The sequence below is a fragment of the Poromitra crassiceps genome (genome assembly GCF_964638095.1).
Source record: "Poromitra crassiceps genome assembly, chromosome: 16".
NCBI lineage: Eukaryota > Metazoa > Chordata > Actinopteri > Beryciformes > Melamphaidae > Poromitra > Poromitra crassiceps.
Window position 1 is genome coordinate 29,023,492 of NC_139645.1, and position 72,089 is coordinate 29,095,580.

The 72,089-nt window shown below is 43.5% G+C and overlaps 2 protein-coding genes across 2 annotated transcripts in view; both read right to left on the reverse strand.

The window, feature by feature from the left end:
• The window catches only part of LOC310791567 (protein NLRC3-like), a gene marked incomplete at both ends in the record, with an annotated part of 33,454 nt that extends 26,312 nt beyond the window's left edge, over nucleotides 1-7,142 (reverse strand). Inside the window, 2 exons of the mRNA XM_083653234.1 lie at nucleotides 5,652-5,771; nucleotides 7,111-7,142. Coding sequence (XP_083509360.1) covers nucleotides 5,652-5,771; nucleotides 7,111-7,142 — 152 coding nt within the window. The remainder of the gene's footprint in view (nucleotides 1-5,651; nucleotides 5,772-7,110) is intronic.
• An 8,765-nt stretch (nucleotides 7,143-15,907) lies between these two features.
• On the reverse strand, nucleotides 15,908-59,130 carry LOC310791568 (uncharacterized protein; the record flags this gene model as incomplete). Its single annotated transcript, XM_083653235.1, has 7 exons — nucleotides 15,908-16,037; nucleotides 19,572-19,691; nucleotides 20,052-20,171; nucleotides 20,565-20,687; nucleotides 21,055-21,165; nucleotides 58,770-58,896; nucleotides 59,031-59,130. 7 exons carry the CDS (start codon nucleotides 59,128-59,130, stop codon nucleotides 15,908-15,910), a joined length of 831 nt encoding a protein of 276 aa, XP_083509361.1.
• Between the last annotated feature and the right edge of the window lie 12,959 nt (nucleotides 59,131-72,089).

The following is a 72,089-nucleotide window of genomic DNA, read 5'->3' on the forward strand; positions in this document are numbered from 1 at the left end:
CAAGTCCAGCGTGGTGTACTCAAAAGGCGCGGCTGGTCTGGTGCGTGCAGGGGGAAGATTGCCCATTACTTGAGTGCCCAGCTTGGCTCTGCGCTTCCGGCAGTGTACACAAGAGTCAACCACTTGGCGGGCGGTCCTAGGGCCTTGTAACACCCAGGCCCTCTTCCTCATCCGGAGGAGGGTACCGGCAACGCCTTCATGGTTGGCCCGGTGTGCTTCCTCGGCGAGAAGGGTGCTGATGCGTTCTTTGTAGGGGATCAACGGAACCCCGGGAATCTCCTCTGTCTGGATACGGCCGCGGCCTAGTAAAAGGCCTGTCTCCTTCTCTTTACTCACAACGAGTCGGTTGAGAGTTGTCATGGGGAAGGACACCCCTGCCTGGGCAGCGAGGCACAAGTCCTGAAACGCAGCCTCGCGCTCTTTGACTGTGAGCGCTGCCTCCCACCGCACTCGCTTACCGGTCCGAATCCCGGTGAATGAGAGCACGGCTCTGCGGACCCACCCCACGGCCCCACAGAGTTTGGTTAAGGTCCCGTACCTTGAAAGGTCCATCTGACTCACGAGAGCCGAGCCCCAAAATCTCCTCGGACTGCAGATATCAAGGGCCGACGACGACGACCCCGGAGCACCACCTGGAGAGGCCCCCATGGCACCGACCGGAGAAGACTCTGCAGTTGCACCTCCCCCGACGATGGCCCCGACTGGTTTGGTCAAGAACTCGGGACCTTTCTGCCACAGGGAGTCCCCGTCAAGCTGTTCAGGGGAACATCCTCTTGTGACTAGATCGGCCACATTATACTGACCGGGAACCCACCACCAATCAGTTACAGGTCCAGCCTTCTGTATCTCACCAACACGGTTAGCAAAGAAGGTCTGGAACCCATAACTCTCTCGTTGGATCGCCCCCAGCACAGTCTGGCTGTCCACAAAGTGATACCACTTTTCCACTTCTAAACGTCCATGCTTCAGCATGTGTCCCTTCAGGCGCGTGGCAAAGACGGCCCCGCAGATCTCCGCCTTAACCGCCTCGCCCTTCTGATCGAGGGGGGTCAATTTGGCTTTTGACTCCACGAGCCGCGTCTCAACCCCGCCCGGGGTCTCCCAGCGCAGGTAGAGCACGCCCCATAGGAGTCACAGCTGCCATCGGAGAATGTAATCCCCCAGGGTTTACCCTCCCAACCCAAGGGTGTTATACTCCTAGGGAAAGAGACGGTGCTCAACCGCGCATAGTCCTTGAAGAGCTCGATCGCCTTCCCGCGTAGCTCATTAGACAGCGGCTGGTCCCACGTATCCTTGGTCAATGTCCCGGCCTCCTGAAAAGCCCTCCGGACCAGAATGACGCCCTTTTGTTTCAGGGGCGTCACCAGGCCAAGGGGATCATAAAGTCCAGCTACCTGGCTCAGCAATGTGCGACGGGTAAGGGGATCAGGTGTCTTCTCCTCTATGTCTTTCACGGTGAGGTCGAGCTCGGTGCGCATTTTCTTCTTCCTTGTGGAGAAGTTAATGGCCACCATCAGAAAGAGACTGTCTCTACTTACGTTGTAACCAACTCCCAGAGCCTTGTTGTCTTCTGCTCGAAGTTGGTTAGGCAACACGATAGTCTCTGGTTTAGCGGAGACAACACCCTGCCTCCCACCTTGGCCAGACCGCACCCAGGGTTTCAGGTAAAACCCCCCGGTTGCGAGTATGGCTTCGACCCCCACCAGGATCTCGCTCAGTCTCTGGGGGTCGTTGTGGGACACAAATATGTCGTCCACGTAGGCGTTGTCCACTATCACGCTTCTCTCTTCCACCATGTGGGCAAACTGTGGCAGATGGGCGGTTTCGCGCATGGCTACCTGGGCGATGCAGCCAGCTGGCTTATCGCCCATGTTAACCCGCACCACGGCATAGTCCTCGATGTCCTCGGCCGGAGAGTCTCTCCACAGGAATCGGTGGACGTGCACCTCCTGCTCCTCCAGCCACACCGAGTTATACATCTTGGCTACGTCACCGATCGCCGCGTGTAGCCCCTCTCGGAAACGAAGCAACACCGCCCGGATGGAGTTCAGGACGTCAGGGCCCTTCAGCAGAATGGAATTTAGGCTCACACCCCTAAACTCCTGGCTGCTGTCCCAGACAAGCCTGACCGGTGTGGAGACAGAGTGTGGGTTAGGTGCTGTCAGGTGGTTCACCCACCACACAGCTCCGCTCCAATTGTCCAACACAGTTCTGGTTAGCTTGACCGTGGCCCCCCTGGCAACCATGTCGTGCACCTGCCTGGTGTAGGCTCCTTTCCACACCGGGTCTTTTTCGAGGCGCCTCTCTGATCTCAGGAACGTCGCCTCGACAGCTTTGCGGTTGTTGGGCAGGGTAGCAGGGTTCTCTCTCCAGGGGTACCTGGCGTCCCAGTGGGGCTTGTCACTGTGAGCATCGCTCACCTTGAAGGTCAGTCCTCCTCTGATGATTTCTAACTCTCTCTCATCAGCAAGAGTCATCTCCTTTCCCCCAGGGGCACACTGTCCACAACGGCAACCACCACACGGGGTCGCAAGCGGCCCCAATGCTGTCCCACTGCAGCCACTTCACGACCTCAGCATTGCTCGCCGCCGTGGTTCCGACCCCTTTGCTGCTCTTTAGCTCCAGGCAGTTATGGAGTACCTCGACTCTCCTGGACTCCGCCCTCATAGAGCATGCAAATTGGGTCGATGAGTGACACGCAGTCACTTCAAAATCCTCGAACAGTTCTGGGTGCACGCCGCTGACTGTCTTGCCAAGCGGCCCGTCCCACAGCACCAGGTCTCCGCACCGCATCATCCGCTGGGGTGCAAGACGGCCTTCTCGGGTACTGATGAGCAGCTCAACCTTTTTTGGGCGGATCAGCTCCCCCGGTTTGACAGCACCCGGGAAGAACCTCTCCAGACGCTGCGAGTCCACTGCTTGGCCCATCTTGGCGATCTCGTCTAGACCATAGCAGAGCATCTCATGGAGCCGCCACGTCCCCTTCTTTGTTGCTACTTTTATGCTCACAAAGTACCTTTTAGTGTCCACTCTCGCCTCCATTCCGCCTACACCATACACAACCAGCGTGATTGGTTCACGGGTTAGACCAAGCCTCTCTGCTGCCTGGTGAGTTATGTAATTGGTGTCAGAGGCTAGATCAATTAACGCTCCGACCCAATCTCCTCTCTTGGTCGTAACGTCCAGCAACATCATGAGGACAGGATGCTCCTCCGGTCCACAATTGTCCACCTGGCCGGCACACACTGTCAAAGACACTTTATTGGTGCAGGCCTTACGGACAGCTTCTAGCTGCCCTGGAGACAGACCGAGGCCAGCGAATAGAGCCTCCTGCTCTTCGGTCGGACCACGGGTTTCTCTCCTGTTCTCTCCCTTAGTCTCCTCCCTGGCAGTGTCTCTTTTGACTGGTGATTTAAGGCACAGGAAAAAGTGGTGATCTGCAAGGGCGTCGCCCTTCTTACATTCGTCTTTGCGGCACAGAAAGTTATTTTTGCACGGCCCGTCACTTCCATGGAGATCCAAGCATCTCAGGCAAGCTCTTGCCTTCTTTACTTGGGCCCTCCTCTCTGATGGGTTGGCCTTTTTAAATGTCTTACAGCGGTACAAACGTCCAGTATGTCCCTCTTCACCACACACGGTACAAGGACCCCGCTGTGATTCTCCCTTGGTCTCGCTCGCCGTAGCCCTGGTAGACGAACGCCTCTCCTGCAGTCTGTCCCCTGGTCTTTCTCTTGGCTTTTCGCGGGGTTGTGCCTCACCCGCCCTGGCGAAGCTCGACCGTCGGCTGGACTGTAGCTGCTCTAGCTGCACCAGGACAGTCTTCTGGTCCCTCAGGAAGCGCCATAGTTTGTCAAACCGATTGCGTGGGTTGACATTGTTAGCAGCGTCGCACCGGTACAAAAGCCACCTCTCCTTCATACTGTCCGGCAGCTTACTTTCAAGTGACCGGATCACCAGCTGATTTTTTATAGCGTCCTCACAACCCAAGTCTATAAGGTCCAACAGTGCTCTTTCTACAGCTTGAATCAACTGCAACGCCTCTCTTGGTTGGTTGTTGCGCACAGCTGGTAATTCCTGTAGTTCCAATACGATGTCGTCTGCTATTTGTTACATGTCCCCGTAGCGGTCCTCCAGGACTCGGAAGACTTCACCAGCATCACGGCAATAAGACAGTCTATGCTCTTTTTTCACCAAGTCACTGATGCTGTCCAGTAGGTGAAATAGCATACACTCAGGTGAGCCTGTGGGTTCAGCTAATGCTTGGAGGGTGCTCCAATTACCTTTCCAGCGCCAGTAGCACCTCCTGTCACCGGTGAATTTTGGCAGGCTAATGGGTGCGAGCGCAATTCTAGGACTGTAGGTTGGCGCGTGTGCTCGCCTCGCGCCGCCGCTGTCTGGTGGCACAGCATGCGCCCCTCGCTGCTGCTGTGATCCAAAGGAATCGGACTCAGCCTTCAAGCCCAAGGACCGTAGTGGGAATTGGTCTGGCGATGGAAGCTGAGGAGAGCCCGGCGGTGCGCCCACTTTTCGCTCTCCCTCAGGTGAGTTACCATTACCATCCGGGGCTCCGCCGTTGCCTGCACTGGTTTGAATAGTGGGCGTGACTACGCTCACACTCTGTCCACCATCACTGTCCACATGACTGCTGAGTTTAATAGCGGTGGTCGCCTCTCCACCGCTCTCACCACAAACACCACCGCGCTCCTCACTTTTGCGCAGGTGGTCAGACAACGCAGCCATAGTCACTTTTCTTTTCTCCTTGTTTTCTTTGTAGCTGTTCCTGAGGTTAGTTAACTCCCCTTCAGGGATGTAGTCGGCCCAGTCCCGCACAAACTCCTCTTGTGCTTCGACTCTGCTCTCCAATGTAGTACGCACCGAAACATACTGTTCATAAGTCATTACTTGCTTCTTGTACGACTCGGCCAGATCAAAACTCTGCTTGAGATCGTCTTTTAGACTGTTACACAGGTCAGTCACACGCAGCCACACTGCCTTTTTGAGGTTTAGATCAGTTTCAACATACTTCTTGCGGCAGTCAATCAGCTTTTTCTCCACTGCTGCTATATCCCCCGCATAAGCTTCTGTATCCTCCTCTTCCATGACAGCAATGTAATCAAAAGCACAGCACCAGGTCGCAACGCAAAAGTAATGTAACGAGTAGTGTAACAAATTACTTTCTCCAGGGAGTAATCAAGTAAAGTAAGGCATTACTTTTTTTTAAAGTAATGTGTAATGTGTAATACATTACTTTTTTGAGTAACAGACCCCAACTCTGGTTTTTAGGGACCTGTAACACAAAGGGTTACCCATTGCCAAAATGTAGCCTAACTTTCAAGTGTTATTTAGCCCTCTCCCTGACAAGCTAGCTGCTAGCATGACATGGTTGGCATCAATGTATGCCTTAGGTCTTCTGGTTTCATATGATACCAGAGACTTCAGTCTAGCTTCAAAACTCAGCCTGCTACAGCCTCTGAAAGACAGTAACAGGAGAAGTTACCAATCGGGAGCACAGCGGGAGAAAGGATTAAAAATCGTGAGTGTTACAGGTACGTGTCGTGGCCCCCGTCATTCCTCTGCCCTATCCGCACCTGCCCCGCCCCCCCCCCCCCAGTTTGGAAACCACTGGCTTCCAGTATAAGCAGTCCTCTTACTTTGTGTCTGAAGGTCCAGCTTCATTACTGAAGTGTAGAGGAGCATCTTTAGACCAGTCACTCTTCATAGACAGACAGCTGGGTACTGGAGACTCTGCTCTCCGCCTGTGGTGCTGACCTCTGGAAACACAAATGTTGGATCATCATTAGTTCTAGTAAAGACACACAAACAATGCATTAGTTCTACACACACACACACACACACACACACACACACACACACACACACACACACACACACCACGATTCTTATTAGTAGTTAGATGTGAATTAAATAATTGTTTGTTTCTGGCTAACATCATCCAAATAAACATCAGAAAACTCAAACAAAGAATTTGTGAACACAAGAGTGCGATCCGACGCCAAGATAAAGATTCCCCAGTTGCACTACATTTTAACACTAAGAAGCACGACGTGGCCTCCCTCCGTTTTTGTGGCATAGACACGGTTCTAATGCCACCTAGGGGAGGAGACCATGACCTGATTTTGAAGAGAAGGGAAGCGTACTGGATTTTTACACTTCAGACGCTGTCTGATTAAATGATGAACTTTTATTGAATGTAATGCTATAATATGGCTAGGCCACATGGACATTTTATCAAATAAACAACATGAGTAGACGCACAAGTTATGACACTCTTAATAAAGATTTTAATCCCATTCTGTGGGTGACAAAAGTGTGATGTTTTTGCTGTGTTGTTGCATTGAGCACAAGATCCACATCGGTAATTGCCATTTTCCAGAGGGCTTAGTTTGAATCTGGCTTTTGGGTTTGTTGTATGAGAAATTTGCATGAACCAAGTGATCTCTTAGATTGCGACCCCTTTTGGATCCTTGAACATGTGAGTTAAATCAGGGCCAGATTTTAGTATATGCCAGTGTTTTAAAAAAGATGATCTAACCAGGTGACTATGAGGTGAATATGTTGTTATACATGTGGTTGAATAAAGTTTGTTCTTTTTTTGACTCTTGTTTAGAAGATCAGGCCGAGGTTTTTCTAAAGCTGAGTTGTATGCCTGTTCAACCCAGTCTGTGAGGTAACGCCTTGCAAGAAATTTCGATTTCATATCCGATGCTTTTTCAATATAATCTTGTGTAGTCTGACATAGTCTCCTCAGTCTGAAAAACTGACTTTTGGGCAAACCCCTTTTCAGTGGAATGGGATGTGCGCTAGTCGCTAAAAGTAAAGTGTTTCTGTCAGTTTCTTTGCAATATATGGTTGTACATAGTTCACCATCCTTCATAGTTACCCACATGTCAAGAAAATGCACTTTTTCTTTGCTCCATTCACATGTGAACTGGAGATTATTTTTGAAACCATTTAACACAATAAGAAAGTCATTCATCTCCTCCAAATCACCTTGAAAGATGCAGAAAATGTCATCGATGAACCTATAATACTTTAGCAACCTGGGAAGATACTTATTTTTTATGGGGTTAAAGATAAAGTTTTTCGGACTTCCGGTGGAGCCATGCCTGAGGCGGTCGCATAGTTAAGTGCTCTGTCTCAATCGGTATCAAATTCACCCCCAAACTTGAAAAATTCAATAAATAAACTACTTCGAGTAAGAAATGAGTGGAAGGGGAAGGAAAAGAAAAGAAAAGAAACCCAACAACAAGGTAACTGAAGCTTTTACGTCGGAAAAATAGCGAAATGGCCACTTCTGAGAATGGCGTGGGCGTGCTAGCCGAAAATCCGGGAGAAGGCCCTCTCAGCACCGGAGGGGAGCTGCTCAACGAAATGCTGTCTATCTCCAAAGAACTCCGAGAATTCAAGAAAGATATGTACTCGGCCTTCTCCGAACTTAAGGGGGAAATAAAGAAAGACCTGAAGGAGGAGATAACAACGCTGAAAGTCGAACTCTATCAGAAGCTAACGGAGGTCGGGGAAATACTCAACACCCAGGGCCAGGCTATTTCCGCGGCGGAGGAGCGGATTGCGGTGGTGGAAGAGAGCGGGTCAGTAACCAAAGAAGCTATGCTATCGCTGCTCAAAGAACAACGCAGGCTACGGGAAAAGGTGACAGACCTGGAAAGTAGGTCGAGACAAAATAATATCCGGATATACGGGATACGGGAAGAGGCCGAGGGTGACTCGGTGATTACTTTCGTGGAGAACTTGCTGACTACGGAGCTCACACTACCCGAAGGTATGTCTCTTCAAATCCAACGCGCACACCGAGCGCTGGCGAGAAAGCCAGGACCCGATGTCAATCCTAGATCCATCGTTGTAAACTTCCTGCAGTTTGAAGTTAAGGAATCAATCCTGAAGCTGGCTTGGAAGAAGAAAATCCAAATCAACAATAAACAGATTTTCTTTGACCACGATTACGCCTACGAAGTGATGGAGAAGCGCCGTGCCTACGGGGGAATCAAAAAAGCTCTCAAGGAAAGAGGGATCCGATTCCAAACACCGTTCACGAGGATCCGAATCCACTGGAGCACCGGGCCGAAGACCTACGAGGACGCGCAGGATGCCACACGTGAGATGAATGAGAGGGGATTCCACCTGGACGCTCCGAGAGGGGACACGAGCTCTTCCATGGAGGATCGTATACAGAAGGCGTTTCCATGGCAACGGAGGGAGGAGAGGATCAGAGGGGGCCGAATGGAGACGAGAGTGAAGGAAAAGTTACAGCCGTTCAGGAGGGCAGAGTCGCAGGAGTAAAAGGAGAATGGGAAGAACACAAAAGAACTGTACGTAAATGAGGGAAGTAAATTAGAGGACATTTCCTATTCTATTTTATTTTACATTTTATTTTAATTAAAGGAAGATCTGCTTTAGTTACCTACTGACTATAAATAAGTATAATAATTTAGGAAACTATTATTTTGGATTACCGATTGACCAGACAAGCATGTTCATCTATGTTGGACTTATCTAGAGGTCATGGAATGTACAAGCATTCCTCCACTAGGGGGGGGCCCTACCATTTGGGGGTTTTTTTTCCCTCCACCCACCAACAGGGACTATAGAGGGACCATAGTCCCCCTGCTCTGGGAAGTTTCTGTTATTTCTTATTGTTTTTTGTTACTCGAAGGGGAGATCGGGTTTTGTTTTTCATATATGATTCCTACAAGGAGGAAGGACATTCTCATACATAGCAACGCACCCAATTCCAAAATGATGAATGTACGCACCACATGGTTTATGTGATTTCGCTAAATGTAAATGGGCTTCGTAACCCAGTTAAACAAAAAAGAACCTTGGCAAAACTGAAGAGAGAGAACATTGACATCGCCCTGATTCAGGAGACACACATGTCAGGGGTAGAATATGAAAAGCTCAGAAGACAAGGATTTAAGTATGTGTTCCACGCTTCAAATGGGAATAAGCACACAAGAGGGGTAGCAATATTGATTTCGGGTAGAATAATGTATGAACATATAACAACTATAAAGGACAAAGAAGGAAGATTCATATTGATAAAGGGTAAAATTGAGGGTAATTTGTTTACTTTCTATAATGTGTATGTTCCACCTGGCTCAGAGTCAGATTTCTATGTACAAATATTGGATAAGATTGCGGCAGAAGCACAGGGAACTCTTTTGTGTGGAGGTGACTTCAATATTACTCTGAATCCTCACATTGATTCATCAGGACTGAGATCAGGCCAATCCAAAAAAACTACAAGGAAAATAAACTCAATAATATCTGAGCTGGGGCTGATCGACGTTTGGAGGCAACGTAACGCATCAGTTAAGGATTATACCTTTTTTTCATCTCCTCACTCAACATATTCGAGAATCGATTATTTCCTAATGTTTGGGTCAGATAGCAGTAAGGTGCAAGATTGCCATATTGGAACGATGGATCTCTCGGATCACTGCCCAGTGTATTTGTCCCTATCAGCAGCTTCTGAGAGGAAGTTTACATACTGGAGATTTAACTCCAATATATTGAATTAACAGAATATTGAAAGGTTTACGAAGGAGATATCAGACTACATAGAATTTAATGACAATGGAGAGGTGAGTCCGCCAGTGCTTTGGGACGCCTGTAAGGCGGTAATGAGGGGAAAGGTGATTGCAGTAACATCATTTCTTAAGAAGGCGAGAGCCGAAAAACTTAACACCCTGCAGGGGGAATTGAAAGTATTGGAATTTGAGCATAAGACAACAATTGACCCTAAGATTAAAATAGAGATAAAAAATAAAAAAAATAAAATTGAAGAAATATGTACACAGGAAATTCAAAAAAAGATGTTATACACTAAACAGAAATACTATGAAGGTGGTAGCAAATATTCAAAATTGTTGGCCTACAAACTTAGAAAACAACAGGCAGATAACATGATATACAAGATAAAGGATCCAAGAACTAATGTTCTTCATTATCAGATGAGGGAAATTAAAAACTGTTTTAAAGAATATTATGAGAAGCTATATACACAACCCCAGGTTGATAATGATCAGAAAATGGAGTCTATGCTCGAATCTCTAAATTTGCCAACCCTTACAGAAGCCCAAAATGTGTCACTGATCCAACAGATATCACAAGAAGAAATATATTCAGCTATAGCTAGATTGAAGGCAGGCAAGTCCCCTGGCACTGACGGATTCACTACAGAGTGGTACAAGGGCCTGAAGGGGGCCCTGACACCTATTCTGTTGAAAACTTTTAATTGGGTCCTGAAAGAAGGGGAAACTCCGGATTCATGGAAGGAGGCAATTATCTCGGTTATACCTAAAGGAGGGAAAGACAAATCGGAATGTGCGAATTATAGGCCAATTAGTGTACTGAACCTTGATTATAAACTGTTTACGTCAATTATTGCCAAGAGGCTGGAAAAAATTCTACCAGAAATAATCAACTTAGATCAAACTGGGTTTATTCTGTCACGTCAGACTCACGATAGTATCAGGAGGTCCCTGCAGGTTATTAGGCATATAGATCAAAATAAAATACAAGCTATGCTTATAAGTTTAGACGCTGAAAAAGCTTTTGACTCGGTTAGGTGGAAATTCTTATTTAAAGTTATGGAAAGGTTTGGTTTTGATCAGGTCATTATTAAGACATTAGAAGCCTTGTATGACAAGCCATCAGCCAGATTAAAGATCAATGGTGAGCTAACTGACTCCTTTTTGCTTGAGAGGTCTACGAGACAGGGCTGTCCGGTCAGTCCTTTGTTATTCGCAATTTTTGTCGAACCATTGGCACAATGGATTAGACAGAATAACTCGATTAAGGGAATAGAAATGGCTGCCGGGGAACAAAAGCTAGCATTATTTGCAGACGATATTCTCGTGTACCTCTCAAGCCCAACAGACTCTCTCCCGGCCTTGATGGCGGTGCTTAAAGAATATGGGTCATACTCAGGCTATAAAGTCAATGAACGAAAAACTCAGATTCTGAATATAAATTATAATCCTCCTCATAGTCTTCGATCCAAATACCAAATGTGCTGGGATAAGTCATCAATTAAATATCTGGGGATTAACCTGCCCACAGATTTGTCCAAATTGGAAGAAATTAATTATGGCCCACTTAGAAAGGAAATTTTGACAGACATAAGTAGGTGGAATTTAATCCCGTATTTAAATATAGGCTCAAGGATTGACTCAGTTAAAATGAATATCCTCCCAAGATTCTTATATTTTTTTCAATCGATTCCCATTGAAAAAACTGAACAATACTTTATTGATTTAGACAAAATTATATCACGATTTATTTGGGCAGGGAAGAAGCCGAGGATTAGATATAAAATAATGCAACTAGCAAAAGAGAATGGGGGTTTAGGCCTTCCATGCATGAGGGACTATTATAGAGCGGCCCAGATCCGGCCACTAGTGGGCTGGTGTACTCCAAGTTATAACTCCCGGTGGAAAGAGATCGAAGGCTCAATGAGTGAGAGAATTCCAGTTAATACGTTGATAGGGGACCCTTCATCGACTGATTTCCTGTCGGATCCCAATAATCCTTTGGTAATTAGCTCTCTTAAAACATGGAAGGAAATAATTAGAAAACATCATTTGAAAGATAGGGCGACAATATTCAAGTGGTTTGCATACGATTCGAATTTTATTCCCAGTAGATATGACTCAACGTTTAGAAATTGGGCTCCTAGTGGCCTTACAGCACATTGTACTCTCTTGAACCAAGGTAGAGTGTATAGCTTCCAGGACCTCAAAGTAAAATTTAATTTGCAGGATCAGGATCATTTTAGGTATATACAAATCAGGAACTTTATAGATAAGACATTCCCGAAAAATGATCGAGCAATGGGAATGGAAATCCTTGGTATCTTCCAGAATGCATACGATGATGGTAGTTACAGGAAGATGGTATCTAGGTTGTATATGGCTCTTCAAAGTCTAAAAGGTGACCATACTATGAATATTAAGGAAAGATGGGAAGCAGAGGGAAGCTCCACGATATCTCCAGAAGATTGGATCAGAATATGTGGTCAACAATGGAAAATGACGAGTTCACCATCCTGGAGGGAATTTAGTTGGAAAAATGTGATTAGATACTTCTGTACTCCAGCGCAAAAATCAAAATTCTCTCACCAATCTGAATGTTGGAGGTCATGTGGAAATGCAATGGCAAACCATTTCCATATCTTTTGGAGTTGTCCCTCTGTGGTTCCATTTTGGAAGAAAGTACATGAGGTCCTGGAGGCGGTTTTTAGGATGGAAATTATTTTTGATTTTAAAACACTGTACTTGGGAGATATAGAAGAGTTGCATTGTGTGAAACGAGATGAATATATGTTGAGAGTGATGTTAGTGGCTAGCAAAAAGGCTGTGACTAGAAAATGGCTAAAGCAAGAGATACCAACTGTGAATGAATGGATAGATCTAATCCACTCGATATATGTAATGGAGAGAGTAACATTTAGACTAAGAGCTCAAGCTGATTCCTTTGAAAACAAATGGTCGAAGTGGCTTGCCTATGTATCGGATATAAGACCTGACTTTGTATAGCTGAGAAGAAACAAGGTGGTGTGTGTAAATGGGTACCGTAAATGCTTATAATTGAGAATTGTATGTGGGTGCGAATGAATGAATGATTATGTGAATGTAGATGAGTACAAGATTGAATGGTAAAAGATCCTCCCCTGTCTTTTTGTTTGTTTAGTTTATTTATGTTTTGTGCTGTTGTCTGTAAAATATTGTTTTGTTTTGTCATTGAGAAAAATAACAATAAAAAGTAAATGACAAAAAAAAAAAAGATAAAGTTTTTCTCAAAATAACCCATGTACAAATTAGCATAATTAGGGGCACAAATTGAACCCATGCTTGTCCCTGAGATCTGCTGAAAAAAGTCATTATCAAAGTTAAAATAGTTATATTTCATCACAAAAGTGGCAAGGTCAACAATGAATTGATTAGGAGGGTTTTCCTGCATCTCTATTCTCCAAATACACACTCAAAGACTGTAACCCTTCGTCATGTGGTATATTAGTATATAGACTAGCCACATCCAATGTCAATAAAAATACATTCTCAGGTATGTCAATAACAGTGGAAATTGTATTTATAAAATCAGTGGAATCCTTTATGTAGGCTGGTAGTGTTTTCACCATCGGTTTAATAAAAAAGTCCACAAACTCAGACAGAGGGGCTAATAGGGAATCGATCTGTGCCACTATAGGGCGTCCCGGGGGGTTTGTCAATGATTTGTGCAACTTAGGAAGAGTATAGAAAACTGGTCGAATAGGATGTTGACAAAAAAGAAAGTCAAATTCAGCTTTAGAGATCCAGCCCCGTCCTCTTGCGTCTTCCAGGAAGGTTTGGATCTCTTTTTGAAAAGACAAGGTAGGGTCTGAAGGGAGTTTCCTATAATAGGTCTCATTTGACAACTGAGATAAGATCTCTTGTTTATAGTTAACAGCGTCTTGTATGCAGATCGCACCACCCTTGTCTGCAGGTTTAATAACAATATCTTTGTTAGTAGTTAGTTCTTTCAATGCTATTTTTTCAGCTTTAGACAGATTTTCAGAAAAATGGTAGGGTTTATCATGTGTTTGCAAGACCTCCTGCTCCACAATTCTACAGAAAGTATTAATTGAAGGATTCGTAACATTTGGACAAAAAGTGCTCTTACGTTTAAAAGGATAATGGGGCACCTTATGGCTCAATTCCACCACATTTTACAGCCCTGCACAGCCCGTCACCACTCGGCTCTACTTGCTTCAACCCGATGGACGTTCTGCTTCGACCGCCCTTCATCTGCCCCCGCCCACACCTGGTCGTCATAGCGACCGCATATCTGCCCTCCACCCATGTTCTGAAATAGGCTATAACATAACGTTACAATTAAATCCATACACAGAACTTTTAAACTGTTTATGAAATACTGGTGCCTCTAAATGACCTACAGTGTGTGTGTGTGTGTGTGTGTGTGTGTGTGTGTGTGTGTGAGAGAGAGAGAGAGAGAGAGAGAGAGCAGTGCATGACCACAGTCCTTGATCCTGGCCTGAGCAGCCAGCTCATAGCATCACAGCATGTTGGGCGGGTGTTACAGTGTACATGGGCAAAAGTGACAATCGACCAGGAGAATGGATATCACTTTGTTGTTAGTCAAAACTCACAAGCGCTGCTAAAGGGGCAGGCGCGAGGGACGGGGTTTGCGCTAGAGTGAAGCCTCTACCCCCGCGGCCTCTCACCAGGCAAAACCGCGGCTTCACCAAGCGCCTGCGGCCTAGCGGAGCCGACGCAGCACTAACTACACAAGCGCTTCAGAGCAGCGGACTTTTGGACAATTGAAACCACCGCGCCGATTTTATTTCACCAGAGGCGAAGGCAGCAAAACAAAAGACTGATGGAAAAGCATAATAGAAGAGAAGAGAAGAGAAGGTAAGTAAACTGGTATGCAGCGCTGCATTGACAGTCAGTAGGGAGAGTAAACACGATTCTGCCTGACCAATCAGTCGTCTACAATGTTTTCACGTCACCGTATGAACCCGGGTTGGCAGAATAGAACCCCGACGAGGCAGGTACTAAAAGTAGCACCACTCAGCCCCAAATCAAACTGAGCTGGGCCGGTTTATACCGGTGGGATGAGACCAAAAGTCGAGTCGAGCGGAGCGGGACCGCGCTACTAGCTGCGGTGGGATTGGGCCATTAGTAGGGAGGTCAGCATGATTTCTGAAGAAATATTTTAGTTTCATCTGCCTAAAACACCTAAACAGATCTACTTTTAAGCCAAAGACATTCATACCACCATTAGGTACAAAAGATAGTCCTTTTGATAGCAGGGATACGTGTTCATCAGAGAGTTCTTTTGTAGATATATTTATTACCGTGTCTTTGAATAGATCCGTGTCCACGGCCGGCTTTGTCCTGGCCTTTCGCTTTCCCCGCCTGCATGGCTTTCTTGTCCCCGTCCGCGCCCCCGAGCTCGTCCCCGTCTGTACGGCCTGGAGCGGTTGGATAAAAAAGAAGTAGAAGCAGACGAGCCCAGTTGCACTACATTTTAACACTAAGAAGCACGACGTGGCCTCCCTCCGTTTTTGTGGCATAGAGAAGGTTCTAATGCCACCTAGGGGAGGAGACCATGACCTGATTTTGAAGAGAAGGGAAGCGTACTGGATTTTTACACTTCAGATGCTGTCTCCTAAGGGATTAAATTATGAACTTTTATTGAATGTAATGCTATAATATGGCTTTTTTTGTGTATATTGAAATGCTTATGTTAAAAATTAGTCCATCTGTCCAGATTGGTAGGCCTACTGGTCTTACAAAACAGAAAGCATATAGCCTATTTAGGCCATGCAGCCTCTAAGTATGTTACTGTTTATCTTATATTGTCCCGTATTTTCTTATATTTACATTCTTTTTATTTATAATACCTTGAATATGGATGATGTACTTGTGATGTATTGGGCACTGTCTATGTTTTAATTCTAGTGCACATATATTCAAATTTTCCCCTGATTGAGCACTCAATGTAACCACTTCAAGGTGCTCAACCAGGTAAGGTCCTTCGATGTGATTGGATGATTGGTTCATGGGGGCATCCCCTATATGTATATATAGATGGAGTCAAGGCGATGTCGCCCATAATACTGATGAAGGTCCTAGTGACCGAAACGTTTAAAATCCAATAAATTTTCTCCTAAGAAGGTGAGACAGTGTGCAGGAGCTTTTCTTTATAGTGTGTTGCAAAATGCAAATGCATTTTACAATCCTTGTGTGTTAGAATTCTGAAAACGTGAGCCGTAAACGTGATCCCCCCCCCCCCCCCCCCCTCCACCCCACCATAGGGGCATGTCCCCCTCCCCCAAGACCTTCCAGTTTAAGCAGTCCTCTTACTTTGTGTCTGAAGGTCCAGGTTCATTACTGAACCATGGAGGATGATCTTTAGACCAATCACTCTTCATAGACAGACAGCTGGGTACTGGAGACTCTGCTCTCTGCCTGTGGTGCTGCAGCTGACCTCTGGAAACACAAATGTTTGATCATCATTAGTTGTAGTAAAGACACACAACAATGCATTAGCTCCACACACACACACACACACACACACACACACACACACAGACTCTTGGAATTAGTAGATATAGATGTGCATGAAATAATCGTTTGTTTCTGGCTAACATCATCCAAATAAACATCCATTATCTCCGCCAGGAGATTATGAGATTGTCGCTGTCAGTGCGTGCGTTCGTCTGTCTGTCTGTGCGTGTGTGCGTTGCTCTGTCTGTCTGTGCTTGTGTGTGTGTGTTCTAGTTTTGTGTGTTCTCTGTCTGGCTGGCTTCCTTGCTCACGGTTAAGTCAGAAAGAATGCAACCGAAACTTCCCGTTAGAAATTTCACAATTAAAGTACACCATTGCAACAGTCATCCGAAATACCCCAAATACAATAAAGAACACATTTGCATACAAACCTGTTTTAAATTAACGTAATGTTGTGGCTTCCAAAAGTCAATATGAACCCTTAGTGAGTCATGCAGTAATACATTGGCGCTCATGGCGCTTTTATTTTGAAAACAAAAGTGTCTAGCTTCCTTTTGGTTAGTATGGTCACATCAGATTGCTGCTGATTTCTGTTGTGGTTTGAGAACACTTCTCCTTCGCCTCCATTACGGACCACGGTACGTTTTTACCATTTTCACACGCTATTTCATCACTACATTCACTTCCGTCTCCATTTCAGGCGGGTACCCAGTGGTGTATATGAATAATTTGGCATCTTTACATACATTTTGGGGCAAAAACATCCAGACACGGTTTGCCAGCAGCTATCGCCTGCGGGGAAAAGGCTGTCTTAAACCGGATAACTTGGTAACTACATTGATCAATGGTGCTCACAACACATACCAATGTTGTTCCCTTCGCCCCACAGTCACAAATAATATGTGGTCAAATAATATTCAAACGACAGGGGTTACATTCATAATATTGTTGTTGGGATTGTATGTAATGTTCCAGCTGGCCAACTGGCCTACTGGCTAACACAGCAGGCCTGTGTTAGCTAACGTTAGCGTCATACGCTAACGTTAGCTAACACAGCAGGCCTGTGTTAGCTAACGTTAGCATCATATGCTAACATTAGGGAGTTTGCTAAGGCTTGCCACCGTTACATAACTGCAACTGAATGTGTAACGTTAACAGTGATTAACCACATGGTCCAATATAGATGCCGGGTCTGGAAATAAGTTTTGGTAAATAAACGCAAGGGCTACTATTTTAAGTTTTACGGTAGATGTGAATGAAATATTCATTTGTTTCTGGATAATCCACACAAAAATAATTGTTTTTAGAGCAGTGAGTAGTTATTTTTCTCTTTCCAGTGACTTTCTTTGATATGTTTACTACTAACGGTACCACATATGAACTACAGTTGAATAGATTCACTTCAATTTACAGGTCCGGTACCATGTAAATACATATGAACTACATTTGAATAGAGATTGCTTCATTTTACAGATCTGGTACCATGTAAATACATATGAACACAAAAATGTTATTGTATAACTATCGGTGCGATTACTACTGTGTAATTACTTTGGTGTTCATGTCTAATTACAAATAGTTCATATGTTGTTAGCAGTGTTGGGGTTAACGAGTTCGTTACTGTAATCACATTACTTTCGTCGGTAACGACACAACATGCAATTCTGGAATATTTGAATATTGGACAAAATGAAATGAAATGAAATGTAAACCATAAGAGAAACCCACATACAGCGGTGGGGTCTGTAAATAACCCTCGCAAATATAGCGTGTTTTAGTAAAGTGGGCACAGTGCGGTATGCTCCGTAATAATTGAATTGCAATCTGCCAGAAAACGCGCAGTAGCACCCGCCTTGCCGTCCTCTCTACAAAACAACCTTTGAGGGGTGGAGATACACACATTACGTCGACCCCAAGCAAGCAGCAAAAGCTTGCTTTTCACCAGGTAACATCAAAATCAGAGATGTTGATGCCTCGTACATGGTAGAGGAAATGTTGCCAGTTTCAACAGTAGAATGAAATCGCCAGCAAAATACAGATGGCAGAGAACGGACAGCCACCATCAGACAGGAAAGGTTTTGCAACCTACCTTATTACGATAGAGATTTGTGCTAATATATGGGCATATGTAAGGTTTAACGTTGTATTGTTAACTGACAAATTATGTGACAATGCATCTCAGGCGATGTTACGGAGTAACGCAAAAGTAATGTAACGAGTAGTGTAACAAATTACTTTCTCCAGGGAGTAATCAAGTAAAGTAAGACATTACTTTTTTTTAAAGTAATGTGTAATGTGTAATACATTACTTTTTTGAGTAACGGACCCCAACTCTGGTTGTTAGGGACCTGTAACACAAAGGGTTACCCATTGCCAAAATTTAGCCTAACTTTCAAGTGTTATTTAGCCCTCTCCCTGACAAGCTAGCTGCTAGCATGACATGGTTGGCACCAATGTATGCCTTAGGTCTTCTGGTTTCATATGATACCAGAGACTTCAGTCTAGCTTCAAAACTCAGCCTGCTACAGCCTCTGAAAGACAGTAACAGGAGAAGTTACCAATCGGGAGCACAGCGGGAGAAAGGATTAAAAATCGTAAGTGTTACAGGTACGTGTCCGATTTCATTGCAGCAACAGCACATTCCTGTAGGTTCTGTAAATTTGCCCGTTTTTAACCATAGCCACAACTCAACTTCTCGTGCAACCACTTGTCATATCTCGCCTTGATTACTGCAATGTCCTCCTCACCGGCCTCCCTGCCTCCGCTACTCATCCCCTTCAGCTCATCCAGAACGCTGCAGCCCGCCTGATCTTTAATCAACCCAAATTCTCCCATGTCACTCCCCTTTTCCGTGACCTTCATTGGCTACCCATCTCAGCACGCATCAAATTCAAGACTTTAGTACTGACCTTCAAGGCAGTTCACTCCACAGCTCCTCCATACCTACAATTCACGATCAAATTCCAAAACCCCCACCGTTCCCTCCGCCCCTCCACCAATGCAGGCCGTCTCGCCCCTCCACCGCTTCATGGATCATATCGCTGCACCTCACGACTGTTCCCACACCTTGCACCAAAATGGTGGAACGAACTCCCCCCCGCAATCAGAACCACAGAAACATTACCCTCTTTCCGCAAAAAACTAAAAACACATATTTTTAGATCCCATCTGATTCCCCCCTGACTGATCTCCTCATGCACCACCTATTCACTGTTTTTAAAACACTGAACTGTATACACTTGATATTTTGTTTCATCTGATTGTGTTATGAATCTGTTTTTACTATTGCTGTCTATTGTTTGCTGCTGGTTTTTTACTGTTTTTCTATCTGTTTTTATTGCTGTGCTGTACATAATCTCTGTACGTCGCTTTGGATAAAAGCGTCTGCTAAATGCCAATAAAGTAAAGTAAAGTAAAGTGTCGTGGCCCCCGTCATTCCTCTGCCCCCTCCCCACCTGCCCCACCCCCTCGCCCAGCTTGGAAACCACTGGCTTCCAGTATGAGCAGTCCTCTTACTTTGTGTCTGAAGGTCCAGGTTCATTACTGAAGTGTAGAGGAGCATCTTTAGACCAGTCTGTCTTCATAGACAGACAGCTGGGTACTGGAGACTCTGCTCTCCGCCTGTGGTGCTGACCTCTGGAAATACAAATGTTGGATCATCATTAATTCTAGTAAAGACACACAAACAATGCATTAGTTCCACACACACACACACACACACACACACACACACACACACACACACACACACACACGCACGCACACACACACACACACACACCCCGATTCTTATAAGTAGTTAGATGTGAATGAAATAATTGTTTGTTTCTGGCTAACATCATCCAAATAAACATCAATTTTGGTTGTTTTGTAGATCAGTGACGTGAGCAGTTGTTTTTCTCTTTCTTTGATATCTTTACTAGCTTGATTTCATAAATACAATCTCAATGAATCATATTCCATCAGGTAGGCTTCCAGTATGAGCAGTCCTCTTACTTTGTGTCTGAAGGTCCAGGTTCATTACTGAAGCATGGAGGAAGATCTTTAGACCGGTCACTCTTCATAGACAGACAGCTGGGTACTGGAGACTCTGCTCTCTGCCTGTGGTGCTGACCTCTGGAAACACAAATGTTTGATACATATCATCATTAGTTCTAGTAAAGACACACAACAATGCATTAGCTCTACACACGCTCTACACACACACACACACACACACACACACACACACACACACACACACACACACACACACACACACACACACACACACACACACACACACACACACACAGATTCTTGGAATTAGTAAATAGATGTGAATGAAATAATCGTTTGTTTCTGGCTAACATCATCCAAATAAACATCCATTTTGGTTGTTTTGTAGATCAGTGACGTGAGCAGTTGTTTTTCTCTTTCTTTGATATCTTTACTAGCTTGATTTCATAAATACAATCTCATTGAATCATATTCCATCAGGTAGGCTTCCACCATACACAGTCCTCTTACTTTGTGTCTGAAGGTCCAGGTTCATCTCTAAGGTCTGGAGGTAGATGACCTTTGGAGCGGTCACTTTTCATAGACAGACAGCTGGGTACTGGAGACTCTGCTCTCTGCCTGTGGTGCTGACCTCTGGAAACACAAATGTTTGATACATATCATCATTAGTTCTAGTAAAGACAGACAACAATGCATTAGTTCTACACACACACACACACACACACACACACACACACACACACACCCGCACCCGCACCCGCACACGCCCCCCCCCCCCCCCCCCCCCCAGATGCAGGTCTTGACCGCAGATAGACAGGTCCTGACTTGGAGAGGAAATAGTCACACTCTTAGCTCCACAACTACCTCCACAGTGTCCTTATCCTAGAAACGTAAGACCCAAATAGCCTGTATAGTGAAGAGCAATAGCCTCATGGTGAAAAGGAGCAAGTATTAATTAAAACATGAACACAGAGTTATTGTGATAGTGAGAACAACCTACTCCTTTCCAGAAGAAGGGTGGTGTGGAACATCAGTAGAGCCATGCTCTGAGCGCTCACTCCTCCTGGACTTATAGCTGGGCTGAGGAGAGCCTGGACTCTCCTGCTGGACCCTGGTACACAGAGAGGAGGCAAGTCAGACAGACAGTGGACAACCAGAGACAATGACAGTGATGACAACAACAACAACAACAACAACAACAACAACAACAACAACAACAACAACAAAAATACAAATACAAATAAATAAACAATAATAACAATAACAATAATCATAGTCATAATAATCATAATCATAATAATAAATATAGCCGCAAGCGGCGATGACGGGGTCCAAGCAAGGTCAGTAAGGATGTAGTGGTCAGTAAAGGGTGATGGGGTCAGTCAGGGTGTTGTGGTCACATAAGTACTTGTGACTTGAAGTAGTACTTGGATAGAAAGCAGTTTTTGTGTACAATTTCCCTTTAAGTATCTGGACAGAAAGTGGTATTTGGGTAGAACATACTGTAAATACGACAAGTACTTCTCTGGCTCTGCAGATACATATAAGATGGTCTACAAAGTTAAACACAACAGTCTGGATAGCTCACTTGGTAAAACTCATGACTTATGCTAACTAAAGACCATTGCGGCTCAAAGTTCAAACCCCACGTGGGATGAACAACTTTCAACTTCAGACAGTTAAGTCAGTAACAGTAATTAAAACCCCACATGTTGCCTCCTTATTTTGCGGTGTTTCATGAACTTTTTCAATATCTTGGAAATGTTAGCTGGAGATTGCGTGGCTGTGTTCAAGAACGTGTTTTGCAACAGGAGAGGTTAGTTCTTGTCTCATGATGGAGCTTTTGTGTTCTGAAATCAGAATTTTCAGTTGTCATTGTGTCTTTCCCACACACACATCAAACCATAGGGCGTAGTGGCGTCCACTACAGAAGGTTGATGGGTTTTATCCCTGAAATTGCTTTTGGTGACTATAGCCAGCACCCTGCATGGCAGCTTGTTATGCAGTCCATTTACCATTAAGGACATTTTTGTATTACACACATAATGCACCACTTTACATTAAAAGTCTGCCCTGAATGGAGGTGTTTGAACTAATTGGTGTGGGTTGTGCTGTTACAATGAGCACATGAGTGACAAGGATAATTCAGATTGAATTCTATTTTTGGACCTTTCACATCTGAAGACACAATAATGTATCGGAATGTTTTTCCTCTCATATATCTTTCAGTGACGTCCAGGACTAGGCCAAATCACAGCCGATTTGGGGATCATTTAGACATCTACACAGGAATGTCAAGATGACGTCGAAATATGACGTTACCATGAATAGGCATATTCAGTTATTCTGCTATGTACACAGTGTGTATTCAGCAGCGTTATACATAATTATATCCAGATTAACCTTCATTCTACATTATCAAAAAATAAAACAGTTACCTGGCCGTGGTTTGAACCCAGGACTTCCAGCTTTGGTGTCTGCTACTCTACCGCTACACCATCCTTCCACAGCAATGACAAGGCATGGATGTAACCTTATTATGGCATAAACTTGTTTTTATTAAAATGTGGGTGTCAAGTCTTTGTGGATCGGGCATTACTGTGTGACATCTAAACCAACTATGTATTATGCTACAGCAGATGCAGAACCCCAAAACACATTAACCCCACCCAAAATGCTACATTCCAACTTACAGTAGTAGTAGTAGTAGTAGTAGTAGTAGTAGTAGTAGTAGTAGTAGTAATAATAGTAGCAGAAGTAGTAATAGTAGTAGTAGTAGTGTTGGTAGTAGTGGGAGTGGTAGCAGTAGTAGCAGCAGTAGTTGTAATTGACCGGTTAATGAGTTGTGGGCAATTTAGTGTTGGCGTGTGTTTCATTAAAAGTTTTGAGATTTATCATTTCAAAACGGTTTCACGTATCCAAAATCCTTTAATAACTTTAGGTCGGGGTAGTCTATAGATGACCCAGAAAAAGTTTTGTGTGATTTGGCCAAACGGTCTAAGAGGAGCTCGCAAAAGTAGGTTTTTGATCAAATTCAAAATGGCGGAAAATCTAACAGACAGAAATGGGCGTGGCCTAGTAGGTTAGATGCACGATGCTCCAGGGAAACCGGTAGATGTGGAATTTTGATTCTACGGCTCGTGGTTCAGAAGTTATTGACCGACAAACGTGAAATTGGCTGTTATAGCGCCACCGTCTGGTGGATTGGTGTAATTTTTTTACTCTGAGTAGTGGGTGATGTCGTGAACCTGTGTGGAAAGTTTGGGTGATGGGGGGTGTATGGTTTCTGACATCCACACACTTTTAGGGCAGGAAAAGAACAAAAGCAAATACACAAAAGTTTAGACATTTATAATTTCAAAACGGTTTCACGTATCCAAAATCCTTTAATAACTTTGGGTCGGGGTAGTCCATAGATGGCCAAACGGTCTAGGAGGAGTTTGCAAAAGTAGGTTTTTTGATAAAATTCAAAATGGCGGAAAATCTAGGCACACGCAAATGGGCGGGGCCTAGATGGATAGATGCGTATTGATCCAAGGAATCCCTGAGAAGTGAAATTTTTAGTATAGGACACACGGTTCAGAAGATATGGACCATAACGCGAAATGGTCTGTTATAGCGCCACCATCTGGCCGATATGGGTCATTTTTTGTTTCTGAGTAGTGAGGCACATTTACAATCTATGTGCCCAGTCTGGCTACGCTGAGCATTACAGTTTCTGCTGTACATACAGTTTTACCGGAGAAGAAGAAAAAAAAAAAAAAAAAAAAAAAAATCGGAACAGATACAATAGGGATCCACGCACTTCGTGCTTGGACCCCTAATAAAACCCTGGTACACTGAGACAAGGCAAGTCAGACAGACACAGCAGGGTTGGGTATCGTTTGGATTTGAAAGATTCTGATTCTGCTTATAGATTCCAGTTCTCGATGATTTGCGATTTTGATTCTTTGAGGGACGGGCTCAAAACAGGTCACATCCTTATTTCAAAGAAATAAGGATGTTAAGGATGTTAAGGATGTTATTTCAAAGAAATAAGGATGCCGATCCTCTTTCTTTGATATCTTTACTACTAGCTTGATTTCATAAATACAATCTCATTGAATCATATTCCATCAGGTAGGCTTCCACCATACACAGTCCTCTTCTACTGCCACCCCCACCGTCCCCCCATCCAGACTCAAAACCTTTGGTGACCGTGCTTTCTCCCGTGCCGCACCCCGACTTTGGAACTCCCTCCCCCAGACCGTCCGAGACTCTCCCTCACTCCCCACTTTCAAAACCCCACTTAAAACCTATCTGTTCTCCCAAGCTTACAACCTCCCCTACCCCTGACCACCTCCTCCAAACCATCACCCTCCGCCCCCCCACCTGCCCCTCCCTCCTGTTCTCTTCCTCTCCTCTGCTTCTCCATACAACCTTGCCCTGAACCGCCACTGTTATCTGTACCTGTCCCCTGTATCTGTTGCCTGTTGCCTGTATCTGTTGCCTGTGTCTGCTGCCTGTTGCTTGTTTCTTGTTTACTGTTAAGCGTCTTTGAGTCTTGAAAAGCGCTATATAAAATAAATGCATTATTAAAAAACGTTACTTTTAAAAACCTTGACACAAGCCATATTCAATCATTCATATTCTCAATTAACATGTTTTTGGTTGCTGTTATTATAAGATTCAATAATAATCTGCTCCTTCTTTTTTCATTCACTGTGAAGAGACATGAAGGAAGTAAATCTATGGAACAACAGGCAGCATCACAGTAAGTCTTACAGTCCAGAAAGAGCACTAGTGTAGGTTTAGAAGACATTCAACTCCCATACAGCCACAGCAGCAGCCGGGCAGACTCGTTGGTTTTACTGGCACATTACAACCGATGGAACTGATATAAGCAGAACTGAAATGCAACTCCGTCCCCTTCTCTTTTTGGGGCCGGTGTGCAGCATGCATTTTAAGCAATTTAAATAGTCGAGTACTCTCCTGCTATTATGAACTAGTGCTCGAGCACTCGCGCGGGGGGCGCGGGCTGTGTGATTACTATGGTAATGACTGAGCAGGGGTAATCTGCTGTGTATGGGGCTGTTCACACATAACGTTTGCATTTTTGCATGGAAAAAGCGCTACCTGGAGCATTTTTTTGCCAGCAGAGGGACTGACTGTGATGATATTAGGTGACGCTAAGCTAACATCATTCTAAAGCCTACCTTTAGACAGTATCTCCGGTTGGAGTAGCGCTTTGGAGCAGACAAGTTGTGAAACAAGCGAAGGCATTTGATTTCCAATACATGTCCATTGTTGCTGAATATTGATCACCATGATGCGATTGTCTCCCAAAAAGTGATTCTTTCTCCACATTTCTTGTGACTAACGTTATGGGAAACGACAGTGTCAGTAAACTAGTGCAACATTTTGAATGAGTTTTATCGGGCGTGCGCTATGAAGAAGCGTGCTTCTCATTCGGGAGAATATCTCCACGCAGCTTTTTTCGGGAAGAGCTGGAAAACTTTCAAAATAATGTTACTTAAACAAAAGTAAATAGCTTATTGATGCACGTTGGAGGAGAACAGGTATTTCAATGAATGAAGCAGCAAACCTTGTATCAAAATACTCGTTGTGATGTTATATGGTGTGAAACTGTGGCTGTAACGCATTACTCAAAATAAATAAGGTTACAATAAGCGTTTTATTTTGAAAGCAACAAAGCGGATGACGTACTAGTACATTCTGGCTGACTTGACGCCCGGCCACCAAAGCGAAAGGCTCAAACACATCGAACCTGGCTAAACATCTTGCCGACAGGCACCCCGACCTGTTCAAAGAGTTTAAAGACCGACAGATTAGCGAACGTGAACGATAAACATACATGCCCTCAAATAAGTCCAACGAGTATTGTGTGACAAGCGAACTTGTTCAGATCATCAGATGACTGCATACCATGTACAATATTTAATAACACTATGGGCCTCAATTCCAGTGTTATTAAAGCTTTTACATGGTAAGCAGTCATCTGATCTCACCTATCCTAATATTTACAATAATCCCAATTATTAATGATATACGAATTCATTGTAAAAAAACACCTAGCCTACACGTATGGGGGGGGGGGGGGGGTTGTGAACACACAATAAGCCTACATTTCAATAGCCTACATTTATGTGTGAAAATAATATATATTACTAGATTAACCATAAATCTGGCACTTCATATTAATGAAGCTTAAACCCAGGATTATTAACCCACATAGGCTACACTACAGCACAGGCACACTACACAAATGACTCAATACACCTTGGCAGAGTTCTGCACTTTACTGAGCACACCGGCCCTATGCCAGGTTTCGACCTGGCCTTGTTTTACTTTACGGGTACCCGTTGCTCTGCATTTTGGATTTGGTTCTAATTTGGAACAGAGATTTGGTTCCCAATCCTAAACCACAGCAGCAAGTGGATAACCAGAAACAATGACAGTGATGACAACAACAACACAACAACAACAACAACAACAACAACACAACAACAACAACAACAACAACAACAACAACAACACAACAACAACAACAACAACAACAACAACACAACAACAACAACAACAACAACAACAACACAACAACAACAACAACAACAACACAACAACAACAACAACAACAACAACACAACAACAACAACAACAACAACAACAACAACAACACAACAACAACAACACAACAACAACAACAACAACAACAACAACACAACAACAACAACAACAACAACAACAACACAACAACAACAACAACAACAACAACAACAACAACAACAACACAACAACAACAACACAACAACAACAACAACAACAACAACAACACAACAACAACAACAACAACAACAACAACACAACAACAACAACAACAACAACAACAACAACAACACAACAACAACAACAACAACAACAACACAACAACAACAACAACTACAACAACACAACAACAACAACAACAACAACAACAACAACAACACAACAACAACAACAACAACAACAACAACAACAACAACAACACAACAACAACAACAACAACAACAACACAACAACAACAACAACAACAACAACAACAACAACAACAACAACAGCAACAACAACAACAACAACAACAGCAACAACAACAACAACAACAACAACAACAACAACAACAACAATAACAAATGGCTGCCCCATTTCCACTCAATGTTTTTTCTTCTGTTCTCTGTAATGTGTAATTTTTGATGATCTAAGAATTAAAATTCTGCTACTAGTACTCATAAGTCTAGGAATTCACTCTGGATAAGATAGAGCCATTTCAAGTTTAAAGCTGGATTTATGTCTTAAACAGCTTAAAGAAAATAATAAGTAGATGAGTTTATATTTTCTGATGTGCTTTGTTCACCCAGCTGCACACACACACACACACACACACACACACACACACACACACACACACACACACACACACACACACACACACACACACACACACACACACACACACACACACACACACACACACACACACAGTGTTTCAGGGATGCGGCTCTAACACCAGAGGGCGCCAGAAGCAAATTAGGAAACTACTGTATAAGAATGTACAGCCCTAAACTCAATGAAACTAAAATCTAAAACAACACGTAGCCTAAAGATTAAGATTAACAGATAAAGTAGTGTTGATAAATAAAGGTGTTGACCTGAAGAAACAGCCTATAAAATATAACTTGTATCAAAGTTGTATCAATGTCTGTGTCAGAGGAAACAGGAAGTAGCCTAGTTTTTATGATGACATTTCAGCACATTGTCTTCTTCAGTGAAGTAAAAAGCAGCCTTCTTGTCTTGATTAAAGTAGGCTTCAAAGCCTTCCTGCTATTGACATGTTCAAACACGGCCCTGTTCACACACTGTCACAAAGAGTTGTGTTCACAACCAAACACAAGCTGCATCTGTAGCACTGTCTTACAGTCACACAACACCGTGTTTGTTATTATAGCCTTACTGTACAATAGCATGGGAGCGTTACAGAACTCCACTCTGGAACCTGCTTTCACTTGATTGCATTTTCAGGCCCCAATAATGTAAACAGAAGGCCCGACATGACACAAGTTTGCCATTTTATGCAGGTCGTGTAAACTAGGCCCAGACCAGTCTAGTCAGCCTCACCTAGGCCTAGATTAATACAGAATACAATATCATTTTACAATAATAAAATATCATACAATGTTACTGTACAATAACAGAGTACATTGTTACTGTACAATAAGACAGAATACAATGTTACTATAGAATAAAACAATACCTTTTCATGCTGGAAATGATCTGCGTCACACCAATATGTAAGTGAAACTCTTCTGAGAGACGGGGAGGCACAGAGAGAGAGAGAGAGGGAGGAGCAGAGAGAGAGAGAGAGGGAGAGGCAGAGACAGACAGCAGGCACAAGCAAGTACAATCCACCAGAGGGTGACCTCGCTCCACACAAAAACAACTCATGCATGCACGTCAACTCACCCACTGTCACAAGGCCACTACTTTGAAAATGGCAAAACAAAATTTTTAACTGAAAGTTGTTGTTTGGGCTTTTGTTCCAAACACTTTTACACACATTTTATTTAAAATTATTATTTTCTGGAGGGAAATTGGCCTGTACAGTATATTATACTTATATGTACAGTAGGCCTGTACAGTAGCTATTTGAATGAGGATAGTTTTGAAGAGTTCCAAAATGGGGTTTGAAAACAACAACAACAACAACAACAACAACAACAACAAAAGTCTACCAACATTTTGCTATTAAATTCATATAAGACAATCATTACAAATTCATAAAATCTGGATGAAATAGACCTGCACTTTGATGTTGTCATGGAAACAGAAGACCCAAGTGCAACAAAACTTTGCAATTTTACAGGGAGTGTTGTTGTGTAAACTAGGCCTCAGACCAGTCTAGTCAGCCTCACCTAAACCTACAATAATACAGAATACAATATTATTCTACTAAAATATTCTACTAAAATATCATACCATGTTGCAGTCTACAATATGACAGAGTACAATATTACTGTACAGTACGACAAAGTACAATGTTACTGTACAATAAGACAGAGTACAATGTCACTGTACAATAAGACAACTTACTCCAACTGAGATTAAAACTAGTATTGAAATCTAAACATGCCAGACCAATGAAAATGGATTCATATGGCTGGGGAAATCTATAGATAATTTAAAAAAAAAGTTAGCTTACCTGCATTCATCCTTCTCTCCTTCCTCTGCTGCACCCGCACCCACCCTACCCTGTCCACTGTCCACTGTCCAGCCCGAAAAGACCACACACAGGCTTGACCAGTGGGCTTGACTCTGAGCGAGTTCATAGTTCAATGATGATGTCATGTAGCACATGCTGTGTTATAGGATGAATCAGCGTGACATCACGACAACCAAAAAAGCACTTCCGGGTGCCACTGCAGCAGTTAACTATATAAGTTGTGCCAAACAAACGGTAATCTCTCAAAAACTAAACATCACATCACGCTTAGTCTATATTTTGACTTTGTGAGTGAGAGCAGAAGTAGCTCAAGGGTCTGATATAATATAGGTTGTCGTGTTACATTTTTGTGAACTGTCGCAGTTTTGTGTGGATTCAGTAAAAAGTACAGCCTGCTAGACTAGAGTGAGACACTCAAGGCTGGTCCCATTATGAAGGCTGAAAAAAAAGCATAACATAAACTGCGATTTCTCAAACAGTACAAAAGATAAATCAAGGCTGAATTGAGGTGATAGATTCCTAAAAGTGCTGACTCGTTTAAAGTTTAAATGGAATGTCTAGCCTAAACTAGGAAGGAGCAGTTATTATACTCCAAATGTGCGAGTGTGTGTGGTTCTGTTCCATTTCATGTGTATCCGCAAGCTTTCAGAAATATACACGAAATGAACGTAGAGTACGAACAGAAGGCTCTGTTACGTCTCCATCTTTAACGTATAGCATAATTGGGCCTATAGGGTTTAAAGAGGGCAAGGTTTCAAATTGAACAGCTGTTTAAAACGAACTGCAGTTGCCCCCAGAAGCTGCTGAAGCTGTTTTTTTTAACCAACAACCTGATCCCTCGTATAATCATGTGAGAAATATTTTTTAACACATATATTGGATAATTAACACTACAGGCTCTATCTTCCCGATTTGCGTTAGCGCCCGTTTTGCGCTGGAATAGCGCCAAGCAAAGCCCTAATTGTGGGCGTTTCGGCCCACTGCGCTTCACGTCATCTCGGCCCACATCTCTGTATAGGCGTGTTTATGCCCAAAAGCATTGTGGAGGTGTGCTCATGCCCATAAAACCACAGCGTCACGTCAGCAGCTTCCTCCTCACTGAGAGTAGACTCGGCTCTCAGTCTCTATCCGCTTCGGGACTGGAGTGAGAGAGAGAAAGAGGGGGAGAGAAAACATAGCCTAGATGGGGAGAGGGAGAGAGTCAGAGAGAGAGGGGGGGGGAGAGAACGAGAGAGGGAAGAGAGAATTGGAGGATGAACGAGTTGGGATTGTACCGAAAATGGATGCTTTTGTAATTAGTAGCCTTTTAATTAGCCGTTTCGCTCATATAGGCTATAACATACACATTTAAAAATAGCCTATTTGTTTCTTTAATAGGGTAGGGATGTGTGAGATATTATTTCAATAGCCTATACCAGAATTGTCCACTCGGGTTAACCTATTGTTGCATGGTGCAATTGTGCAGGGAGAGAGGTTACTGTATACTATCAATGAGTACTGTAGTGTATAGCCTACTGGCCGGTGTTGTGTCAGAAATTGATTTTCTGCCAGAAACTGATTTCGATCGCGGGATCACGCACAGCACAGTGCAGCGCTGCCTCGGTAGTGCCTCCCCCCCCCCCCTCACACATTCTCCGCCGGGGAGACCCCCCTTCATAGCCGAACACAAAGCACCCCTCCCCGCGCTACACACAGACCCCCACCCGGCCAGACCCTCGTTCCCCTGGTAATCCAATTCAAAACGCAAATCACTTTTTCGCACAAAACCATGACAAACAAATTCTCATTGTTAAATCAAGCTGTGTTTTTTTCTGCAGTGTAGGTTAGTTGAAAATCAACGTGTCATTCTGAGGAGGGAATTGTGTGTCCGTGCGCGAGCCGTGCGTAATGGCCCTATCCAAGCGAGGATTTCCTGCACTGCGCCCGAGAATACCATCTGTGCTCAGGCGTACGTCTGCGTTTGCGCTAAGACCAGCTATTTCCTGGCGTTAAAATTGAGAGCGATTTTTCTAACACATTGCGCTGGACTGCCTATTTTGGAACGGGCAACTCCCAAACCTCTCTTTGCGCTCGCCACGTACCGACGGTATCTTCCCCACAGCGCTAAATGACACTTGCGCAAGACACATGATAGGCTAGAGGCCCACCGACACGCCTGGGCCACGCCTACACCTGTGTCATCACAGCGCAAAACTGGACAGTGGGCTGGGAAGATAGCAATAAGAGGCACGCAAACGCAGCGCAAACGATAGCGCCGTACAACGATAGGGCCCTACATGTGTTGAAATAGTAATCACACAAAAAATGTGTAGGATATTAACACATTCTTTCTGAGAGTGTATGTTGACAGTACAGTACGGTATAGTACAGTACACTACAGTACAAGTACAGTATAGTGCAGTACAGTATAGTACAGTATAGCACAGTATAGTACAGTATAGCACAGTGAAGCACAGTATAGCACAGTATAGTATAGTATAGTGAATTACAGTATAGTATAGTACAATATAGTACAATATAGTACAATATAGTACAGTATAGCACAGTATAGCACAGTGAAGCACAGTATAGTATAGTATAGTGAATTACAGTATAGTATAGTACAATATAGTACAGTATAGTACAGTATAGTACAGTATAGTACAGTATAGTACAGTATAGTGCAGTATAGTACAGTATAGTATAGTGCATTGCAGTATAGTACAGTATAGTACAGTATAGTACATTATAGTATAGTGCATTACAGCATAGTACAGTATAGTACAGTATAGTACAGTATAGTACAGTATAGTACAGTATAGTACAGTATAGTACAGTATAGTACAGGTCATTACAGTATAGTACATTATAGTACATTATAGTACAGTATAGTACAGTACATTACAGTATAGTACAGTATAGTACATTATAGTACAGTATAGTACAGTATAGTACAGTACAGTCCATTTGGTGGAAAGGTTTTCTTGCGTTCACTGGGGGTGTGGGGACGCCGCTGTGTCCCGGCCCGGCCTTCTCTCCCACGCCTTATGTGGGCGGGGGGCCGGGGCGGGGGGCATCGGTGCTCTTCATCACTGGTCGAGGGCTGCCGGTTGGTTTAGAACAGTTTAGGTAGGCGATAGATTAGCTACAGCCTAAGGCTGACCTGTTATAGTGTTCAGGCAAAGATCAGACTAGAGCAGAGTAGGATAGGCCAGATTAGGCTGTAGACTAGCTAGATACTATGTCCCAGCTAGCTCTGGTTAATGCTTAGAGTAGTCAGTTGTCTGATCTCCCCCCCCCCTCTCTTTCTCTTTCCCCCGCTCCTTTCCCTTCTTCCCCCTCCTCTTCCCCACTCTCCCACATTTCCCACTCCCCCCCCGCCCCCTCTCTTTCCATGCTCTTCCCTCCCCCGCCGCCCCTTCCCACGTTCCCCCTGCTCTCCCTCCCCTGCACACTCCCACCTCTCCTTCTCTGTTCTCTCCTCCTCCCTGTCCTCTCCCCTCTCTCACATTCCCCCTGCACTCCTTCCCCTACACCCCCCCACCTCTCCTTCTCTGCTCTCTCCTCCTCTCTGTGCTCTCGGGGGGGGGGGAGGAGGGGGCGGAGAGGTCTGTTCCCTCCCCCGCCTCCTCCTCCCGCGTTCCCCCTGCACCCTCCCACCTCTCCTTCTCTGTTCTCTCCTCCTCTCCCCCTGCACTCCTTCCCCTGCACCCTCCCACCTCTCCTTCTCTGTTCTCTCCTCCTCTCTGTCCTCTCTGGGGGGGGGGGGGGGGGATGTGGGACGCTCCCCCTGCTTCTCTACCCTGGCTCTCCCTCCCCTGCATCCCCATCTCTCCTTCTCTCCTCCTCCACATTCCTATCTTCTCCCCACCTCCCCCCTCTCCTCCGTCTATATTGCTCATTCTCTCCCCACCTCCTCCCTCCCCCTGCTCTCCTCTCCCCCACACCTCCCCTCCCTTCCCCTCTCCTGCTCTCTCCTCTTGCTCCTTCCCCACCTCCTATACCCTCCCCACCCCATCACTCTCTCACATTCCCCCTGCTATTCTCCCTTCTCCTGCGCTCTCCTCTGCTCTCCCCTCATTCCTATATTTTCTATATTGTCAATTGTTCAAATGTTATCTTTATTCTGTATATTCATGTTACTGTTGTGTCAGCTAGAATTAGCTAGACATACTTTCTGTGAAGCCCTCTGAGACATGCTTGTGAATTAGGGCTATATAAATAAACTTGACTTGACTTGACTTGACTATAGTTCAGTATAGTATAGTGCATTACAGTATAGTGCATTACAGTATAGTACAGTATAGTACAGTATATTACAGTACAGTATAGTATAGTGCACTACAGTATAGTACAGTATAGTACAGTATAGTACAGTATAGTACAGTACAGTATAGTATAGTGCATTACAGTATAGTATAGTATAGTATAGTACAGTACAGTATAGTACAGTATATTACAGTATAGTATCGTGCATTACAGTATAGTACAGTATAGTATAGTGCATTACAGTATAGTGCAGTATAGTACAGTATAGTATAGTGCATTGCAGTATAGTACAGTATAGTACAGTATAATATTGTGCATTACAGTATAGTACAGTATAGTATAGTGCATTGCAGTATAGTACAGCATGGTGCAGTATAGTACAGTATAGTGTAGTGCATTACAGTATAGTACAGTATAGTACAGTATAGTACAGTATAGTACAGTATAGTACAATACAGCATAGCACAGTATAGCACAGTACAGTAGTACAGTACAGTACAGTACATTGCAGTACAGTACAGTACAGTATAGCACAGTACAGTACTGTACACTACAGTATAGCACAATACTGTACAGTACTGTACAGTATAGTAAAGTACTGTACAGTATAGCACAGTACAGTAGTACAGTATAGCACAGTACAGTATAGCACAGTACAGTAGTACAGTATAGCACAGTACAGTATAGCACAGTACAGTATACAGTTTAGCACAGTACAGTATAGCACAGTATTGTACTGTACATTACAGTATTGTGCTATAATATAGCAGCTATACTCTACAGTACAGTATAGTATAGCACAGTACAGTACTGAGTACAGTACATGCCTCAAGTTTGGCAAGTATCAAGCCCAATAAGGCCCCAGGGCCTGATGGCCTCAGAGGTAGAGTTTTAAAAGATTTTTTTCAGCAATTAAAAGGAGTTTTTACTAAGTTATTTCAGTTCCTGCTTGACTCGTGCACGGTACCCAAAATATGGAAAATATCAAACATTGTGCCCATTCCTAAAAAGCCGGGGGCTTCAGAATTGAACGATTTTAGGCCCATCTCACTCACCTCCATCCTAGGTAAATGCATGGAGAGAGTTTTAAGCAGACATATGACAGCCTCTGTATCTAGTGGCCTAGACCACCTACAGTTTACATATAAGAGTAAGAGGGGCACAGACGATGCAACTGTAACTTTGTTCAATACTATAGCGAAACATCTACAAGTCCCCAGACATTATGTTAGAGTTCTTTTTATTGATTTTACATCTGCATTTAATACCATGCAAATCCATACCCTTCTGCCGAGACTACTCGATCTAGGGGTCAACGGCGGAATTATTCACTGGATCAGAGACTTCCTCTCTGACCGCCCCCAAAGAGTCTTTGTAAATGGTATTGTCTCAGGTGAGATTGTGTTGAACACAGGAGCACCACAGGGGACACTTTTTTCGCCTCCTCTTTTCTCTGTGTACACAAATGCATTTCTTATTGATCATGTATATTTTCGTTTATTTAAGTATGCAGATGATATGGCATTGGTTGCTCTCCTGCAGGAGGGGGACACAGAGAGAGAGAATTTATACTTTAACCATGTTTTGAGGCTTCAAAATTGGTGTTCAACAAGCTCCTTAGAAATAAATGTCTCAAAGACTAAGGAGCTAATCTTACAAAACCATAAAAATGTAATGCAGCCAATAATCATCAATGGACAAACGATTGAGATGGTTGACGATTTCAAATATCTGGGAACATACATTGACAGCAGACTTACTTTTAAAGCAAATACTGATCACAAAATGTTCACAACGCCTCCACTTGCTACGCAAGCTCAACAATTTTGGGGTAAGCCAAAACATTCTAGAAACTGTATATAAGAGCCTAGTGGAAAGTATTTGATCTTTTAATATGATTATGTGGTATGGCAATCTGAACATTAAATGGAGAAACAAGCTGCAGAGAATAGTGAATATGGCCTCCAAGATCCTAGGGAAGCCACAGAAGCAGCTAAGTAGTCTGTAAGATGAAATAATTAGAAGTAAAGCTGAGAGGATAATTAACGACTCCTCTCATCCACTGTTCAGTGAATTTGAACTTTGACCCTCAGGGAAGCGTTACAGACTACCGATGGCAAAGAGAAACATCTATAGGAAGTTCTTTGTCCCAGATGCTGTCATGGCAATAAATAAAACTAGGCTGTGGTAGATTCTGTATATAGGGTGGTGTTTTTACTTTTTTTACTTTGCTGATGTTTTTTGTACAGCAGCTCTTTCCTGAATGTTTTTTAAAGTGTTTTTGAATTGGACAGGTCGTAGACCTATGATTTGTAATTTTGACCTGCATTGGGAGGTGTAGCCTACTTTTGTGCATCGGTGTGGATGAATGTGTGTCAACTGTTTTGTGGATGTGTGGTTATTTGTGGATGTCTAGCCAGGCTCTTTGTCATAATTGCATTGTTTCATGTGTTTCATGTGTTTGTCATGTGTATTGTTGCGTTTTATCTTTTGAGACATGTCTGCGGTGGAACCAAAAACGATTCCACTTGTGGACAATAAAGTTTTCGTATCATAGAGTGCGTTTACATGCACACCAATACACTGATAACTGTGAGTAATCAGTTTATGGCAATAATCTGATTTCTGCGTTTACATGCACTTTAATAATCCGACAATAGGAAAAACCCAGGTTTACATGATTCAGTCAATTAGTCGGATTTCTCTCCAGAAGGCGGCGGTAATTCTACTTTTTACATGCAACTTGTACATGCGCAGATGTATAAACCCACAAGAAACCTGATACGCTGTATACATGCACTCAAAAGACAGGTTATTGGCCAAAAACCTAGGTATGTTTATCGGTTTATTCATAACCCGATAACGGCCATAAACGGATAAAGCTTATCGGTTTATGCTGTTTACATGACCATTTGAATAATCAGGTAACTCCAGAAATCCGCTAATAAACTGTTTATTGTCTGCATGTAAACGCACTCATATACAGTGACGATGACGATCTGATCTTCTGCATGTTTTTAGTGGGGGGTTATATACGGAGGAACCCCCTGGGGGGTACGGGGAGAACATGCAAACTCCACACAGAGAGAAAGGCCCTTACGACGAGATAACCCACCTGGGCAGTAGGCGCTGAAGATATGGGGGGAACACAACCACAGCGCTCACAGTGTCCCAGGCGAGAATCAAACTCAGGACCTTCTAACTGTGAGGCGACAGCGCTACCGACTGCGCCACCGTACCCCCGTATCATGCACTATTGTGAATGAATTAGTTTGAATTTTTATTTATTTATTTCTCTTCCCCATATCACTTATTCACAGTTACATCATACTCTTGCTTATGTAGCCTCACAGTCATGAGGTGTGACTGTAATCTGGTGTTTTGGCCTCAGACAATATGAAGTTAGGATCCACTTCTCAGACTCTGGTTTTCACAGGTCATTCTGGGCTGCAGAGTCATCATGCCCACGAGAGAGTTTTTAATGTGCATGAGGTTTTATGTATTTATGTATTTATTTATCTATTTTATTTATTTATTTTTTATTTATTTTACAAAGGGCGCTTCCTTACAGTATTCCATCACAGTCAGTGCCACAGTAAATATTAGACAGGGCTGGGTGGCACCCTGCAGAAAAATTCACTCAAGAGTAAAGTCACATTTAAAATGTAATGATTACCCCCCAAAAAAAGCTCCAGACACGGGCTCGTCAGCAGAGATCTCCTAGGTAAAGAGGCTCTCTTACCCGGGTAACTTGGTAGATAACCGGCCATTCTGCTCACAGAGCTGTGTTTCTTTCCTTCGCCCCACAGTAAAGACATGTGGTGGTCAAATAATATCTGAATGATGGGGTTTATATTCATTATATTGTTGTTGGCATTGTATGAAATGTTATGTAATGTCCGACTGGCCTGCAGGCCTGTTAGCCTGACGTTAGCATTAGCGAGTAGGCTTGGCACCTTACAGCATTTTCACACATGAACTCCGGATCAGGTCAGGGTTGCCCCCCACTGAGCCTGCCCCGGATGATAGGTGAAGTGTACCCTTTCACACATGAGGCATGTTGCATTCACACATGAGTAGCACCTCCGCAGAGTTTGTAAAGTAGAGAGGGGGCGGGCGGCGGGGGTGGGGGAATTTGGGCATGACCACACAGTTGTGAAAACTAAAAATACATAATGGGCGATAACTGCCTAACGTTCACGGCATATAATCGTTTGCGCATAACGTTAGTAAGTAATTAATTAAACAACCCTACAACTCACGCCCAGATGCATCGATTTCCTCGAGTCGCAAGCAGTACAAACAAAACAGGTCTTTGCTATGTTCAGTCCTAAAATGCCTCAAACCTACTAGAATTATACAGAATACAGGAAGCTAGACGTTTTTACCTTCAAAATAAAATAAATGTTGTATTACTTAGTAACAAAAAATCAGAATGTCGACTCACTACGGGTTAAAATTGACTTTTCGAAGGGAGCAGATATTCTTCCAGTTTATCTCCGTTCTGTATCTTTCGAAACACACACAAAAAAACATTACACGTGCATTTACTTTATTTAATTGCCATTATTGCGAAGGTTATACCCGGAAGTTTTCGTTTTATACTGCCTGACTTGACGCTACTTGGAATTTGCGCGAACGCTGTGTAAACGTTAAATCAAAGACATGAACGCAACCAGATCCAGATACCCTACCTAGCGATGTCCAATACTGGGAAGCGGGACGACCCTCGTGTCCAAAAATGCTTATTAAATGTGTGTGCTGTGCGAAGCAGACATGAAATCAGATCAGAGCCATGAGCCTTTCAATCCAGCAATCCGCAACATGTTGGCTGTCGCACACGGAGCAGTTTTGAGCTTCATTTGAAAACCAAATGGCATGTGTTTTTCGCTCATTCACATCGACTATTTATATAATAATAATCTGTCACGATCGTCTCTGTCCTCATGCACTCACGAGCTCACGGAGCTCTGGAGGGGGGGGGGGGGGGGGGACAATACGCTTCTGCGACTACGGCTGGGGGTACACTTCCCTCCGTCTAGGACGAGGCTCCGCGGGAGCGCGCATGAGCCGCATGCAGACATTCACACATGACAGCCATCCGTATGGCCTCTAGATAACTCCTGAATTCCAAACATGTGTGAAAGCAGCTTTAGTTAACTGAAACTGTAAATGTGGACGTGTGATAAGTAACATGTGTTTGATGTAACATCTATGATTGTTCGCTTCTCCAAGGGACTGATGGTGCTGGACTGATCTGATGACACAGATGGGCGAGCACCAAGTTTAAAGTGTTGCAACGTTAATCTTCATGTGCATGCTATTAAAGCTACACAATGTTGCTGTATTTTCACTCCATATCATGTCATCTATGGTCCTGGTTCACATAATTAGAGGTGGTATAGCAAAGCTATACAGTAAAGACATACAGTACAACTTAGCAAACAGGCAACACCCTGAGTAAACATACTGAGTAATTACATGGAATAATGATTTGATAATTTCTCTGCTGGGCACTGACCTTTGCTTAACCCAGTGCTTCTCAAACCTGTTTGGCTTCAGTACCTTTCCCTGATCTCTGAATCCAAGTACCTTTACCCGACTACAACATTTTGTTTAGAAAACTGCAAGAGAAAACTAGAGCATTATGGTGCAATGAATGAATGATAATCCACCTTTTGAAGAATAGGACATTACAAAGTAAGAAATGGAGTGAAAGAGTTGCAATTAGTGCCTCGCCTCCTGCTCAGATTTATTTTAACATTTTTCATGATCTATTCTTACATTTTTACATGTTCCCCTTTCTCTCAAGTACTCCCTTTAGTACCTCCACGTACCTCTAGGGCATACATGGGCAACATACGGCCCGCGAGCTTTTTTTTTTTTTACAGTGCACCTGAACGCAACATGCAAGATACCCGCTGAATAAGTGTCCAAATGTTCATGTCATTCTGGCCAATACTCTTCTGTTATAGCATTTCAGTCTGGAATACAGTATCTTTCAATAATATTTATGACTAAAAGGCTAAAAGTAATCTCATGTGTAAGAAATGACTGTTCTACATTGAAGTAGAAATTTAAATAATTAACTTGTTGGTTTTGGATTTATTTAGCTTCAAGAGTGCATTTTTGTTCTTGTGTGACCCTCAACACAGGCTTTGAGAATCCCAGGCCACTTACTGATACTTAAATGCTTAAATTAACCCACTCATATTCTGGTTTATTTCAAGAAAAACATTTCGGCTAGTGGAAATTCGAATTGGCTGGTGACTTTAACATCTAGCAGCCATATTGGCAGGTGGTGAAAAAAGTTAATTTCAAGCCCTGCAGGGAGAGCAGGTGGTGACATAGGAGTGAGTGAGAAAAGGATAAAATATTGGTGGTTAAGACTGAATAATGACATCACAACTGTTAATTTAAAATTAGTTATTCCTCTAAACCTGGCTTCAAATGCCCAAAAATTTTCGCGCTGGCGCCGTTCAGCCCTCAGCAAAAACTGGTAGCGAGGACATTTTTTTGTGGCCCTCTCTATCATCAAAGTTGCCCATCCATGGGTTATGGCATGACAATATTTGTTCGGCCCCCGGCAACAATCTGGGTTTCTCATGTGGCCCCCCATCAAAAATAGTTGCCCACCCCTGCTCTAGGGGTACGCATAGCCCAGTTTGGGAACCACTGGCCTAACCCCAACCCCGCCCTGTGCCTAACCCCAGCTGTTTGCATCCAAACATGATGCACAAGGTGCGTTACAAAGCTATGCAAATCAACACAGTGCGAGTGAGAACATGGACAGATTCAACTCAGTTTAGACCAAAACCTGTTTATTGCCGTAGCGAGAGAGTAACTTAATTGTTGTAGCTTTGTTTTTATCTTTTTGTATTGTTGTATAGTTTTTTGGGGATCTCAGCACAACATTGGCCGACAGCAACAACAGCAACAGCTGGCTCACCTACAACAGAGAAACGCTATAGCCTTCTCAAGAAGAGAGCACTCACCACAGTCGGAACTTGGTCACTCCGGACTTCCCCTCACATAAGCATAAAATGATTAAGAAGACCCAGGGGAGGCAGGCGAGGCGGGGTCCTGATCCGAATGAGGCGGCATGCTCACTGCATGGTCACCACTACCGGGCATGTTACTGGCCAATGTGCAATCCCTGGACAATCGCCTATCCAATCACAGTTATTCACTCTCTCCCTCTCTCTCAATCGCCAATCGGAGCAAACCGTCGATTTGCCGCTGAACCAATCATCTAAAGTTGTGGAGATATTTCAAGTTCACATCTTTTACTATGTGGTTTCACTACTCACCGATATGTTGTCACTCTGCAGTTGCTGTCGTTCACGTGTACCAGTTGTTTGGCCCCGCCTCCTCCCCTGCCAGCACCAACATCATGGCTCCAGAGGGATTCCCCATGGGGGGATTTCTATTCTATGCATTCCTGATGGCCTCCCCTCATCATCACAGGAGGGGCATCATCATGGAGCCATATGCCAAACTTTAATCTTTGTAGCAATAAATGTTATTTTTTATACCTTTATTCCAGTGGTTCCCAACCTTGGGGTCACCTGGAATGCAAATGGGGTTGTGCCTGTTTGTTGTTGTTGTTGTTGTTGTTGTTGTTGTTGTTGTTGTTGTTGTTGTTGTTGTTGTTGTTGTTGTTGTTGTTGTTGTTGTTGTTGTTGTTGTTGTTGTTGTTGTTGTTGTTGTTGTTGTTGTTGTTGTTGTTGTTGTTGTTGTTGTTGTTTGTGAAACATTTATCTGAGTTCTGATTAAGTCAGGTTTCTGAGAATAAAGTCAGAAGTCAGAAAATAAAGTTAGAATTCTGAGTTTAATGTCAGAATATTGAGAGAGAGAAAAATCTGAATTCTGAGATTAAAGTAAATGGTAAATGATTAAAGGGATTCATGATTAAAGTAAACATTCTGAGATGAATGTCAGAATTCTGGGAAAAAAGTCAGCATTCTGATTTTAATGTCAGAATTCAGAGGGAAAAAGTCAGCATGTTAAATGTGACATCATTGATGATGTCATTAATGGACTATATAAAGATCTAATAACATCCATATTCTTGGAGAATATCAAAGTGAAACCTACTGTAAGTGTCTTACATCATGAGTTTCTTTCTTACATAAAAGCCAAAGTCATGGAAAATAAAAATGAAATAACTTTTTGGTAAGCTAAAAAAACCAGCTCTAAGTTATGGATTTATTTATTTATTAGTGGAATCCACTTATCATGATCAGGTTATAGTGATCAACCTCTGATATTGCTCAAAAATCTTGGTCTAGATAGCAGCACCTACACATGCTGTTTAAATAATTTGCTTATAGTGATCAATAATCCGCTTATACAGTGATAATTTTGGGCGCTGTCCCACCTGAGAACAATGGATTTTTTTTTAAACTACTGTAATTTGATTATTTTTTACTTACAAACTGCCAAAAATGAGCCAACGACATACAGCAACGGTATTCGGTGCATGTCTGTCTCTGGAGAGATGGCAGCGTCTCTGTCTAGGTGAGAGTGCTGTATTTTAAACAGCTGGAGGCCTAACTTACTGTATGGATTTACATTTCTTTACTTCATATACTGTATTCATGTAATTCATATACACATGTGAATTAGATGGTAATCTGCATGAGAAATAGAGAAAAAGAAAGAACTCGCTTATAATGATCATCATTATAGTGATCAATTTGACCCATCCAAAGCTGATCACTGTAAGAGGAGTGCACTCAATTTAATATTAGTTCAATCTCATGTCTGCTTTGATTTGTCTTTTTTCTGTCTTTCTGATATGCACCTGATCCTGTAGTGAAAGCCATGATGAAATTGCAAAAAAATTAAAATTAAATGAAACAAGCAAACAAAACTAAAATCCTTCTGAAGTGTCCTAAACCCCTTGACTTCTGACCTCCTGGGAGTGAATATATAATACAGTAATTGGAGAGCTGTCTGTTTGTTTGTCCAGAGTTGAAAGGCGTACCATTGCTCTGATCACCTCCAAAACTTTTCTCCAAAATTCACTTTTCAGGGGTCTGGAAAACTAAATGAGATAGAAAAAGTAAAATGAAATGAAACAAAGTGCATAATACATTCATCACAGAATATTTCGGGACAGTAACAAGTCTGTCTCTCCCTCCTCTCTCTCTCTCTCTCTCTCTCTCTCTCTGTCCTCAGCACTCAGCAGCGCCCCCTGGGGCCGTCAGCTGGCAAATCACTTTTTTCTCACTTGTTTCAAGCTGAAGGCCCTGGCTGTAAGACGACACACAGCAGCACGTTGTGGGGGTCATTTTATTTTTTTATTGGTTGTTTTTGTGTCACTCTTACAGTACATTACATTTCCTCAAGATAAACTACATAAAAACTAAACAAAATAAAACATTCACGGCACTTTTTTTTTTACATTCATGTCACAAGTTAAAAAAAAATCCTGTGATCAGATCTTATACATCAGTGATTGATCTCTTGGTGACTCTCAGTACTCACACACAGGAAGTAGCTTTAGACTTCAGACTGCAGGTGACTCACAGTACTCACACACACAGGAAGCAGCTGTAGACTTCAGACTGCAGGTGACTCTCAGTACTCACACACAGGAAGTAGCATAGACTCCAGACTGCAGGTGACTCTCAGTACTGCAGGTGACTCTCAGTACTCACATACACAGGAAGTAGCTTTAGACTTCAGACTGCAGGTGACTCTCAGTACTCACACACAGGAAGCAGCTTTAGACTTCAGACTGCAGGTGACTCTCAGTACTTACACACAGGAAGCAGCTTTAGACTTCAGACTGCAGGTGACTCTCAGTACTCACACACAGGAAGTAGCTTTAGACTTCAGACTGCAGGTGACTCTCAGTACTCACACACACAGGAAGTAGCTTTAGACTTCAGACTGCAGGTGACTCTCAGTACTCACACACAGGAAGTAGCTTTAGACTTCAGACTGCAGGTGACTCTCAGTACTCACACACAGGAAGCAGCTTTAGACTTCAGACTGCAGGTGACTCTCAGTACTCACACACACAGGAAGTAGCTTTAGACTTCAGACTGCAGGTGACTCTCACTACTCACACACACAGGAAGTAGCTTTAGACTTCAGCCTGCAGGTGACTCTCAGTACTCACACACACAGGAAGTAGCTTTAGACTTCAGACTGCAGGTGACTCTCACTACTCACACACACAGGAAGCAGCTTTAGACTTCAGACTGCAGGTGACTCTCACTACTCACACACAGGAAGCAGCTTTAGACTTCAGACTGCAGGTGACTCTCAGTACTCACACACAGGAAGCAGCTTTAGACTTCAGACTGCAGGTGACTCTCACTACTCACACACACAGGAAGTAGCTTTAGACTTCAGCCTGCAGGTGACTCTCAGTACTCACACACACAGGAAGTAGCTTTAGACTTCAGACTGCAGGTGACTCTCACTACTCACACACACAGGAAGCAGCTTTAGACTTCAGACTGCAGGTGACTCTCACTACTCACACACAGGAAGCAGCTTTAGACTTCAGACTGCAGGTGACTCTCACTACTCACACACACAGGAAGCAGCTTTAGACTTCAGACTGCAGGTGACTCTCAGTACTCACACACACAGGAAGCAGCTTTAGACTTCAGACTGCAGGTGACTCTCAGTACTCACACACAGGAAGCAGCTTTAGACTTCAGACTGCAGGTGACTCTCAGTACTCACACACAGGAAGCAGCTTTAGACTTCAGACTGCAGGTGACTCTCACTACTCACACACACAGGAAGTAGCTTTAGACTTCAGCCTGCAGGTGACTCTCTGGCCCAATTCCAATCCGCCCCCTAAACACTCAAGCCCTGAACCCTCAGTCCCTCTAATGGCCGCCATCTGAAAGTGGTTGAGTCATCAAGTGTGGAAGGGATCCACATTGGATAAATAAGAGGATTGGGACAGCAGAGCCCTTTGCACTTGACAAGATGATGTTGACTCTGGCACGTTTGGGGTTCGCTATATATTGTTTATTGTCAAGACGCTTTGAGGAATAGACTCCATGATGAGTCTGTTCTCATGCAGGCTCTGGCTCTACAGAGTGGACAACAGGTAATTTAAAAATAAATGTAGCCTACTGCAAAATCTGCAATCTGCAACATGTGTAATTATAATTAAAATAAGCATAATAATGACATGTCACCCAACATTATACACAATGTCAATACTGTACAATACAGATTCGGTAAAACTATTTCTCATTCATCAACAAAGTTGTGGATTGCAATTGTAATAGAAATGATCGATGATTATTCTAGGATTGTGTAAAATAACTACTTGCATTCCTCTGATATAATATTTTTGTCTAATCTGAAATCCCTATTAATGTAATGTTTCATTGTCAATTAAGGCATTCCAGCGCACTCGCAAACACCGCGTTCGTTTCGCGCATGTGTTGTTTTATTTTTTTGACAGATATTTGCAGCCTTCCCCGTTTTATACGTCACAACGCTATGCATTGTGGGCAATTCCCTTTCCGTAAGTGGCCATAGCTGCTCCCTTACGGTAAGGGGGCAGAAAGGGCTCACTCCGAGCCCTCATTCACTTTGCGATTTCACTGTGGGACATCCCTAAACCCTCACTCACTTCACGTGAACGCGCCTCTAAGGGCTTGAGGCAGTAAGGGGGCGGATTGGAATTGGGCCTCAGTACTCACACACACAGGAAGTAGCTTTAGACTTCAGACTGCAGGTGACTCTCACTACTCACACACACAGGAAGCAGCTTTAGACTTCAGACTGCAGGTGACTCTCAGTACTCACACACAGGAAGCAGCTTTAGACTTCAGACTGCAGGTGACTCTCAGTACTCACACACAGGAAGTAGCTTTAGACTTCAGACTGCAGGTGACTCTCAGTACTCACACACAGGAAGCAGACTGCAGGTGACTCTCAGTACTCACACACAGGAAGTAGCTTTAGACTTCAGACTGCAGGTGACTCTCAATACTCACACACAGGAAGCAGCTTTAGACTTCAGACTGCAGGTGACTCTCAGTACTGCAGGTGACTCTCAGTACTCACCGATCTGTCCAGCTTTCACTTTGAATGGAACATCAAATTCACTCTGTAACACAAAGACAGGATGCAATCAGCTGCAAAGCCCAGGTTAAACCACAGGCAGTAATATGAGCTCATGACCAGGTTAAACCACAGGCAGTAATATGAGCTCATGACCAGGTTAAACCACAGGCAGTAATATGAGCTCATGACCAGGTTAAACCACAGGCAGTAATATGAGCTCATGACCAGGTTAAACCACAGGCAGTAATATGAGCTCATGACCAGGTTAAACCACAGGCAGTAATATGAGCTCATGACCAGGTTAAACCACAGGCAGTAATATGAGCTCATGACCAGGTTAAACCACAGGCAGTAATATGAGCTCATGACCAGGTTAAACCACAGGCAGTAATATGAGCTCATGACCAGGTTAAACCACAGGCAGTAATATGAGCTCATGACCAGGTTAAACCACAGGCAGTAATATGAGCTCATGACCAGGTTAAACCACAGGCAGTAATATGAGCTCATGACCAGGTTAAACCACAGGCAGTAATATGAGCTCATGACCAGGTTAAACCACAGGCAGTAATATGAGCTCATGACCAGGTTAAACCACAGGCAGTAATATGAGCTCATGACCAGGTTAAACCACAGGCAGTAATATGAGCTCATGACCAGGTTAAACCACAGGCAGTAATATGAGCTCATGACCAGGTTAAACCACAGGCAGTAATATGAGCTCATGACCAGGTTAAACCACAGGCAGTAATATGAGCTCATGACCAGGTTAAACCACAGGCAGTAATATGAGCTCATGACCAGGTTAAACCACAGGCAGTAATATGAGCTCATGACCAGGTTAAACCACAGGCAGTAATATGAGCTCATGACCAGGTTAAACCACAGGCAGTAATATGAGCTCATGACCAGGTTAAACCACAGGCAGTAATATGAGCTCATGACCAGGTTAAACCACAGGCAGTAATATGAGCTCATGACCAGGTTAAACCACAGGCAGTAATATGAGCTCATGACCAGGTTAAACCACAGGCAGTAATATGAGCTCATGACCAGGTTAAACCACAGGCAGTAATATGAGCTCATGACCAGGTTAAACCACAGGCAGTAATATGAGCTCATGACCAGGTTAAACCACAGGCAGTAATATGAGCTCATGACCAGGTTAAACCACAGGCAGTAATATGAGCTCATGACCAGGTTAAACCACAGGCAGTAATATGAGCTCATGACCAGGTTAAACCACAGGCAGTAATATGAGCTCATGACCAGGTTAAACCACAGGCAGTAATATGAGCTCATGACCAGGTTAAACCACAGGCAGTAATATGAGCTCATGACCAGGTTAAACCACAGGCAGTAATATGAGCTCATGACCAGGTTAAACCACAGGCAGTAATATGAGCTCATGACCAGGTTAAACCACAGGCAGTAATATGAGCTCATGACCAGGTTAAACCACAGGCAGTAATATGAGCTCATGACCAGGTTAAACCACAGGCAGTAATATGAGCTCATGACCAGGTTAAACCACAGGCAGTAATATGAGCTCATGACCAGGTTAAACCACAGGCAGTAATATGAGCTCATGACCAGGTTAAACCACAGGCAGTAATATGAGCTCATGACCAGGTTAAACCACAGGCAGTAATATGAGCTCATGACCAGGTTAAACCACAGGCAGTAATATGAGCTCATGACCAGGTTAAACCACAGGCAGTAATATGAGCTCATGACCAGGTTAAACCACAGGCAGTAATATGAGCTCATGACCAGGTTAAACCACAGGCAGTAATATGAGCTCATGACCAGGTTAAACCACAGGCAGTAATATGAGCTCATGACCAGGTTAAACCACAGGCAGTAATATGAGCTCATGACCAGGTTAAACCACAGGCAGTAATATGAGCTCATGACCAGGTTAAACCACAGGCAGTAATATGAGCTCATGACCAGGTTAAACCACAGGCAGTAATATGAGCTCATGACCAGGTTAAACCACAGGCAGTAATATGAGCTCATGACCAGGTTAAACCACAGGCAGTAATATGAGCTCATGACCAGGTTAAACCACAGGCAGTAATATGAGCTCATGACCAGGTTAAACCACAGGCAGTAATATGAGCTCATGACCAGGTTAAACCACAGGCAGTAATATGAGCTCATGACCAGGTTAAACCACAGGCAGTAATATGAGCTCATGACCAGGTTAAACCACAGGCAGTAATATGAGCTCATGACCAGGTTAAACCACAGGCAGTAATATGAGCTCATGACCAGGTTAAACCACAGGCAGTAATATGAGCTCATGACCAGGTTAAACCACAGGCAGTAATATGAGCTCATGACCAGGTTAAACCACAGGCAGTAATATGAGCTCATGACCAGGTTAAACCACAGGCAGTAATATGAGCTCATGACCAGGTTAAACCACAGGCAGTAATATGAGCTCATGACCAGGTTAAACCACAGGCAGTAATATGAGCTCATGACCAGGTTAAACCACAGGCAGTAATATGAGCTCATGACCAGGTTAAACCACAGGCAGTAATATGAGCTCATGACCAGGTTAAACCACAGGCAGTAATATGAGCTCATGACCAGGTTAAACCACAGGCAGTAATATGAGCTCATGACCAGGTTAAACCACAGGCAGTAATATGAGCTCATGACCAGGTTAAACCACAGGCAGTAATATGAGCTCATGACCAGGTTAAACCACAGGCAGTAATATGAGCTCATGACCAGGTTAAACCACAGGCAGTAATATGAGCTCATGACCAGGTTAAACCACAGGCAGTAATATGAGCTCATGACCAGGTTAAACCACAGGCAGTAATATGAGCTCATGACCAGGTTAAACCACAGGCAGTAATATGAGCTCATGACCAGGTTAAACCACAGGCAGTAATATGAGCTCATGACCAGGTTAAACCACAGGCAGTAATATGAGCTCATGACCAGGTTAAACCACAGGCAGTAATATGAGCTCATGACCAGGTTAAACCACAGGCAGTAATATGAGCTCATGACCAGGTTAAACCACAGGCAGTAATATGAGCTCATGACCAGGTTAAACCACAGGCAGTAATATGAGCTCATGACCAGGTTAAACCACAGGCAGTAATATGAGCTCATGACCAGGGTTGGGCAAGTTACTTTCAAAATGTAACATACTACATCAATCAATCAATCAACTGTCTGTGTAGAGTAACTAGTTACTTATTACACTACTTTTGCATTACTTTCACCAAAATAACAGCACTTAGCAGAATGACGTCACCGCCCCGGAACCATCCCCGAAAAATAATTTCAACTGTCTCTAAATCAGTGTAAACCATCCAAAATTCTACATGTTATCCCTTTCCTTTGTGATTGTCATCTATAGTGGTTATTTGCATAAAAACACACAATTTGATTAGGAAATGATTGGATCTTTATTTAGATATGTCCTTTGATTTAAGAAAATGTAACTCAATTTGTAACTTGAGTTACTTGACAAAGTAACTGGTATATTATTACTGAAATCCAATTAGTATTAAGTTATATTACTGAGTTACTACTAAAAGTAATATATTACATGCCATGTTACTTTTGTAATGAGTTACCCGCAACACTGCTCATGACAACTTATTTAATCAGAACTTAAGTTAATGTTCCAGTCATTTAATTAGAACAGAGGAATGTGAGTGGAGTCATGTGTTAACAGCAGAGTTGCAGTACAGCTTCTTTATAACTCTGTTTTCTAAATGAGATCCAACAGCAGGGAGGAGTGCTGCTGCCTGTTTGAACTAATGAGGTCCAACAGCAGGGAGGAGTGCTGCTGCCTGTTTGAACTTTAAAACATGAAAGAGGGGAATAGTGTGATCCTCCCACGTCCTCCCGGTGAAACTGTCAGGTGAAAATTAGCAGCTGGCGACTGCACATGTATCAGAGGAAGCATGGTGCTAGTCTATAACTCTCCTCAGATCGGCAGAGGGGGGAGGAGCAACGACCGGGACAGCAGGGGAAAATTGACCAAGTAATAAACACCAAAATCAAGAAAAACAAAACTTGATCAAAAATGAATAAAGTTGAGTTACTCACCAAGGCATTTTCCTTCACTCTCAGATTCTCCAGCACAACATTTCCTGCAGAGAGAGAGGAGAGAGAGAGAGAGAGAGAGAGAGAGAGAGGGGAGAGAGAGAGAGACAGAGACAGAGACAGAGGAGAGAGAGACAGAGGAGAGAGAGAGAGAAAGACAGAGACAGAGGAGAGAGAGAGAGACAGAGGAGAGAGAGAGAGAGAGAGAGGAGAGAGAGAGAGAGATAGAGAGACAGAGGAGAGAGAGAGAGAGACAGAGGAGAGAGAAAGAGAGACAGAGATAGAGACAGTGAGAGAAAGAGAGACAGAGGAGAGAGAGAGAGAGAGAGAGAGAGAGAGACAGAGGAGAGAGAGAGAGAGAGACAGAGATAGAGACAGAGGAGACAGACAGTGAGGGAGAGAGAGAGAGAGAGAGAGACAGATGAGATAGAGAGAGACAGAGAGAGAGACAGGGAGGGAAAGAGAGGGACAGAGTCAGAGCAGAACAGAGAGGGAGACAGTAGGGCTGGGTATCGCCACTGATTTCCCGATTCGATTAAATTTCCGATTCAATATCGATATTTCAGTTTCAATACCAAAGAGATTCTCAAAGAACTAATGCAGTAAATTGTACAAGGAATCCTCTAACTGGTGCATTATTAACAAGTGTGAATTCACAACTGCTGCGACCACAGACATTACGCGAATTTCTGAAATGCAGGATGGTAGGGGCAGCACACCCTGCTCTGCCTCTGACACCCTGCATTTCAAAGTTTGCCCCTCACTGCCCCCTTTTGGCCAAATGGCATAAACACACACACGGATCCGATACACCTGTATCTCCCCCACCCCCCCCCACCCCCCACCACCACCAATGCCCCCCTTTTAGCCAATTGGCGTGAAAACACACACACACACACACACACACACACACACACACACACACACACACACACACACACACACACACTCAGTCTCCTGTGTCTCCACAGGCTATCTGTCCGGCCGGTCTGGCCGGTCCTGCCGCTCGGAGCCGAGCCTATCACAACGCTCGCCTCTGAGGCAATCACAACCCCCCACTCTGAGCCAATCACAACACTCTGCTTTGAGCCAATCACAACGCTTGGCTCTGAGCCAGTCACAACACTCGGGTCTGAGCTAATCACAAGGCTTGGCTCAGAGCCAAGCACAATGCTTCTCCCAGAGAAAACATGAGAAAGTGACACGCTGGCTGTGCTTGTTATATTATATTAGTATTTGAATATGAGGGTTTTAACAGTGACTGACAGCATGTAAAGAAAGGTTAAAGCTCCAGAGCTCCTCAGCACTCTTCACATTTTTCATTTACCTGCTCTCAGTCCAACACAGGCGTCAAGGTAGTATGGAGGAAAAGAAACTATTACTTGTTTACTCAGCAACTTGGCTCTCTTCCAGATAATCCAGCCACGTAACTACGTCCATTCATGAAATTAAATAGCATCGGGACATTAATGATTTGTAAAAGTGCCATTTAACAACTATTTATAGTTATACTAAATAGGCTATAAATTATTTATTTTATTTATTTATTTATTACTATAAATTTTATAGGAAATAACAATCTTGTCTCGCTGGATTTCCCGCTCACTCCAGGTTCTGGAGATGAGGCGGGAGCTGCTAAACTAGACCCGTTCTGCCAGCGATGTGGACTTTGCACTTGGGGCTTGGGTGGGTAAAGTCCGTGCTCATGGGAGCGCACTCATACAGGACATTTGTTGCTAAACATGCAGGCCATCTGAGTAATGTCGGGATATGTTCAGGATGCAGTGAATACTGCATGCTTAGAGATGGCATACATCTCTCTCCAACAGGTTCAAAGCACACAGAAACACAGTAGTACTAGTCTCTCTCCAACAGGTTCAAAGCACACAGAAACACAGTAGTACTAGTATCTCTCTGACAGGTTCAAAGCACACAGAAACACAGTAGTACTAGTCTCTCTACAACAGGTTCAAAGCACACAGAAACACAGTACCGGTAGTACTAGTCTCTCTCCAACAGGTTCAAAGCACACAGAAACACAGTAGTACTAGAAACACAGTAGTACTAGTCTCTCTACAACAGGTTCAAAGCACACAGAAACACAGTAGTACTAGTCTCTCTCCAACAGGTTCAAAGCACACAGAAACACAGTAGTACTAGAAACACAGTAGTACTAGTCTCTCTCGGACAGGTTCAAAGCACACAGAAACACAGTAGTACTAGAAACACAGTAGTACTAGTCTCTCTCTAACAGGTCCAAAGGACACAGAAACACAGTAGTACTAGTCTCTCTCTAACAGGTTCAAAGCACACAGAAACACAGTAGTACTAGTCTCTCTCTAACAGGTCCAAAGCACACAGAAACACAGTAGTACTAGAAACACAGTAGTACTAGTCTCTCTCTAACAGGTCCAAAGCACACAGAAACACAGTAGTACTAGTCTCTCTCTAACAGGTCCAAAGCACACAGAAACACAGTAGTACTAGTCTCTCTCTAACAGGTCCAAAGCACACAGAAACACAGTAGTACTAGTCTCTCTCTAACAGGTCCAAAGCACACAGAAACACAGTAGTACTAGTCTCTCTCTAACAGGTCCAAAGCACACAGAAACACAGTAGTACTAGTCTCTCTCTAACAGGTCCAAAGCACACAGAAACACAGTAGTACTAGTCTCTCTCTAACAGGTTCAAAGCACACAGAAACACAGTAGTACTAGTCTCTCTCTAACAGGTCCAAAGCACACAGAAACACAGTAGTACTAGTCTCTCTCTAACAGGTCCAAAGCACACAGAAACACAGTAGTCTCTCTCTAACAGGTCCAAAGCACACAGAAACACAGTAGCACTAGTCTCTCTCTAACAGGTTCAAAGCACACAGAAACACAGTAGTACTAGTCTCTCTCTAACAGGTCCAAAGCACACAGAAACACAGTAGTACTAGTCTCTCTCTAACAGGTTCAAAGCACACAGAAACACAGTAGTCTCTCTCTAACAGGTCCAAAGCACACAGAAACACAGTAGTACTAGTCTCTCTCTAACAGGTCCAAAGCACACAGAAACACAGTAGTACTAGTCTCTCTCTAACAGGTCCAAAGCACACAGAAACACAGTAGTCTCTCTCTAACAGGTCCAAAGCACACAGAAACACAGTAGTACTAGTCTCTCTCTAACAGGTCCAAAGCACACAGAAACACAGTAGTACTAGTCTCTCTCTGACAGGTCCAAAGCACACAGAAACACAGTAGTCTCTCTCTGACAGGTTCAAAGCACACAGAAACACAGTAGTCTCTCTCTAACAGGTCCAAAGCACACAGAAACACAGTAGTACTAGTCTCTCTCTGACAGGTCCAAAGCACACAGAAACACAGTAGTCTCTCTCTGACAGGTCCAAAGCACACAGAAACACAGTAGTCTCTCTCTAACAGGTCCAAAGCACACAGAAACACAGTAGTACTAGTCTCTCTCTAACAGGTCCAAAGCACACAGAAACACAGTAGTACTAGTCTCTCTCTAACAGGTCCAAAGCACACAGAAACACAGTAGTACTAGTCTCTCTCTAACAGGTTCAAAGCACACAGAAACACAGTAGTACTAGTCTCTCTCTGACAGGTCCAAAGCACACAGAAACACAGTAGTCTCTCTCTAACAGGTCCAAAGCACACAGAAACACAGTAGTCTCTCTCTGACAGGTCCAAAGCACACAGAAACACAGTAGTACTAGTCTCTCTCTAACAGGTCCAAAGCACACAGAAACACAGTAGTACTAGTCTCTCTCTAACAGGTTCAAAGCACACAGAAACACAGTAGTACTAGTCTCTCTCTGACAGGTTCAAAGCACACAGAAACACAGTAGTACTAGTCTCTCTCTGACAGGTCCAAAGCACACAGAAACACAGTAGTCTCTCTCTAACAGGTTCAAAGCACACAGAAACACAGTAGTACTAGTCTCTCTCTGACAGGTCCAAAGCACACAGAAACACAGTAGTACTAGTCTCTCTCTAACAGGTTCAAAGCAGACAGAAACACAGTAGTCTCTCTCTAACAGGTCCAAAGCACACAGAAACACAGTAGTCTCTCTCTAACAGGTCCAAAGCACACAGAAACACAGTAGTACTAGTCTCTCTCTAACAGGTTCAAAGCAGACAGAAACACAGTAGTCTCTCTCTAACAGGTCCAAAGCACACAGAAACACAGTAGTACTAGTCTCTCTCTAACAGGTCCAAAGCACACAGAAACACAGTAGTCTCTCTCTAACAGGTCCAAAGCACACAGAAACACAGTAGTACTAGTCTCTCTCTAACAGGTTCAAAGCACACAGAAACACAGTAGTACTAGTCTCTCTCTAACAGGTCCAAAGCACACAGAAACACAGTAGTCTCTCTCTAACAGGTCCAAAGCACACAGAAACACAGTAGTCTCTCTCTAACAGGTCCAAAGCACACAGAAACACAGTAGTCTCTCTCTAACAGGTCCAAAGCACACAGAAACACAGTAGTCTCTCTCTAACAGGTTCAAAGCAGACAGAAACACAGTAGTCTCTCTCTAACAGGTCCAAAGCACACAGAAACACAGTAGTCTCTCTCTAACAGGTCCAAAGCACACAGAAACACAGTAGTACTAGTCTCTCTCTAACAGGTTCAAAGCACACAGAAACACAGTAGTACTAGTCTCTCTCTAACAGGTCCAAAGCACACAGAAACACAGTAGTACTAGTCTCTCTCTAACAGGTCCAAAGCACACAGAAACACAGTAGTACTAGTCTCTCTCTAACAGGTTCAAAGCACATAGAAACACAGTAGTACTAGTCTCTCTCTAACAGGTTCAAAGCACACAGAAACACAGTAGTACTAGTCTCTCTCTAACAGGTCCAAAGCACACAGAAACACAGTAGTACTAGTCTCTCTCTAACAGGTTCAAAGCACACAGAAACACAGTAGTACTAGTCTCTCTCTAACAGGTTCAAAGCACACAGAAACACAGTAGTACTAGTCTCTCTCTAACAGGTTCAAAGCACACAGAAACACAGTAGTCTCTCTCTAACAGGTCCAAAGCACACAGAAACACAGTAGTACTAGTCTCTCTCTAACAGGTTCAAAGCACACAGAAACACAGTAGTCTCTCTCTAACAGGTTCAAAGCACACAGAAACACAGTAGTACTAGTCTCTCTCTGACAGGTTCAAAGCACACAGAAACACAGTAGTACTAGTCTCTCTCTAACAGGTTCAAAGCACACAGAAACACAGTAGTACTAGTCTCTCTCTAACAGGTTCAAAGCACACAGAAACACAGTAGTCTCTCTCTAACAGGTTCAAAGCACACAGAAACACAGTAGTACTAGTCTCTCTCTGACAGGTTCAAAGCACACAGAAACACAGTAGTACTAGTCTCTCTCTAACAGGTTCAAAGCACACAGAAACACAGTAGTCTCTCTCTCTAACAGGTTCAAAGCACACAGAAACACAGTAGTACTAGTCTCTCTCTAACAGGTCCAAAGCACACAGAAACACAGTAGTACTAGTCTCTCTCTAACAGGTCCAAAGCACACAGAAACACAGTAGTACTAGTCTCTCTCTGACAGGTTCAAAGCACACAGAAACACAGTAGTCTCTCTCTCTAACAGGTCCAAAGCACACAGAAACACAGCACACAGGCTCTGTCTTACCATGACCGCTCACAGCATCCAGGGCTGCAGGGCAGAGAGATCAAGCTCAACACAGACACATAACTGACCGATCCAATGACTGACTCACTGACCACTTATCAGAGTTCCAAAAACACCGTTATAAAACAGCAATCAAGCAATCCGATTTGTTCACAGCCGTGGTATATTGAGCGTATACCGCGGCTAGAGCCGCTTTGCATGGTATCACTCCGTGTTGACGCACAACATGGATAGTGGCTGTCTGTACGACACCAGTCTCATGGAATATCCTATCGCAATACAAAGGAGAGGACTTGGAAGTGAGCGAGGAAGTAGGCGTGAAGTGGCAAGTTCTGAAAATATGTTTTATTCCAGCATGGGTTGTACTACGAACCAAGTTAACGTAGCCTGTGTTTGTGGTTTGTGCAACCGCTAACGTTTGCCTGTGAAAGCCAGCTGTACTAGGCTAAAGTTAGCTAATGTTAACATCAGCCTAGCACAGCTAGCTTTCACAGGCATATACGAACAACCGATACCATTTAGCTGGAATAAAGTTATGAAGATGCACATTTTCAGGACTTGCTAGGTAGTCCAGCAACTCACTTGCTGACTACTCTGAGTCCTCTCCTTTTTGTTTGGTCCCTGTAGCCTAACATTATGCTAGTAGACGTGTTTCATACACCCCGTCCACCAAAGGTAGCACAAGGTAGCTTTAGCCAAAGTTAGCTACCTAACGTTAGCTCTTTATGTTCATCACCAACACACAGACCCTAGAGGTTTTATTTGAATCTGGGGATGTTGGTAGCTAGCTTGCTTGGTAACTTACACGGGTCCTGAAATTCACTTTGCAAAATATGGGGGAATTTCCCCCCTTATGTTCTTCAGATAGGGGGGATTTATAGATTTTGGGGGGGATTTATAGACTTTGGGAGGATTTATTCGGTCACCGGCTAAAAATGTTGGCTGTTTGAAGCCAGATATATAGGAATATCTCATTTTAAATTAACATTAGGATTAGACGCTTGTGATGTTATTATTCAGTCTTAACCATCAATATTTGGTCCTTTTTTCACTCACTCCCATCATGTCACCACCTGCTCTCCCTGCAGGGCTTGAAATTAACTTTTTTGATCACCAGCCAATAGATTTTACAGTTACGAGCATTAGAATTTCCACTAGCTAAAAATGTTTTTCTTGAAATAAACAGGAATATGAGTGACACTTAAGCATATGTATCCGTTGTTGTAGCATAATGAATCTATAAATTGCAGTATTTCACTGATAAATTGTGTGATTTCCCAGAATTCTTTCGAAAACTATTTCCCCCCCAATGTTATTTGTTATTTTTGCTCCAACTGAAATGTTTTACGGTCACTCATGATTCAGTAGGTCACAGGTTGGCTTGGTTCAAGCCCTAAAACTCCTTATATAAAGGATTTTTCTAAATGTCTATGGAGAAAATGAATGGGAAACTCACTTCCGGGGCAATAGATGTCATGGGACTGTTGAGCTCTATTATCTTGCTGAACACAAACCTCACTGTTTCATAAACTTCTGTGAACCACAGACCTTATTCCATGCATTTAAATGACATCCTGGTACAGAAATCCCATAGCCTCTAAGAACAAGGAAGTGCAGGAACTTCTGGGTAAGCCTACAAAAACACGTCACATCCCTACGTATACGTCATACGGTACTCCAGAGCCCTGTACTACGAAACTAGTTTAACAGATCCGCGATAAGTCCCTTTGATCTGGTTTGACTGAACAGGATCAAAGCTATCTAGTTAACTGATACTACGACGCTGGTTTTTTACTAGGTAAGTGGACCTGGGATCTGCCTGTGCACGCGCACGTTTTTCGCTCGTGCACAGGGGCGCGTCCACGCGAAAGAGGTGCGCTAGCCAATCACATTATGAACAGCTGAGTTGATCCACGCCCACACCCATTTCCACACCCATTTCCTCATAGAACGAAAAAGCGCAGCCACAGTGGGATCAGAGATTTTAGCGGATATTTAATGTAACCTATGGCAGAATGAAAATCCGCGTTGGATATAGTTGGGGGAAGGACTGTCTGAAGCTGCCGCTTGTATTCACATCAGTCATTTGATTTACTTTGATCAGCGATTTCTGTCTCCTACAGCTTTGTGCGAGTGTAAATGTACATTAAATGTGTAATCTCAGTCTATAAATTTCCACAATCTGTAAGCCTATTTAGACCATAGATTTAGAAAGCATGCTCAATGAATAATGATCTCTATCACTCATTATGTGTGTGTGGTTGCACTGATCGAATAATTCATATAGCTATAGGCTATAATAATGATATCCTAATATAAAAGAGAAAACTGCTGGACTGAATTGAGACGATGCGGGCATACTTTTCATTGATAAAAACTAGCCTATTTTTGCTCATATATTGGCATACAGCCTACAGGACACAGTTCCAGCTGAAACATGCAAGAAGCCTGCATATTTAGTATTGGGGCTATCCCATATTTATCCCATCTATATTATATGTATAGGCTTTTCTGGCATGTAGGAGAATATCACCCTCACTCCATTTGAGGGTCCATTCATGATATGCGCTGCGGTGATTAATAGTGATCATATTTCTCCACGCATAGTTGAGCTGTTAAGACATAAAGTGGTAAGTAGGCTTAATTTAATTATGTAGCCTACAGAGCCACAAATGTTTTTCTTGTTATATTCTCAGTTGACTGCAATCTATTTTTCATATGGCGATCTTATATGAACGGTGAGTGACTCCAGAGAGCCGATTATATGGGTCTGTCATGGATTTTGATCTTATGGTCGCGACCAGGTTAGCTTTGCAGCGTCAGTTGCCATGGTGATTAGAAGTTAACTTGCTTTGTAGTACGGCTAAACCAGGTTTAAACTCAAACTTACTCGGATAAGGCATTAAACTAGCTTCGTAGTACAGGGCTCAGGTGTGAACAGGCCTTGTTTCATAATGGCGGGGGGGGTGACTAGATGATGGCAGAATGTTCATTTTTGGGGTGAATCGTTCTTTTTAACTTGTGAATGAAGCATAAACTCAGTGTCAGGGTGAGCTGCAGGTGCACTGCAGAGTCCACACACACACACACACACACACACACACACGCACGCACACACACACACACACACAGTCCGTATGTCTGTCTGTCTGTCTGTGGAATGACAGTGAGTGAGCGACCAGCGATTTGTTTACGTCCAGGTAGGCTACATGACGTTCCAGGAAGAACAGTACGTGACGTCACGCCAAACTGTTCGCACACCTGGCTGTTGTTGCTGCCTGGCTCATGGGCCGCGGTAAACACGTACAAAACATGAGTGGAGAGAGCTGTTCTGAGCCGTCGGGAGGCACGCTTCAGATCGGCACACAGCTCACCCAGCAGACATCACTCAGCTCAGCAACACGCCGTGTTTACAGCGGCATGGCACGGATCGCTTCCTGCTGGAGCGGCTCTGGGAGAAACAGACGGACCAGACTCAAAGCAGACCAGGAGCGCTGCTCGGCGGGCGGACTGCAGGCCGAAGTTAAACCTGCGTGTTGTTCTGTCAGAGAAACGCCATGTCACGCTGTACGAGGCGTGTGCGTTTAACGATAAGCGACGCAACGTTAAACTGTCACATTTTCTCATGGCGTTTGGTCTGGCAGTTATTAGCTAGCTAGCTCTCTCGCTGCTTACCTCCCCAGATGCCGATCTTGAGCTGGGACTTGTCCAGGTTCTCCACGTAGTCTCCTATGAACCTGTTGAGCAGGTCGCTCACCAGGGACTCGAACACCATGATGACTGACCCGTGTCAGAGCCCTCGGTCTGCGGTCACTCACAGCTCCACAGCTTGTCTAGCAGCTCTGCCTCACAGCTGATCGTCTGATGATAACAGCAGCATGGTTGCCAGATCAGTTTGACAGTTCCCAGCCCAGTCACAAAACCAGCCCAATTCAATAAAACCAGCCCAAATCATAACCTAAAACAAAACAAAAAAATAGCAGCGCCTCAGGCTGCAGGCACTGCACTGTTCACGTGTAGGGTAGGGTCACCCAGAAGTGGTCATATATATATATATATATATATACACACACACACACACACACACACACACACACACACACACACACACACACACACACACACACACACACACACACACATATATGCATACATACATACATACATACATACATACATACATACATACATACATAAAAGAAAATAAATTAAAGCTTGTTAATATTGTTTTCAATATTTTCAAACCCCATGCTAAATGTTGACAAAGGCAGGCCAAATTCCATTTATGCTAAATTATTCCCCACTTCCCAATCATAGCCAACATAAGCAAAAGTAGCCCAATTGAGCAGCAAACCGCCCAATCTGGCAACACTGAACAGGAGGGCAGGAAATGAAGAGATAGCTCTGGGATCGACTGCTGTGTTTTCGATTAGCGCTGTCTGCGCATTAACACTGAGCTGTCTGAGAGAGAGCATCGATTTGGCCTGAAGCTGCGGTCAGGTGACGGGCGGGTCTTCACTTCTTCAAGTCTCATATGGGTCAGAATGCGATCCTCTCACAATGTGATATTTAATCACATATTGTAATAATAATCATCATCATCATCATCATCATTATCATCATCATCATAATCACATATTAGCATATTCAATATAGCTTACTTTGAGCTGCAGAGAGGTTTGTAGGGATAACAGGAACAGAAGAGCTGGGTTCAAGGTTCAATCCCCAAATTACAAAGTTTTTTCAACTTGGAAGCTTTTCTCAAAAGTACATTGTTTATGGACTTGTCATGGACTATATAAAGATCTAATAACATCCATATTCTTGGAAAATGTATATCAAAGTGAAACCTATACTGTAAGTGTAATGAGTTTCTTTCTTACATAAAAGCCATAGTCATGGAAAATAATTAAAGTTTTTGGTAAGCTAAAAAAAAACAGCTCTAAGTTATGTATGTATTTATTTACTTATTTATTAGTGGAATCCACTTATAATGATCAGGTTATAGTGATCAACCGCTTATATTGCTCAAAAAGCTTGGTCCAGAATCATATAGCCTACAAAAGCTGTTTAAATAATTGGCTTATAGTGATCAATAATCCGCTTATACAGTGATAATTTTGGGCGTTGTCCCACCTGAGAACAATGGGGGGAAAATTTAAAACAGTAGGCTACAGTAATTTTATAATTTTTTTACTTACAAACTGCCAAAAATGTGCCAAAGACATACAGCAACAGTACTCGGTGCATGTCTGTGTGTGGAGAGATGGCAGCGTCTCTGTCTAGGTGAGAGCGCTGTATTTGAAACAGCATGGAGGCCTAACTTACTGTATGGATTTACATTTCTTTACTTTATATACTGCATTCATGTAATTCATATACAAATGTCAATTAGATGGTAATGTGCATGAGAAATAGAGAAAAAGAAAGAACTCGCTTATAATGATCATCTGCTTATAGTGATCAATTTGACCCATCCAAAGCTGATCACTGTAAGAGGAGTGCACTGTATATTTAATATTAGTTCAATCTCATGTCTGCTTTGATTTGTCTTTTTTTTGTCTTTCTGATATGCACCTGATCCTGTAGTGAAAGCCAGGATGAAATTGCAAAAAAAATTAAATAAAATAAAACAAGCAAACAAAACTAAAATCCTTCTGAAGTGTCCTAAACCCCTTGACTTCTGACCTCCTGGGAGTGAATAGAAAAAATATATATAATAGCTACTGTAATTGGAGAGCTGTCTGTCTGTTTGTCCAGAGTTGCAAGGTGCACCATTGCTCTGATCGCCTCCAAAAAAATTCTCCAAAATTCACTTTTCAGGGGTCTGGAAAACTAAATGAGATAGAAAAAGTAAAATGAAATGAAACAAAGTGCATAATACATCCATCACAGAATATTTCTGGACAGTAACAAGTCTGTCTCTCCCTCCTCTCTCTCTCTATCTGTCCTCAGCACTCAGCAGCGCCCCCTGGGGCCGTCAGCTGGCAAATCACTTTTTTCCTCACTTGTCTCAAGCTGAAGGCCCTGGCTGTCAGACGACACACAGCAGCACGTTGTGGGAGGATTTTATTTTTTTTATTTTTTATTGAAGTTCTTGTGTCAATCTTACAGTACATTACAGTCCATACATTGTAGCCTATAAACCATCACCATCATACAGATTTACATGAGTTTTCTTCAAGATAAACTACATAAAAACGAAACAAAATAAAACATTCACGGCACATTTTTTTTACATTCATGTCACAAGTTTAAAAGAAAATCCTGTGATCAGATCCTATATCTCTTAATTGTTTACACTGACATCAATCTGTAATGTCCATTTATACATGATCTTCTGTCAACAAAACAACATTCCGTCTGATTTTAGGCATCAAACATAGAATTAGACTTTAAGGCTTTGTGGATCTCAGAGGGGAAAGTGGGTCATTGCAGCAAAATCATATGATAGGATACTTAGCATAGGATATATACAGTATACATATAATCATACTTAGGATAGGATATATACAGTATACATATAATCATACTGATAGGATATATACATACATATAATCATACTTAGGATAGGATATATACAGTATACATATAATTATACTTAGTATAGGATATACAGTATACATATAATCATACTTAGGATAGGATATATACAGTATACATATAATCATACTTAGGATAGGATATATACAGTATACATATAATCATACTGATAGGATATATACATACATATAATCATACTTAGGATAGGATATATACAGTATACATATAATTATACTTAGCATAGGATATACAGTATACATATAATCATACTTAGCATAGGATATATACTTTATACATATAATCATACTGATAGGATATACAGTATATAATGTATACGAGGACCCCCGGCCCCTCGTAAACGAGATGCTGCATCTCAAGGGGCTTATCCTCCGACAAATGAATAACATTTCTATATATATACATGCTAGATCAGAGGTTTTCAAAGTGGGAGGTTGGCCTCCAAACCGTTTCAGGGGAGGCTCAGTGAATAGAAGTGAAAAATATGACATTAGTTATTACATTGGTTATCAAAAGTGATCAAATCACATGGAATATACTCACTAAATGTGTGTGATTTGGTTAAAGAGATGCAGTAGTTTGGGATAATTTGAGAGTTTTCCCCCACAGAGTCAGAAACAAATAAATGCTTTCAGACAGACCTTTTTATGTAGCCTGTTTGGTGTAGTCTGAAGTATGACAAATAGTGATATCAGCCTATTTTTGGCTCAATTGTTGAGTGTCTATAGGATCAAATAGCCTATAATACGTTTTACAAGTTTTGTCTATGGGGACTGGGGAGGCCTATAGTCTCAGACTTTGAGAACCCCTGTTCTAGATGAACAAAAAACAGAACCCTTTTTCATAACTCTCTCCCAGGATGAGGATCACTGATGGCAGTTCATAGTTATGCTGTTATAGATATTATGGCGTCATATATTTTACCACGTTTGTACAACACTGTAAGTAAGTAAGTTTATTGTCGCTGTACAAGTACAATGAAAATAGGTTTAGAGCAGACTCCTAGATGCCCGTGACAAAACCCCCAATATACCCCAAACCATAAGACACAAAACAGGCAAAGCACAGCTCCACTACTCACACAAATAAACAAACAGTCAAGTCCATATTTGCATAATTCATAAACACAAGTGAAATGCTGCCGCTCTCTAAATTAAGACATCTATTAAAACCATATTGCATTGATTTGTTCTGACCTGACTTGTTGATCTACATTTAGACTTTTGACTTGACTTGAGACTGACGACTTGACTCTAGTGAAGTTGACTTGGTCACACTTCTAAAGTCAAAAAGACTTTATTGACATACAGCACGTTTCAAAACTCTTAAAAAGTATTAAAAAAGAGTTAGAAAAAGAACTAAAACTCATATTAAAAAGAGTTAGAAAAAGAACTCAAACTTGTGAACTGAAACAAAAGGTTGAGAACAAACTAGAGGAAACTAAGAGAGACCATGTGGTGATGGGTTCAAAGCAGTGGTGGCGCTCTGACCCACCTGACTTGAGCCCAGGTTGACTGTGATCAGGCCCGTAACTACCATGGAGGACACCGAGGTCATGACCTTGTTTTTTTGTTTTTTTAATAGCCCCGGCTATTCATTTAGTTTAGTTTAGTTGATTGGACAGTTGATATAATACATGATGAAAAAATAAGTCACGCATCATAAAAATGTCAAGGATAGCACAAAAAGTCAAAGACTTATTTCCATTGTGGTGCTTGGTCTCGGTACATAATATACATAACCACATATAATCACACAATCCATATTACTAATCAACATTACATCATAAAAGCAAAATCAATAAAATACAACAAAATACTACTTGACTACAGGTTTAATCCTGGACTTTTTCATCTGTCATTGATGTTTTAAAGCCCTCATAAATAACATGGCATATGACATAGTTGATCAGAAATGCAACAATTTGCTTCCTCTCTGTGTGCTATATAGAAGGAAGAGACATAACTCACCACAATGTTCACATTTTGCATTGGGGCTAGATTGGGGCTAGACTTTGGGCACAGTTCTATTGAAGTGAATGGGTAAGTAACTCCCCTGTAAGTGATGTTTGTGTAGATGGGCCATTGTATTTAATTGAGCAGTATTCTGCCATATGTGACCTGTATGCAGAATATATATTACGTGGGGAGACATTTCTTTTTTGTATCATTGTAACAGCACAGTAAATATGATCTAATATGATGTCTGTAGTTCTTTTATAGATCTAGCTTCTTAATTGTGCTCTCAAAGTGCACCAGATTGAAGCATTTTACTTTAAAATGGACACAAAAGATTAAGCGGGGGGGCACAGCGCCCCCTGGACCCCCACGCGCCGCTAAAATGACCTCTGTATTTCTCAAACCCTGTCTACGGCAATGCCTGTGATGCGTTTGTAAGGGTCAATGTCCAGTGTCCACCAGATGCAGTCCGGCTCCGTGTGGCTCCGGTCCGGTTGCTGCAGCAGACTCACAGCCATGTCATCTTGTCAGACGTGAACCAATCCGCCAAAAATAGACCAGATCCCTGTTTTTGCCAGATCCGCTTGTTGTGTCTGACAACATGACATGGGTGTGCGTCTGCTCCGGCAGCCGACCGTACCGCCATCTGGTGGACACGACAGTTAATGCGTGTGGATTAATGCTCTGGCACTTTACTCCGCGTAAACTGTACGGAGCGGCCCTCCGGTGGACAAGTTGAAACAGACTCAACCTTTGGTGACCATATTGAAGCTGTAAATTAATATAAATACCTGGGGATAGTAATCGATAGAAAACTGTCATGGGATTCAAACACAGGTGTCATTTACAGGAAAGGATTACGATTGGACATAATGATTCTTTTCTATCGTTCAGTAGTATCCTCAGTTTTTGCTTTATTGCTTGGTGTTTCTCACTGTCAATAAGAACAAACTCAATGAGGTTGTTAATATGTCAGCAGGATCGTAGGCCAACAACAAGTCAGTATGACACGGCTCTGAGAGTCTCGTGTCACTGGGGAAGGAAGGGCAATCCTCAGTGACACATCACACCTTCTCAATACTGAATATGAGCTGTTACCACCAGGACACATCACACCCTCTCAATACTGAATATGAGCTGTTACCACCAGGACACATCACACCCTCTCAATACTGAATATGAGCTGTTACCACCAGGACACATCACACCCTCTCAATACTGAATATGAGCTGTTACCACCAGGACACATCACACCCTCTCAATACTGAATATGAGCTGTTACCACCAGGACACATCACGCCTTCTCAATACTGAATATGAGCTGTTACCACCAGGACACATCACACCCTCTCAATACTGAATATGAGCTGTTACCACCAGGACACATCACACCTTCTCAATACTGAATATGAGCTGTTACCACCAGGACACATCACACGCTCTCAATACCTTCTTCCCCCTCCTGTTCCCCACTCTCCCACATTTCCCACTCCCCCCCCCCCCCCCCCGCCCCCTCTCTTTCCATGCTCTTCCCTCCCCCGCCGCCCCTTCCCACGTTCCCCCTGCTCTCCCTCCCCTGCACCCTCCCACCTCTCCTTCTCTGTTCTCTCCTCCTCCCTGTCCTCTCCCCTCTCTCACATTCCCCCTGCACTCCTTCCCCTGCACCCCCCCACCTCTCCTTCTCTGCTCTCTCCTCCTCTCTGTCCTCTCGGGGGGGGGGGGGAGGAGGGGGCGGAGAGGTCTGTTCCCTCCCCCGCCTCCTCCTCCCGCGTTCCCCCTGCACCCTCCCACCTCTCCTTCTCTGTTCTCTCCTCCTCTCCCCCTGCACTCCTTCCCCTGCACCCTCCCACCTCTCCTTCTCTGTTCTCTCCTCCTCTCTGTCCTCTCTGGGGGGGGGGGGATGTGGGACGCTCCCCCTGCTTCTCTACCCTGGCTCTCCCTCCCCTGCACCCCCATCTCTCCTTCTCTCCTCCTCCACATTCCTATCTTCTCCCCACCTCCCCCCTCTCCTCCGTCTATATTGCTCATTCTCTCCCCACCTCCTCCCTCCCCCTGCTCTCTTCTCCCCCACACCTCCCCTCCCTTCCCCTCTCCTGCTCTCTCCTCTTGCTCCTTCCCCACCTCCTATACCCTCCCCACCCCATCACTCTCTCACATTCCCCCTGCTATTCTCCCTTCTCCTGCGCTCTCCTCTGCTCTCCCCTCATTCCTATATTTTCTATATTATCAATTGTTCAAATGTTATCTTTATTCTGTATATTCTTGTTACTGTTGTGTCAGCTAGAATCAGCTAGACATACTTTCTGTGAAGCCCTCTGAGACATGCTTGTGAATTAGGGCTATATAAATAAACTTGACTTGACTTGACTTGACTGAATATGAGCTGTTACCACCAGGACACATCACACCCTCTCAATACTGAATATGAGCTGTTACCACCAGGACACATCACACCCTCTCAATACTGAATATGAGCTGTTACCACCAGGACACATCACACCCTCTCAATACTGAATATGAGCTGTTACCACCAGGACACATCAGACCCTCTCAATACTGAATATGAGCTGTTACCACCAGGACACATCACACCCTCTCAATACTGAATATGAGCTGTTACCACCAGGACACATCACACCCTCTCAATACTGAATATGAGCTGTTACCACCAGGACACATCACACCTTCTCAATACTGAATATGAGCTGTTACCACCAGGACACATCACACCGTCTCAATACTGAATATGAGCTGTTACCACCAGGACACATCACACCCTCTCAATAGACCCTTCTCACGGGGGCCATTTTGTGTCGAAAAGGCAGGGTAAACACATGGTGCAAGCAAAACACTAATGAGGGTTTCAAACTTCCATGATTGGAATTTGGAAACCCTCATTAGTGTGTTGCTTGCACCTGTGTTTATTCTGCCTTTTTCGACACAAAATGGCCCCCATGAAAAGGGTCTATACTGAATATGAGCTGTTACCACCAGGATGGAGGTACAGGGTACTGCCTTTGTGGACTTCCCGTGCCCAGAGATCCTTTATTTAAGCAATATAGCATGAGAGCAAGTGTGTTGTGGCGAATATATCAGCGGGATATATTCCACAACACCACGCAGCTCGAGTGCTATATTGCTTTTATAAAACGGTTTCCAAGTATAATAATATAATAATAATAATACTAGAAGTCCGACTGGCATGGTATTCTGATAGAGTCAGTTGAAACACTACTGTAAGGCGGGACCGCAAGAACGTGCGGGTGATTTGATTGGATCGTTCTGGAGACTGAAGTTGACATTGGCCAATCCTGGCGCTTGCTGAGAAGCTGAGAGCTTTCTGGAAAGCCGACAGGCAGCTCGAGCGCAGCGCTGCATTCTCAGCGCTTGCTGAGAAGCTGAGTGCTTTCTGCAAAGCCCGACACCAACTAACGTTACGGGGTTAAATGCGGGGTTAAATGCGGGGTTAACAGCCTTTTTTTTGCAAAGAAGACATTAGCCCGCATCTATTCTTGTACAAAACATAATTTTCTGCGAAGTATTAGTAAAGTTATAAGCGAAGATCGATTCACAAGGATCTGACAGCTGTCTCCGCCATTTGTTTTTTTTGAGGTAACCAAAGGCTTTTAGTAAGAGAGTTGCCATGGCAACACATGGGTTATTGGAGTGGGTTATTGGAATTATACAATGGCTGTGAACCAATCAGATTGCTTGATTTGAGAGAGCCGTTTTATAATCCAGTTTATAGCTCTGCTAAATAAGCTCTGAATACATTCATATTCTAATAATCTTTCACTAGTGTTGGTGTGAAGCATTTTATGATCAATATTTGTCGTAACTGTTTGTATTGTATTGTATTGTGCTGTATCATGAATGTACTGCATCTTGTCTGACTGCTACACATGCAAAGCTATTTTTCCGAAAGGCCAAATAAACCAACTAACACGCGCGCAGGCAAACGCACACACACACACACACACACACACACACACACACACACACACACACACACAGACACACACACACACACACACACACACACACACACACCAGGGTTGCCAACTTTGGGTACCTGGCTGGAGTCAGATTTGAATGCTTTATTTGAGTCCACAAATTGTATTAAAAGTACAGGGAATTAATGATAGCGGGTTAGAGTCTAAATATAACGGGTTAGAGTCTAAATATAACAGGTTAGAGTCTAAATATAACAGGACTATTTAAGTACAATATTGTCAAACATGTTGTTCAAGGTTTAAAATCTCAGTAGCCAATAGAGGCTATTAGCCAATTCAGAATGAATTCATTAATTCGTTCATTTGCAAAAACTGCCAAATGCCATTCTTAAAATGAATAAACAACACATGTTTGATACTCCCTGCAGTGCACATTTAAAAAACATTATTGAGGTGAGTTATGTGAAAATGATCAGGTGAATATTATATGTATATAATCTGTCCCACAACAGTGACACATGGTTAGGGTTATGTGTTATGTGTTTACATGTGAGGCAGGAGTTATGGCAGGTCTGGTGAGAGAGTGAGTTCCTCCACCATAGGCTAAGTGTTATTAATATTTAATAATGAACACAGGTTAGGGTATGGATCAGGATAGGTGACTGACAAGGTGAGCAGGTAACCACCAGGGGTCAGGCTGGCCAATGAAAGAAGAGGCGGGGGACAGGTATTGAGTTTCACCTGTGTGGCAGACTATTACTGAACGATGTTGTGTCATGTAGAGAAGAAACAAAAAGAAACAATAATCAGCTCACATTCATGATAGATTCAAATATTAAATCAAATAAGAATATTATAAAGCAGGTCATCAAACAACTCAGATCCATCATACTTCCATAGACATACTTAATAACTATTTTGAGCATAACTATAATAAATTAAATAAACTTCAACGGAGTTGCACTGGACTCACGTTCTATCTCTGGAGTGGAGTTTGATCAGTCTAATAGACTGATCATCTAATCAGCATAAGTGACATGTTTGGTTAGACTGATAATCTTAGGTTAGGTTAATCTTAGGTTAATTTAGCAGAAGTAGCCTACAGGACAGACTGAAGTCCTCTCGCAGGAACACATGGAGGCACATTCAACATGGATCTGTATCCTGAAAAGATTTCCCTTCATCACAATTGTGGTGGGATTTTCCTTGCACTCGCTGTCCTTTATACACGAGAGAGAGAGAGAGAGAGAGAGAGAGAGAGAGAGAGAGGGAGGGGAGAGCGAGAGCGAGAGAGAGAGATTTTCACTCCGGATCAGGTGAGTGAGAGAGAGAGAGAGAGAGGGAGGGAGAGCGAGAGAGAGAGAGAGAGAGAGAGAGAGGGAGGGAGGGAGAGAGAGAGAGACAGAGAGAGAGGAGAGAGAGAGAGACAGAGGAGAGAGAGAGAGAAAGACAGAGACAGAGGAGAGAGAGACAGAGGAGAGAGAGAGAGAAAGACAGAGACAGAGAGAGAGAGACAGAGATGAGAGAGAGAGAGAGAGAGAGACAGAGACAGAGACAGAGGAGAGAGAGAGAGACAGAGGAGAGAGAGAGAGAAAGACAGAGACAGAGGAGAGAGAGAGAGAGAGAGACAGAAAGAGAAAGGGAGGGAGAGCGAGAGCGAGAGAGATTTTCACTCCGGATCAGGTGAGTGAGAGAGAGAGAGAGAGAGAGAGGGAGGGAGGGAGAGCGAGAGAGAGAGAGAGAGAGAGGGAGGGAGGGAGAGCGAGAGAGAGAGAGAGAGAGGGAGAGAGAGAGAGAGAGAGAGAGGGAGGGAGAGCGAGAGAGAGAGAGAGAGGGAGGGAGAGAGAGAGAGAGAGAAAGAGAGAGAGAGATGGAGGGAGGGAGAGCGAGAGAGAGAGAGAGAGAGAGAGAGGGAGGGAGAGAGAGAGAGAGAGAGAGAGAGAGGGAGGGAGAGAGAGCGAGAGAGAGAGAGAGCGAGAGAGGGAGGGAGAGAGGGAGGGAGAGAGGGAGAGAGAGAGAGAGAGAGAGAGAGAGAGACAGAGAGAGGGAGGGAGAGCGAGAGAGAAGAGAGAGATTTTCACTCCGGATCAGGTGAGTGAGAGAGAGAGAGAGAGAGAGAGAGCGAGCGAGCACAGCGCTGCTCTGGCGCGTCGACCGCAGCCAGCTGCAGTCAGGCTACGGCCGGTTCACACACACGCCTACGCCTATGCCTACGCCTATGCCTACGCATATAGGCATTGCTTCATGCACGCCTGGCGCCTATTTTCGTTCACACAGGACGCCACGCTCTGCGCTACGCTGAACACATGAGCAGCGGTTTTTTTTACACTTTTCAGATCTGATTTATAGCAATGGGTGAGTCCTCTTTTTTATTGTAATGTGCAAGTGAGGATGTCTGTCTATTTCCTGGCCCGCTGTAATTGTTATTTTCCCTGGGGTAATCATGTGACTATGAGTCATCAACCACCATGAGTGAAACTTGCATTGAGACAGGGGGGGTATATATACATCTGACAGAAAAGACGTTAATAGAGGAACACATGAAGGACAGCTCTCCTCTCCTACTATGCTCCACCCTCCCTTTTGGGCAAACTCGGTAGAAAATATGGCCCAAGTCCACCAGAAACAACAGCCAGCTTGACAGTTCAGCGCGCCTAGAGCTGAAAAATAGAACAGACGCCTAAACGATAAATGCAGCGCAGCGTAGGCACAGCGCGAGCGTGGCTTCAGCACAGCGTGGCAGCGGTATGTGTGAACGCTCTCGTCTGTTAACAAGGACGCCTAAATTTTAGGCGTTGCTTAGGCGTTGCTTTAAGCGTCGCTCTAGGCGTGTGTGTGAACCCGGCGTAATTGGTGCGCGCGCACACACACACACACACGCACGCACGCCGCACGCGCCCACACACACTAGAGAGAGAACAAGTGAAGAGAAGAAAGAGAGTGAAACATACAGAGCTGTGTGTGTGTGTGTGTGTGTGTGTGTGTGTGTGTGTGTGTGTGTGTGTGGTGTGTGTGCGATACTGTACAGAGTGAAGCATCATGTCAGCAGCTGTGTTTGGTCAGTGTGTTTCTCTCTCACTCTATCTGACACAGAGACACTGAGGGACCAAGAGACGAGCCTAACCTAAACCCAGGGTAAAGTGGTTCATTGAATGAGGAGTGGAAAGTGTGGAGGTGAATCAGTTTGTCAGAGGAAACTTTGTAGAAGGACAGAGAGCCAGCAGGCCAGTCAAGATACACTGCAAATCTGTTAGAGGACACAGGAGGGGAGAGGTATGTATGTGAGTCTGTTATTGTGCCAGGCAGAGTAACCATCATCAGAGCAGAGCAGACACCAGGACTTTTCATTCCCTCCAAGCACACAGTCATCACCCCCTCCTCTCCTGCTGATTCCTCTGTAAGTCACTCCTATAGCAACCTGTCCTTTCCTCTCCAGCTCCCAATAACAGCGACCAGTCAAACCATCTCTACACAGCAGCTGAGCCCAGCGGTCAAATCTCTCTGGGTGATCAGGATATGGCTGCTTCTTTCTCACCCACGTCACCTTTCTGTTGTCTTCAGACAGGAGGAGTTGTCTGTGTGCTGTGTTTGGATCCAGTGTGAGACCACAGGCATCTGATGAGACAACAAGACTCAATACAACAGCAGCTCTCATCTAACACATTGTGTTGTGTTGTTATTGTGTTAATAACGTCACTGTTATTGAACGGTTTCATTTTTGTGAAATAAATGATGATGATAATTTGTAAATTTGTACACACAGACACACACACACACACACGCACACGCACACGCACACGCACACGCACACGCACACGCACACACCACAACGCACACACACACACACACACACACACACACACACACACACACACACACACACACAAAGGTTTGATGCAGGGTAGGAAATTAGTGGGGAAAGATAAATTACTCTCATAATTGACGGCGGCTTTTAAATAATAAGATTAAGAGTTAACTTTCTGTATTTTAAACATTACTCTGTATTTACAAAGCGTGTCCGGATTTTGTTGTTTTCAAAACACAAACCAGCTGCTGAGTCACGACTAGAAAGTCTAGAATAGAAACAGTCTAGACTAGAATAGAAAAGGAATAGAAACAGTCGCTGAGCCTCTCCTGGTCTGCCCAGGGCCTAAAACAACTGTCAGTCTATATTGTGAGTTGGAGGATGGCCTGCATAGCGACATGTACCTACAATACGTACTGTCGGTCTATATCCTACATGTATGTTATTTGAAAGTTTT